General features: G+C 44.2%; 3 protein-coding genes and 1 long non-coding RNA gene across 7 annotated transcripts in view; 2 read left to right on the forward strand and 2 right to left on the reverse strand.

Annotated features, from left to right (window-relative positions):
- sos2 (son of sevenless homolog 2) overlaps positions 1 to 15,315 on the forward strand; it is a 98,285-nt gene extending 82,970 nt beyond the window's left edge. The window contains exons 15-23 of one of the 2 annotated variants that reach the window (XM_083633494.1): positions 435 to 554; positions 753 to 915; positions 1,268 to 1,385; positions 3,496 to 3,668; positions 6,145 to 6,261; positions 7,736 to 8,000; positions 9,638 to 9,679; positions 10,173 to 10,276; positions 11,465 to 15,315. In XM_083633494.1, the coding sequence (XP_083489620.1) occupies positions 435 to 554; positions 753 to 915; positions 1,268 to 1,385; positions 3,496 to 3,668; positions 6,145 to 6,261; positions 7,736 to 8,000; positions 9,638 to 9,679; positions 10,173 to 10,276; positions 11,465 to 11,974 (1,612 nt within the window). In that variant the 3' untranslated portion in view covers positions 11,975 to 15,315. The remainder of the gene's footprint in view (positions 1 to 434; positions 555 to 752; positions 916 to 1,267; positions 1,386 to 3,495; positions 3,669 to 6,144; positions 6,262 to 7,735; positions 8,001 to 9,637; positions 9,680 to 10,172; positions 10,277 to 11,464) is intronic. The other variant, XM_083633495.1, reaches the window with a different exon arrangement.
- Positions 15,316 to 27,703: 12,388 nt separating this feature from the next.
- On the forward strand, positions 27,704 to 32,883 carry cdkn3 (cyclin dependent kinase inhibitor 3). 3 transcript variants are annotated; one of them, XR_014552542.1, is made up of 9 exons: positions 27,704 to 27,763; positions 28,265 to 28,366; positions 28,558 to 28,613; positions 28,727 to 28,771; positions 29,125 to 29,347; positions 30,301 to 30,332; positions 31,185 to 31,288; positions 31,459 to 31,607; positions 32,750 to 32,878. XR_014552542.1 is itself a non-coding variant. In XM_083633502.1 (9 exons), the coding sequence occupies exons 2-9, from the start codon at positions 28,290 to 28,292 to the stop codon at positions 32,775 to 32,777; spliced, it is 645 nt and encodes a 214-aa protein (XP_083489628.1). In that variant the 5' UTR covers positions 27,704 to 27,763; positions 28,265 to 28,289; the 3' UTR covers positions 32,778 to 32,883. The 3 variants fall into 3 exon arrangements, 1 of the variants encoding a protein (XP_083489628.1); XR_014552543.1 differs by lacking the exon at positions 32,750 to 32,878 and adding an exon at positions 32,630 to 32,702; XM_083633502.1 differs by having other exon boundaries at positions 31,459 to 31,538; positions 32,750 to 32,883.
- A 420-nt stretch (positions 32,884 to 33,303) lies between these two features.
- cnih1 (cornichon family member 1) lies at positions 33,304 to 43,722 on the reverse strand. Its single transcript, XM_083633503.1, has 5 exons — positions 43,575 to 43,722; positions 40,842 to 40,910; positions 35,579 to 35,691; positions 35,147 to 35,290; positions 33,304 to 34,726 (listed from the first exon to the last, which is right to left on the reverse strand). The coding sequence occupies exons 1-5, from the start codon at positions 43,653 to 43,655 to the stop codon at positions 34,699 to 34,701; spliced, it is 435 nt and encodes a 144-aa protein (XP_083489629.1). The 5' UTR covers positions 43,656 to 43,722; the 3' UTR covers positions 33,304 to 34,698.
- A 3,293-nt stretch (positions 43,723 to 47,015) lies between these two features.
- LOC310773595 lies at positions 47,016 to 54,481 on the reverse strand. The gene is made up of 4 exons (XR_014552544.1): positions 54,375 to 54,481; positions 50,769 to 50,861; positions 49,859 to 49,955; positions 47,016 to 47,232 (listed from the first exon to the last, which is right to left on the reverse strand). It is a non-coding gene; the product is annotated as an uncharacterized lncRNA (long non-coding RNA).
- Between the last annotated feature and the right edge of the window lie 6,467 nt (positions 54,482 to 60,948).

The following is a 60,948-nucleotide window of genomic DNA, read 5'->3' on the forward strand; positions in this document are numbered from 1 at the left end:
GTGGTGCGTGTCTGTGTGTTGTGGTGTGTGTGTGTGTGTGTTGTGGTGTGTGTTGTGGGCGCAGGGCTGGAAAGGTGCAGGCTGGCCACTCCGCAGTCCGCACAGACAGACAATGCCAAGTTAATTGTGCACAGATAGTCTCTCTCCCCCTCCCCCCTTCTCTGTCCCTCTCCCACTCTCTCTCGCTCTCACTCTCTCTCGCTCTCACTCCCCCCTCCCTTTCCCTTCTCCCTGCCACCTCCTCGCGGCCCAGCAGCAAATGCTTTGTGCTCCGGCACAGGGTCCGGGGCTCGGTGGTTGTGGTCCGGGGGCCCGGTGGTTGGGAACCACTGCAGTAAAGCATTTACATGAAGCTTGCTATAGTCATAATATTGCCTTAATCAGGTTCAAATCAGATCATTGGTTTGCATCTGATCAAACTGCCTGGTCCACAGAGCCGTCAGGCCGTCTGAGCTGGTCGGCAGCGTCTGGACCAAAGAGGACAAGGAGAAGAACTCGCCCAACTTGCTCCGCATGATCCGCCACACCACTAACCTCACGCTGTGGTTCGAGAAGTGAGTGAGAACCCAAATACCTCCATGACTAATGTGTCGAGATCTGATGTTTCTGTTTTATTTAACCCCAATTTCTGCGGGTTAATCTTTCGTGACCGCATATTTTTACGAGAAAGGCCTGCAGCAGTGAATATTGAGGTTATCCTCATCGGGAAGAAAGTACTTAAATGTGTGTCTGTCTGTCTGTCTGTCTGTCAGATGTATTGTCGAGGCAGATAACGTGGATGAGAGGGTGGCGGTGTTCACACGCGTCATCGAGATCCTGCAGGTTTTCCAGGAGCTCAACAACTTCAACGGAGTCCTGGAGGTGGTCAGTGCCATCAACTCTGTCCCGGTCTACAGGCTCGACCACACCTTTGAGGTAAGCACAGCTGTATGCCAGTAACACAAAAACCACGAAATCCAAGAAGATGACAAGAAATCATGAATTAAAAAACACAAGAATCAGCAAATTAAAGAAAAAGGCAATGAGAATCAAATGGGCAGAAACAAATGACACAAATGCCTGTGTATAAAAATGTGTTTCAAGAAGCAACAGAAAAGAGGACAGTGATTTTGCCAGATATCGTGCTTGACTATCACCCTCACACAACTTTTGGAGGTTTTAGAATGGTCTCAGTGTTTAATGCTGTAATGTGTATTTTGTATCTCTCAAGCGTTCGGTCTGAAGCTAAACTGGTGGGCGGGGCCTAACCTATGTTCTGCACCCACAGGCAGTCCCAGAAAGGAAAAAGAAAATCCTGGAAGAAGCCGTGGAACTCAGCCAGGACCATTTTAAGAAATACCTGGCTAAACTCAAGTCAATAAACCCACCCTGTGTGCCTTTCTTTGGTAAGAATTCTGCAAAGTTACTATAGACATAACTACAGGTGATGGCGGTATGGGACTAGGTAGTTACTATAGACATAACTACAGGTGATGGCAGTATAGGACTAGGTACTTACTAATATTATAGGTACCGTAAATTTCGGACTATAAGCCGCGGCTTTTTCCCCGTTTTTTGGCCCCTGCGGCTTATATAACGGTGCGGCTTATCTATGGATTTTTTCAGCAAAAAAAAAAAAAAAAAAAACGAATTCTCTCTTCTTTAGCACTCTTTCTAACTATAAATCCACTTCTGTTTTAATTTCCTCTCTTGCCCTCTTTTCACCACACCGCGGACACTGTGTGCACTGTAAAAAAAAACACAGGTGGTGTTGTGTTATGTTGTTTTGTTGAAATGTTAATAAATGGGAGCTTCCTCAAACAGCCATCTCTTTCCCGACAATCCCCTCTGTGCACGAACCCTTACATATGGTAATTAAACATTAAAACACACAAAAAAAAACCCAAAAAAAAACATTAAAACACCTGCGGCTTATATATGTAACAAACAGGCAATTTTGCTGCTGCGGCTTATACTCCGGTGCGGCTTATAGTGCGGAAATTACGGTAGTTAGAAATTATTATGCAGTGGGGCTCCATTACAAGACATACAGTAGGTAGGTACAAAGTCACAACAATTATTATGATTATTTTCAGTCTCTTTCGCTATGAACGGTCCTGGGCGGAAACAGGCAACCGGCAGCTGGAAACAGGGAGGGAGGCTGTCATGGAAGCGCCCACTGTCTCACCATGAAACTCGTGAATAGGACTAGGTAGTATGGCGGTATAGGACTAGGTAGTTTGGCGGTATAGGACTAGGTAGTTTGGTGGTATAGGACTAGGTAGTATGGCGGTATAGGACTAGGTAGTATGGCGGTATAGGACTAGGTAGTATGGCGGTATAGGACTAGGTAGTATGGCGGTATAGGACTAGGTAGTTTGGCGGTATAGGACTAGGTAGTTTGGCGGTATAGGACTAGGTAGTATGGCGGTATAGGACTAGGTAGTATGGCGGTATAGGACTAGGTAGTTTGGCGGTATAGGACTAGGTAGTTTGGCGGTATAGGACTAGGTAGTATGGCGGTATAGGACTAGGTAGTTTGGCGGTATAGGACTAGGTAGTATGGCGGTATAGGACTAGGTAGTATGGCGGTATAGGACTAGGTAGTATGGCGGTATAGGACTAGGTAGTATGGCGGTATAGGACTAGGTAGTATGGCGGTATAGGACTAGGTAGTATGGCGGTATAGGACTAGGTAGTATGGCGGTATAGGACTAGGTAGTATGGCGGTATAGGACTAGGTAGTATGGCGGTATAGGACTAGGTAGTATGGCGGTATAGGACTAGGTAGTATGGCGGTATAGGACTAGGTAGTATGGCGGTATAGGACTAGGTAGTATGGCGGTATAGGACTAGGTAGTATGGCGGTATAGGACTAGGTAGTATGGCGGTATAGGACTAGGTAGTATGGCGGTATAGGACTAGGTAGTATGGCGGTATAGGACTAGGTAGTATGGCGGTATAGGACTAGGTAGTATGGCGGTATAGGACTAGGTAGTATGGCGGTATAGGACTAGGTAGTATGGCGGTATAGGACTAGGTAGTATGGCGGTATAGGACTAGGTAGTATGGCGGTATAGGACTAGGTAGTATGGCGGTATAGGACTAGGTAGTATGGTGGTATAGGACTAGGTAGTTTGGCGGTATAGGACTAGGTAGTTTGGCGGTATAGGACTAGGTAGTTTGGCGGTATAGGACTAGGTAGTATGGCGGTATAGGACTAGGTAGTATGGCGGTATAGGACTAGGTAGTTTGGCGGTATAGGACTAGGTAGTATGGCGGTATAGGACTAGGTAGTATGGCGGTATAGGACTAGGTAGGGGGGGGGGGTGAATTCATGGGAGTTCAATGATCCAGTTGTGTGTAGAAAAGCAAACGAACATGATAAGTGATGTCCAGAAAGTCCTATTCAATGTAATGTGTGTTCATTCAACAAAGAGACTGAGAGCTATCCAACAAGTATGAGTCAGTCTGTGTCCTTCTCTTGACCACCATCAAACTCCTCCTCACCCTCAGGTATCTATTTGACCAACATCCTGAAGACGGAGGAAGGCAACCCGGACTTCCTCAAACGCCACGGCAAGGAGCTGATCAACTTCAGCAAGCGTCGGAAAGTGGCTGAAATCACAGGAGAGATCCAGCAGTACCAGAACCAGCCCTACTGCCTGAAGGTGGAGCATGACATCAAGGTGAGACCTTCTATCATCATTCTAGTAATGGTACTAAACATAATGTACTGAATGACATTTTAAGTTTTGTTATTTAGTTCCTGCTGTGGAGTTTCATTTTGTCATTGTCATCTTGATTACCGTAAATTCCGGACTATAAGCCGCACCTTTTTCCCCATTTTTTGGCCTTTTTTGGCCCCTGCGGCTTATATAACGGTGTGGCTTATCTATGGATTTTTTCAAAAAGAAAAAAAAAAAAAAAAACTCTCTTTTTTAGCACTCTTTCTAACTATAAAGCCACTTCTGTTTTAATTTCCTCTCTTGCCCTCTTTTCACCACACTGTATGACACTGTATGACACTGTATGACACTGTGTGCACTGTAAATAACAACACAGGTGGTGTTGTGTTATGTTGTTTTGTTGAAATGTTAATAAATGGGAGCATTACATATGGTAATTAAACATTAACACCTTAAGTGCCATAGCCGAAATAATTCGTCTTACATAATCCAACGCTTAAGTGCCAGAGCCGAGTTTACTCGTCTTACATAAACATTTTTTTTTTTTTGACGCTGGGACATCAATCAACAACTTTTACATCTTCGAGATCACTATTGGAGCAAGATAATGTGTATAATCTATTTTACCGACCCACTAAGTGTTGACAGTGCTCCCCCAGACGACCGAAATCAAAGAAAAAACTGCCGCGGGACCAAGCCGTTCAAGGAAATGCCGTGGCGATTTTACAGTAATCCACTTGTCTTGCCTGAGAGCGGCCGCGCACCGGCAGCAGCACACAGAGAGCGGAGAGCGATTTGCAAAATAGATCATAGGTGAAACACACTTTGAAACACCTCAGAAAGGCCATAATCAACATCTGCCCATCGCCCACGCATTCCCCGGCCCATCTTGACTCGCACAAGGAGCGTCCGCACGCAGGCAAGCAGGCAGGCAGGCACACACACAGGCAGGCAGCAGCAAAAGCGCTTCTGACACGCCCGCTGTACAGCCAGGAGGAAGGAGGAGAAGACACACGGAGGGAGGAGTTTGAATGAGAGGGGTGTTTCCTGTTGTTATGGAGGAAATTACTGTTCAAAACTATTGTTTAGAATGTCTGACGGTCTTACTGATGCCAAAAATGAATGGTTAAAGTGACTGTTTCACAAAAAGCCATTTATCTCTGAATAAATTTCCAGACGCTGAAACCATGCTGTACTCAACGGCTAATATCTACATAACTACTAACTCTGCAAACTAACTCTTTTAGACAGAGAAAGCACACATTCTATTAGTTATTTTTAGATGATTGGTGTTCATGAATTCTTAACAGAAAAGAATCCTCGGCTGTTGCTAAAATGAGCCAGAATCGTCAAAAACACCCCTGGCACAACTTACCTACAGGAATGAAAACATGGCTGGCATTCAATGTGTTAAAACACAATTAAAAAAAAAGAAAAAAAAAAAAAAATACCATTAACACGTTGAGTGCCATAGCCGAGATATCTCGTCTTACATAATCCAACGGTTGAGTGCCATAGACGAGCTATCTCGTCTTACATAAAGATTATTTTTTTTTGACGGTGGGACATCAATCAACCCCTTTTACGTCTTCTATATCACTATTGGAGGAAGAGAATGTGTATAATCTATTTTACCGACCACTAAGTGGCGACAGTTCTCTCCCAAGACAGAGAGAAAGCCACAGCCAGCCACAGCCAGAGCCACAGCCAGCCAGCGCGCTGGAGAAAGCCAGTGTAATTTTCAAGGAAGTAGCTGGGCGAAAACTCTTTCGATTTCACACACACACACACACACACACACACACACACACACACGCGCGCGCGCACACACACACACTCGAGTACCTTTGCGCATAAATAAGACCAGAATCGCAAAAGCTTATTCAAAGCTCTCAGCCGACACCTCAAGAAACAGTTTTACAGTCCAGACGGCCGCGGAGAATCCCCCCTCCGCAGCACAGACGGAGGGAGGAGTTTGGAGACACACACACACTCTCTCTCTCTCTCTCTCTCTCTCTCTAGTCCCGAGAGAGAGAGAGAGAGAGAGGAGAGAGAGAGAGAGAGAGAGAGAGAGAGAGAGAGCACACACAGAGTGGGAGACAGACACGCTGTGGGGGCAAAGAATCCTCTACAATCCCCTCTGTGCATGAACCCTTACATATGGTAATTAAACATTAAAACACAAAAAAAAAAAAAAAACATTAAAACACCCGCGGCTTATAGTCCGGTGCGGCTTATATAAGAAAAAAATAGTCAACTTTGAAGGTGCGGCTTATACACCGGTGCGGCTTATAGTCCGGAATTTACGGTAGTCAACTTTGAAGGTGCGGCTTATACTCCGGAATTTACGGTAGTTTTTTTGTTTGCATGATTTGTAATTGATTGTCTCTTTGTTGCATTTCAACATGTTTTTTGTGCACTATCAGATTACACCCTAAACTGCTCATTGTTCCCTTGTGTTTTGTTCCTCACTCAGAGGTTCTTTGAGAACCTGAACCCGATGGGAAACATGAGTGAGAGGGATTTTTGTGACTACCTGTTCAACGCCTCTCAGGAGATTGAGCCACGGAACTGCAGGCAGCCTCCCCGATTCGTAAGTGATCCGGTGGCAGTGTTTCCTCTGTAGTGTGCAGTGTTTCCTCTGTAGTGTGGTTCTTCAGTGTTTCCTCTGTAGTGTGGTTCTTCAGTGTTTCCTCTGTAGTGTGGTTCTTGTTGCCGTTGTGACTTGGGTTAGCCCTGTTCAAAAATCCACAGAAATACTGGACTATATAGTGTGTTGGCCATTTTGTACTAGTGTCCAAATTCTCAGCTGTTAATTTGATTTTCTATATCAGAGATGGATAATTTAGAGACACTGCACATCAATAGTAGACTCCACACACCCCACATATAAACACAAAACTGCCCCATGTTATCTCAATCTAGTTGTAACTAAGATATTCACTTAAAAAAAGAAAAAATCCAACCACAGATTTAGCTACTACATCAATGATCTACACGTGTAGCTTTAGCTAATCGATCGCTCCCTGCTAACATGAGCTCCTGTTGCCTAATCTCACGAGAGAGTGTTGCTGAGACAGAGACAGGTCTCGAAACAAAGTTCATTTTCTTTTGATCTCACCCAAAATGGTGGTAAATTTGGCTGAATGACTAAGTTTTTGTTTTTCAATATTCTCAAGCATTGGTAGTAGTTCTTGCTTTTGGGCTGAATGAAGTGAGGAAAACACTTGTTTATAGAGGTAAAGTACACAGGGCTGCTACTGGAATATACACTCCAGTATCAAACAAAACAATCAGTGGGAAATTAACACTAGATATTAGACAATAGACAAACAAATACAACTTATTTTAATATTTATTTGTTTGTTTAATTATATGCTATTGGGTGGATCTGATGTATGCTTGATGTGGGGGGGAAACATTGGATCCCTAATCATTCACTTAAATATATACACCTAATATATAGTTTCATAAGCACATCTCTCCTTTATGATATATATAATATTCAAGTAAGCTGAACCTCCGACTGAAGACCTTTTACATTCATTATTTTACATCAATGCTGAAATGACGAATGGATCTTCAAGCTGCACGAGGCAGCTTCGCATGTTGGCAGGACCAAATGGCAGCGAGTGGAAACTGTTTGAAAAGTGGTTCTACTTCAATATTCAGAAATCTGTAACATGATGTCTGTAAACTGCACACGGCACGCTTACCAGCTGGGAAGCCATCGAGGATGCCAAAGGGAAGAGGGAGGCAGAGTATCTAATGTGGGTGGTGGGTGCCTCCGGCTTTCTCTGTACACCCCAAAACCAGAATTTAATTTGTGTGGCATCTCAATTAGGGAGAATGGGATGCTCTTCACTATTGCAGCCTCACTTTAGATAAAGATCTTGCCTAGTGATTTGATATAACAAGTTATGTTTTATGAGCTATTAACATTTGCCTTTGAAGAAAGGAAACATTAAACTGAGAGAGAGAGAGAGAGAGAGAGAGAGAGAATGGGTTGTATTGCAGGTAAAGTAGGCAACGTCTGAACTGGTGTCTCTCTTCCTCTCCCTCTGCAGCCCAGGAAGACTGTGTACACTCTCAAATCCCCGGGCATCCGGCCTGTGCGCACCTCTACCTCTGGCACCCTGAAGGGCCACCCCGTCCCCCTGGAGAGGGAGCCCCCCCATAAGATCACCTTCCGCAGCATCGCCGAGACAGAGCCGGAGGCACTGGCTTCGGCCTCGGTGCCCACCTCTCCAAACACACCCACCCCTCCCCAGTCTGCCTCCTCCGACCTCAGCTCGGTCTTCATGGACCATGACTTCAGCAGCTCCTATGGCGGTGAGTTCAACAGACAATAATAATATTATAATACATTTTATTTGGAGACGCCTTTCAAAACACCCAAGGTCGCCGTACAGTGGATAAAAGAGACAGACATTCTCAAAGATCATAATCAGGTCAAAACAATCATAGCATAGCATACACCAGCATATTTAAAAGAGGCATCGATAAAAGGAAAGACATGTGGGCAGACAACAGAGATTGAGTGATGAATAAGGTTAAAGTGAGTCAGTTTGAACAGGTGGGTTTTGTAAGGTTAAAGTGAGTATGGCAGTTTGAACAGGTGGGTTTTCAGGTAGGATTTGAATGTGTTTATGGAGTCAGATTGTCGGATGTGTGGGTGCAAGGAGAGGAGCGGGTTCCTGCAGGATGAGACTTCAAAGTGATTTTTAAAATTGCCTATTTAGTCTGACCAGCAGCCAACTCCACCCCCTCCCCCCAAAATATTCATTTATAATTCATAGAAAAGTGCACTCAGTAGAGTGCAGATCTCCACCAGGCACAGCTACACCTAACCATGGCCAAACTGAAACCCAACTGCGAAGGGAACCGCTTGCTGATAACAAGGCAACATTAAACTGCCACATTGTTTAATTGAGTTTGGCGTACGGGCAAGAGTGAGCGGCACGTATCGTGCCTATAGCCTGTCTTACAGTAGCCTATACTGTATATCGTATACAATAAAGATTTAAAAGCTCATTCAATTCAGTTAACGTTGGAGAAAATTAAAAAAAACTAGGGATCTCGCACGCTCGATTCCTAGGCTCGCCCGCTGTGCGGCCTCGGCCGTCCTGCAGCTCGCCGAGCTGGCCGTGCAGCTCACATTCGCAGCTCGGCCGCTGCATGGCCTTGTCCGCAGCTCGGCTGCTGTGTGGCCAATGAGACCAGCATCACTGATGATGTCAGATTTATGACATCACTGATGATGTCATCAGTGGGATTTAGGACATCACTGATGATGTCACAGTGGGATTTCATCAGTGGGATTTATGACATCACTGGGATTTATGATATCACTGATGATGTCACAGTGGGATTTATGACATCACGGATGATGTCACAGTGGGATGTATAACATCACAGTGGGAAAGAGAAACAGACAGAGCCCCAGCTCCCATTTATATACTGATGACTGATGATGATGAAGCAACAGACTGCAGATCCCCCCCCTATATAACATTATAGTAGGCTATAAAAAAATCTATCACATTATAGTAGGCTATAGCAGTGGTTTTCAAACTTTTTGTGCCTGAGGGTGAAGCACACCAAGGGGCAAGTCAAAATCTCAAAGTACACCCTGTATACTGCATCAGTACACCTTGTATACTGCATCAGTACACCCTGTATACTGCATCTGCATCAGTACACCTTGTATACTGCATCAGTACACCTTGTATACTGCATCAGTACACCTTGTATACTGCATCAGTACACCCTGTATACTGCATCAGTACACCTTGTATACTGTATCAGTACACCCTGTATACTGCATCAGTACACCCTGTATACTGCATCAGTACACCTTGTATACTGCACTAGAATGTATTTGACAACTTGTTTCATGCAGTTTGTATTTCAGCCCGTACCTTTTTGTGAAGTTAGATCTTCATCTTGTGTCTCTTTGAATCTTACAGGTAATAACTCCATATTTGCTCCAGTTCTCCTTCCGCCTTCAAGTGAGTGTGAAGTTTTTGTTTTTTTCCATTTACATCAGTTAGATGTTTATTTAATAGTTCGCCTATACAATAGAGGCGTAGGTGAGATGAAGATAATCAAATATGAACAGGACCCTTTTCCTGACTGCCCCCTGCAATTAAGCAATATTACACAAGAGGGCGCGCTTTACCATTGTGCTTCACCTGGAATACTGTTGCTCGACATGGCGTGGCTTCATTTATTTCTCTGTTTATCCGGGCCAAACCTGCACCACGTCAGGGCACCACTAGGTGTCATGCCTGTAACAGCTAATGATGACGTCTGTCTGCTCAGACCACTGAGCGATATTTTAGTGATGAGGCCATGCTCAAATGAATGATTTGAAAATGGCTAGGTGTGCTCATTTGAGAACGGTCCTTGACCAATCAGATCGCTTTGTCGTAAGCATGTGTTGTATAATACTGTTTGCATGATGCCTTGGTGCTGATGTCTTTTCCTCCATGTCTTCTGTAGAGTTCCAGTCGGTCTCTTGCGGCAGCCTCCACCAGCTTGGAGAGGAGCTGCTGAAGCCTCCTCCACTGCCCCCAAGAAGGAAAGATGCCATGTCTGAGGCCAAGGTAAAGCTGCGTTCACACCGACCTATTAAAGTTGGTCGCTGGCGTCGAGTTTACATACAAAATCAATGCAAACGAGCGATTGAGCGTATATTCGCCTGGGAGAATAATCGCTGGGCGTCCGAGCGGCAGAGACAGAGCGATAGGGAGAAAATACGCTCGTCGCTCAAGATGAAATATTCCAACTCGAGCGAAAATACGCTGGCATCAGTCGCTCGCTGTTCAATGCTGATTGGCTGCCGTGTGAGAGCGAGTCAAGGATCACTCTGGCTTGGAACAAACCGCTGGTTTATTGTGTGGCAACAAACCGCATTGACAGGCTGACAGCTGACATGAAGTGAAGTCTGTACTACCGGTATGCAGCTCGCATTAGGAGCACGCTGATAGGCTTAGCTTGTAAACAACGACGGGAGCTCGTAGTGGACAAACAGCATGACATTGCGTAACGTTATATCCCCCACATGTCCGTCATTTCGTGTGCCTGTTGATGAGCGATTTAAACAGAGCGACAGAGCGATTCCAAAGGGTTGACTTGAGCGACAGAGCGAAAAATAAATATCTCGGTGTGAACGCACTTTAAGGAGGCCACAGCATCATCTCCCACCAGTACACACAAAACACTGCTGAACATGATCTCCGCTTGGTTCTGCCTGTTTAGGACGAGTACAGATTCAGGATTGTTGACAAACAACAGTACATTTCCTGGAAGGCATGTTTGTGAGCTTGTGAGCCAAGAGTTCTGGCAAATTTGTTGGTGACTGCATGTTACAGAGTTTGTGGATAATCTACCGTAGTTGTTTGGTAATAATACAATACACTTTATAATAGTAGTTTTCAAATGGAAAATTACAACGTGCTTCAGAATAAGCAAAGTAAGTTATGTAGAAATGAATCCACGGACAAAGATCATACTCTGTTATACTATACAAGCATTGAGTATCATCATTTTGAATGATTAGCAATAGGGGCTACGACATATTTACTGTTAGCTGTCCTGTCTGTCTGTAACTTTGTGTGTTTGGCTGCTGCTGTCTGACCAGGTCTCTCTTGAGAATGACACCCCATGTCTCAATGAGATTACCTGTCTAAATAAAGGGTAATGATAGTGCAGTAATATAACACATTGAAACTGATCTGTGTGTGTGTGTGTATGTGTGTGTGTGTGTGTGTGTGTTTCTTGTGTCTTATCAGCTGAGCTCCAGGTCTGACAGCCCCCCAGCCATCCCTCCCAGACTCCCCCCTCCTCTGCCCAGGATCCAGCCCAGGGCGCCGCTCTACAACGGCCCCATCGACGGCCCTCTACCGAGCCCCCCTCCCCCGCCGCCCCGCGACCCTCTGCCCGACACGCCGCCCCCGGTGCCCCAGCGGCCCCCGGAGATCTTCATCAACTACCCGCTCAACCTGCAGCCGTCCCCCGTGGGCCGATTCCACTGGGACTTCGGCAGCTCGCCCAGCTCCCCCAACACGCCCCCCAGCACCCCGTCGCCCCGCGTCCCGAGGCGGAGCTGCCCGCTCAGCGCCAGCCAGAACAGCCTGTGCCCTCTGCCCGTGCCCATGCCCATCATGGCGCCGCCTGTCCCGCCCCGTCACAACTCCAGCCCTCAACTCCCCAAACTCCCACCAAAGACATACAAAAGGGAGCTGTTGCAACCGCCATTACACAGCCTCTCGTTGGTGGAGAACGCCGACGGCAGCCAGTGAGTCTGCATCTTTCTCGCTCTCGTTTAGTTTTTTAAATCACGAACACCGAGGTGATCAAACTTCAAACCATGTCCTGCAAAAACGACGAGCTCGCGGAGCGACCACAGTGGACTTCATCATGATCAGAAAGACAAAAAAACACTGCTCTCTGCCCGCTCCCCCAGCACTCCAGCACTCCAACTCCTCCCACTCATCCTCTGCATTGACCAATCACACCCCGCCATGCCTCTCAGGGGATCAGTAGCTCCGCCTTCATTATAAACCCTCTGTGCCAATGAGAAACCCACACCGGTGTGCCACAATACACAAGGAGCGCCAAGACACTGTTGCTGTGTGTGGGTGTGTGTCTGTCTGTGTGTGTGTGTGTGTGGGTGTGTGTGTCTGTCTGTGTGGGTGTGTGTGCGTGCGTGCGTGTGTAAATGAGTCACTGTGTTACGTTTCTCTTGTTAGAGAGCGCACACTGTACGGAGCAGGACCATATGGCATTACGCTCCCTGTTAATAGTTCTCAGCCCCACACCTTATGTACAGGACACTGAATTACCCCTCCTGCAGGGGGGCAGTGTTGGAGTCTGGGACACACCTTATGTACAGGACACTGATTTACCCCTCCTGCAGGGGGCAGTGTTGAGTCTGGGAGTGTTGGACTTTGTAGCCTCAACCGTCATGCTATGTTTCTATGGGCATTGACATCACGGTTCACCCCCCTTGAATGGCGCTGCAGCTCACAGACTTTGACTGGCACTGTTTAAGGCCTCTCTCTCTCTCTCTCTCCGCCTCAACAGACAACTTGAGAAATGGCTCTTTCACAGCGGCTTCCTGTGTGAGAGAAGCAGGCATGGCTCCACATTTCTATTGACTTCACTTGTTTTTCCTACCAACTGAAAAAAGACTCATGTGGCCCAAAGTCTTATTTGATGCAGGGGGATAAGGGATTAGCTTTTTTTTAAACAGACGTGACATCAAAACAGAAAGAGAAGGAGGCAAAGGAAGGAGCCCTCCTCCCCCTTTATCTCCACTGTGCACTGTGACTGTATAGAAGTGTCTGCAGACAGACAGGCCGCTCCATAGACACACGCTCCGCTTCAAACGTTGCCTTTAAATCCAACAGCAGTGACCTCTGACCCCAGCGGGAGGCAGGCTCCCGAGGGAAAGGGAGGCGAGACGAGAGTCCACACTCCATTTTGCACATCAAGCTTGGGCAAAGTCAGCAGGTTTGGATGACTATTAAATCTCCCTCAGCGACGCGCGACGGAGAGAATTCTGCCACGATATCAAACCGCTCCGATCCGGGAGGGAAAGACGGAGAGAGGAGAGACAGCAAAGGTCCGACTGCAAACCTGCAGCGGCGCCGGGAGCGGTCGGTCGTCCCGTTTCTCTTTCTCAAGCTCCTCAGAAGCCAAGATGATGTCTTAAAACGACCCCCGTAAAGACACGCACTGCTGTCCCACACTGTGCTCTTCTTCTTCTCCTCCTATAGCCCCAGTCACCTACTCTTCTTCATCGGTATGGAAGTGCAGCTCTGGAAAGCACGCAAACCCCCACCAAAGCCTGGGACAAAGGGACAGCTCCCCCCAGTGGCTGCTCCAAATACCTACAACTCATGAAAGAGGAACATTTGAACCCAAGTTCTTTTCTCTCTTTCTCTCTTTGCTCAAAACACTTTTTCTTTGAAAGACTGAAATAATCCATCATGCTCAGATGTGCCTTTTATTTTGTTTTCTACTTTACAGAATAAGCAAAATGGTGTCTAAAATGCTAAAAAATAAAGTTGCCTATGTAATGTTTAGAACAAAGCTATACACTACGAAATTGTACATGTTTGTGGATACTGTGTATATATAACATGTATACACTAACTAAATAATTTGTATAAAGTGACTTTTTTTCTGTTGTATTGTACCCTCATCCGCATCTGTTCGGTCAAAAATCGCCTAACAAATCCAATGCTGCTACAGTCAGATTAAAAAACGAAAGAAAAAAAACAGGTCACTGTCAAACTAACTTACAGACAATCCCCAGTTTAAACACTGGGACTATTAACTGAGGAAAGCCATTTTTTTTCTCCCGTGCCCCCTTAGCTGTTTTAAAGCAATGAAAATATACAGTTCAATATGCCAAGCACTTACTTAGACGTGTGCTTCACTTTGTACATCCTACTAATTGCCTTTTGACTGTCTCGTTTTCAAAGACTTTCAAACGCTAATACTCATTAAACAGAGGTTGGAATTGTTTTAAGGTTTGCAATTGAGTGTGTATATATATAAATATATTATGTTATTTGATGAGATGAGCATAGTGAAGAATTGGACATTTTCTGAGAACACACTTTGTGCACTTTAGGCTGTACTGTTGAAGAGCCGCAGTTGATATAGATCATGTTTGTAAATGCAATGCATTATGACAATGGTCCTATATGCTACTGTTCAACTCACTTTCTACATGGATCAGGGCAGTCAAACACAATGGTCTCTACCACCTCACTCTCTCCTCCCCCCCAACCACACATCAGTTGGTCTCTACCACCTCACTCTCTCCTCCCCCCCCCAACCACACATCAGTTGGTCTCTACCACCTCACTCTCTCCTCCCCCCCAACCACACATCAGTTGGTCTCTACCACCTCACTCTCTCCTCCCCCCCCAACCACACATCAGTTGGTCTCTACCACCTCACTCTCTCCTCCCCCCCCAACCACACATCAGTTGGTCTCTACCACCTCACTCTCTCCTCCCCCCCAACCACACATCAGTTGGTCTCTACCACCTCACTCTCTCCTCCCCCCCAACCACACATCAGTTCCACATTCGTACAGATGGACAAACATCTTCGGGTGTGTGGAAACCCCACATGTTGGAGTTCACGAGCGTTCAGATCACTTGTGAGGACGGATGGCTTCTGATTAAAGCAGAGATGAGGAGGTTCTGAGGACTCAAGTGAGATCGCTCATGTTCTCATCAACATAGTTTCCCAATAAGTCAGTATTGGTGGGGTTGTTTTGCCAATTTCTTTTTCTCTCCCCTACAGAATAACAGATTAGATTCCCCTCCCTGGCACTGTAACAGCTTGATCCAGATTAGATTCCCCTCCCTGGCACTGTAACAGCTTGATCCAGATTAGATTCCCCTCCCTGGCACTGTAACAGCTTGATCCAGATTAGATTCCCCTCCCTGGCACTGTAACAGCTTGATCCAGATTAGATTCCCCTCCCTGGCACTGTAACAGCTTGATCCAGCAGTCGGTTTATTTGATGGTATGTGGCCTTTTAACTGTGCTTTGTATTAATGGTCTTGATGAGATTAATAAATCACCCAGTCTTATTTTGTACTGAACTACTCGTTTATCCTGTCTTATGTCTTCTTATTCAAAATCCACAAGTTCTTCCACACGTCTGCAAAGTACTGGAAATTAATTTGATCATTTCCAAGACTTGTTGTTATGGCTTTAGCAGCATTAGTATCACCAGTGCATCGACTATAGACGGTTTCGCTGGAATTCTGTTGCTAGGGAACAGTTTGAAACCTAGATGACTTCCAGTCAGCTGTTGTATTAGCAAACACTGTAACATGAAATAAACTAGGGTCAATTTAGACCGTTTATGTTGTCAAGTTGAAATGGTCTATTTTGCTCGAGCCAAAGGTTTCATTGCACACTGTTGCATCCCAGATTTGAGTTTTAAGGCTAAAACTCCCATTTTGCAGTTGCAGCCTCAATTATCAAAATATTCAGACTTTTTTTTTTCCTAGATTTCATTGTGCAATCATCAAAAATATATATAAGAAAAAGAAAAATGATATCGGCAGTATTCAAAGATGTGAAAGTGGGTTTAGCTTTGACAGAAAATTGGTGAAATTGAATCCGTTTTCATGCTTAATGTAAAGGGCTTTTGATAAAAGGACAAACGCTATACATTCTAAGTTTTTCATTCATCATTTGGATTTGGTTGTAAGCAGTGCACACGGTTTGTATGAATGAGTCCCTTGGTCTTGGGAGGACAGTTTCCATCAAACAGTACTGCACGGTCCCTCGCTGTCCTCGCTCTCGTCCCACACTCCTCCATTCACCATGGCTGCTGCATGGCTGCCTCTGTGCTGAGCCAGGCCTGGTCTGCAGGGCAAGAGAGAAGACAAGTTCAGTGAGACATCACACTGGTCCCTTAGGAGGCAATGGTTTGTGATGTTGATGGTTTGTTTTCACAGAACCATCTGGGAAAGGGCCAGGCACTTTTCAAAAAGCTACTTGGCAGGTCGGGTGTCCGGGCGCAGTATACAATATTCAAGAGGGCCTGCTTCTGTGACAGTGTTCATGTGTTCAGTACTTAAAGGAACACTCTGCCCATTTTCAACCAGCTTTGTATCATTAGAACATCAGTAGTATATCAGAAAACTGTAAGCTGTTTTGAAGTCTGTCATTTAATTTGACAGTTATTGAGTGTTAATGTGTGGACCAGTGACATCACTGGTCCACAGTAACTCAAATGAATAACTCATTAACTCAAATCAACTCAATCAATAACTGTCAAACTAGATGAATGATGAATAGATTGACAGTTATTGAGAGTTGATTTGAGTTAATGGGTTATTAATTTGAGTTAGTGTGGACCAGTGATGTCACTGGTCCACACTTTAACACTCAATAACTGTCAAATTAAATGACAGACTTCAAAACCGTTTACAGTTTTCTGATATACTACTGATGTTCTAATGATACAAAGCTGGTTGAAAATGGGCAGAGTGTTCCTTTAAGCACTTTGTATCTTGCTGCATCACAAGAATCCGGTGTCATTGCTTCCAACAGAAGGGAACCTGCTGAAGTGTCTCACCTTAGATTGTCTCTGCTGTGGTTGAAAGTCTGGAAGTTTTGCCTCGCTGGGGTTTGAATGGGTATGAAGCCTTGTCTGCTGTCCTTCTCTGGTGCTGCGTCTGCCTGCTTCATCACATGATGTGGAGATACAGAACACATTACAACATTCACATCCATCTATTCAAGAGTCATCTGGCTTTACTCTGTGCATTTTATTTTGCCATTTCCAATTAAAATAGTTTGAATCCTGTCCTTTTAAAATTGCACGGAAAAGATGATGTGAGAACGTTCTCTTTTTTTTAAACAACAGAAAGTCAATAACTTCTACTACATTTTGTGCATTTTAAGTTAGCTGCTTTTTTACCATTACGTAGTTTTTACTCAAGTATCTCTACTTCTACTTAAGTATATCAGCAGCACTTGTACTTGAGTAGGACATTCTAGTAGTCTGTCCACCATTGGTCATTATTATGTTGGAGACATGCAGGTAAAACCAAAGGGTGCTGATGCTGCACTAAACCTAAACCAAAAGCAGACCCAGTATGCACACAGCATGGTACTTGTCTAACAGGAAAAACTCAATATATACGACGACATGAATGTAGTGAATGTGTAAATACCTGTTTGGACGGGTCATCCCAGATGGGCCTGAAGGCACTTTTAGGATGGAGAGGAGGTGATCCTTTTCTGATGCTGACCAGCCTCTTCCCATGGGAGCTGACGAGGCAGGGGGTCAGCCCGTCTACGCATGGCGCCGCGTGCTTCCTCAGAGGGGGGTGCGGGGTCAACCTGGGAATCTGCCACCTCAGACACACTGTCCTCTCTCGGGGCTGCTGCTGGCCGTACGTGGGCTTTAACAGCACGGGTACCTGGCTGTCCTCCTCCTCCTCCTCCCCGCTGTTGCTGCCCATCATCCCATCGTGCAGGGTTCCGTCAGGACTGCAGGAGGTGACGGAGGAGTAGTCGAACGCCGAGGTGTCGTCCGCGTCTGTCTCGCCATCGTCGTCCGGGCCGTGGTTCAGGTGCACCGCCTCTGGCCCGTTCGTCCCTCTCCCAGTGGGCTGGCTGGAGGTCCCCTGGCCCGAGTCGCTGTTCTCGGCCCAGCCCGCGGCAACCGGGGCGAGCAGCGAGCAGTACACGTGTCCGCAGTCGTGCGCCGGCTGGTTCCGGTCTCTGCCGCAGCTCTTCCTCCTCACCGGGCTGCAGGACCAGCACTCCAGGTGCATGCCCTGGCAGCTGGCGGCCCCGTTGGTGAGGCCGGCGGCCTGCTGGTCGTCTCTGAGCAGAGAGGGCAGGTTATCATGACACATGGGTGCTGCTACTGTCCCGTTCAAGCTCGGACATGTCAGCAGGTGGGATGGGGGACAGTCTCCTAAATGTTATTGCTCGTTGGTTTTTAGGCGATGAAAATGTGAGAAGTCTGACTCCCCTTCCACAAAAACAAACACTGAGGCAGTGTGACATTCAAATAACAATAAATAAATTGGATATATTATAATACTAACTAGTAACTAGTCCATACCCGGGGATGCATGCACTGCAACTCCATGCAGACTTAAATTTGGAAAATGGACAAACCAGCTTCGTCACTTCCTGCCTATCCCATGTGCAGTTTCAGATCGATCGGCCAAACTGTTGCGGAGATAAATAGTTTCGGACAGACAGACAGACAGACAGACAGTTTCCTTCGTTGTAAGATAAGATAATAAGAATACAGTCGGTGACTGTGTATACTGTACAGGCCCAGTTGACTAAAATTGCCTTTTCAATCATGCTGGGCAACTTTTTCAGATCAAGGACCCCTAAACTGAGAGAAATTAGACCACGGACTCCCATTTCATACAATTATGTCACGGGGTCACCCATCTGATAAGATTTTTGCTTTGACATGGTTTACAGAAAGTGTATGAAACCCATGACCAACATAGTCATACATTCTGTCAATGTGTTACTTATGGATGGAATTATAGTGAAAATACATTTTGCTAGAACCCCCTTAATCCATTGATACCTGATGCAGCATTTACGTGTATATCCCTCATTTGTGTGTGTATCCCTTTAAGACCGCGAACCACATACACGTGGTTCGTGGTCTTAAAGGGATACACACACAAATGCTGCATCAGGTATCAATGGGTTAAGGACCTCTGAGGATCTCCGGACCCCACTTTTAAACACTGTTTTAGTGTGTCGAGTCTAAACCCAGCTAGGATGTTGGAGCACTAAAAACCCAGTCAGGTTCCATCATTTTACAAGATCATTAGTATGTTTTTAAATGTCTGTGTTTTATTAACGAGCTCATGTGATAAGACACTGAGCTTGGCAACAACATTGTTTGAGAGTGGATGCTCTCTTGGCTGTCTTTCTGTCTGCAGCCAACAGAGGGCGACACTCACCTGTGAGCAGCAGTGCTGGACTCTACTCTGAGATGCTGAGGCTCTCTGGTTTGGCCCCTTGTACAACAGTTTGCACAACAGTTTGCAGAGGATCCACCGGCAACAGCATCAGAGCAACTGTCATAAAGAATAGATACTGCGTTTAAACTCTGATCTTGTGTGCTTTATAGGGATGCTTTAGCCAGAAACACCCAAATACGGGGCAGCCTCTGTTCATTTTAATTGATTTTTGACAAGGGCTCTATATATAAAGGTTATCATTACATGACCATTTAATAATGATCTAACCTTTGTCCAGCCGCCTCTGCTTCTTCCCACTGGACGTCCTTCTCCAGGATCTCATGACAGCGGGACAAAACGCTCCTCAGCGCTCGCTCCGTTCCCAGCAGGAGGCTGCAGTCTGGATGCTCTTTATTCGTCCACTGCAACAGATTCTGGGGAGGGACAAATCTCGAGTTTTAGTTCCAAAAAAATAAACAACACAATAACACATACATGACTGATCTGCTTGCCTGTTAGGGAGCTGTTCACACTAGGTGATGGTCACTCCGATGTCAGTCTTCACACTACACAAGCCCAATCAAATCAAACATATTTGAAAAGATTGAGCCAAATGACCAGAGTCAGCAGTCTTCCGCCCGTTCACACTACAGGATCATTTGCCCTGACTATCGGCCAGAGTTTCCCCCCAAACCCAACTACCCCAATATCCAGTCAGGCTTTCAAATCAATATTCAAATCATCTAGTCCGACCAATGCTTTCGGCGTTGGCGGCATTGTTGTCACGTCTTTGTCACGGAGCCCAGAATTTCCCGCTGCACCAGTGCAAACAGGACGTCCCGCAGCGGATGACTCACCTGAATGTGGCTCAGGTAGCTGTGTACACGAGAGACAGGAGCCAACAGCAGCGAGAGCAGTCTCATCTCCTCTCTCTCCATCTGACCGCTCTGCAACATCAGAGGGGAAACGCTTATGCATCCAATTGGAGTCATCTTATTGTTTTCAAGTACATTATAAAACAAAGTGAATGTCACCTGCGTCTTGTGAGTTTTCTCAGGGAGATTAAGTCTGTTGAACTCCAGTGAGAGGAACGATGCCAGAGTTGTTGTGTAGCCAAGGTACATATCCGAGAAACCTGTCTGGAAGCCCACATTAGAATCATTATGATCAGGGTCCAAAATTAGCACCAGCCACCACCGGCCAAAAAGCTGGTAAAATATACAAGTGGCTGGTCGATTTGGTAGATTCTTTTTTTTTTTGGCTGGTAGATCAGCAAAAAACAACAACAATGGTAATTGAGTGGCAGCTAAAATTTGAACATTCACTAGCCATTTGGCGGGTGGACGAAAAAGTTACTTTTGTACCCTGATTATGAGCACCTTTATCATATTATTATATTTATATCAAAGAATGAACTCAAAAACGTCTGATTACATCGTTCTGGCCGATGAGCTGCACCAGGATGTCTCCAATCAGGGATTTCCAGTGTTCAGCAGATAAGCGTTCCTGCAGCGTATTCCTGAAGAGCAGATGTCGCTGTAACAGCTGCTCCACAAACTTCTGGTAAGACTGACTGGATCACAACACAAAGAAAAAACAAAACAGATCAAGTTACACTGAGAACTTAACAGCAGCATCACACAAAAGATGGATTTAGCAAAAAATAAAATGTTTTTATCACTTTAAACTTGGAATACATACGTTAAAGAGATAGATACATACATTAATACAAACATTGATACATTAGAGCAGGGGTCGGCATTGGCAACCTTTTTGATATGAAGTGCCATTTTCAATTTTGCTTGTCAGTCAGTGTGCCACACTAAGATGAATGACTCACACCTCAAAATTCAACGTTATTCCTTCCAAAATCAGGAAATTGAAATTAAAACACTATACAAGATACACAGCACGGTCCTTCTCTGTCTTCTGCGCTGGCATTTTTCATCTGCTTTCTGCTGCCCAGAGCCATGTATATATGATATTTACGGTAGTGACCCACTCTCTTGGTTGCCTTCCATGGCAGCAGCAGAGCAATCTAGTAAGAGAGTGGTGTCTTACTGCTCTGCTGCTGCCATGGAAGCCAACCAATCAGAGGCAGAGAGTGGGTCACTACCGTAAATATCCTAAATAACATGCCACGCAATTGCAAATGGATAGGTCATTTGACAAAAAAATCTCAATTGCGCACTTATTCCTACTGTGCGCCGTGCCAGTGGTTAACCATTCACGTGCCAGAGGTAGCACCCGTGCCATAGGTTGCTGACCCCTGCATTAGAGAGAAGATTTTACTCTCTTTGGGGGTTTTTTTACCCAACTGCTTGTGTTTAGGAACTTATATAATACTCTTTTAATCCTTTGTGCAATCAATCTAATCTTTCTGTGATTCCATGTCATTTCTCCAATTGTATTTGCAGCCTCACAGGGTAATCATATGAATTGTGTAGCACTTACTATGGCTCCATGTTCATCTGGTGAGCCGGTGGTGTCTTGTACTTGTCATAGAGCTGGTTTAAGGTGGACACGTACTCCCACTCAGAATGGAGAAGCTGCATCGCCACCTGATGTCGGGCATCTATAGAATACATGGAGATATATTCTTATAAGGGCCAATATCAAATGTTTTGGGACGCTTCAATGAAAATCATCAACCACAAAATTATTTTGTGTTGTTTTTTTGTTTTTTAGATCAATGTAATCATTCATTCTGAATGGCCCAAGCAGCCTACAGTACAGTCTGGCCCAAGCAGCCTACAGTACAGTCTGGCAGCCCTTCTGGCATTTGCCCAGCTTCCCAGATGGCCCGTCCGTCACAGGCTGTGAGCACAGGTGAGATGAGTCTCTGGTGCGACAGAGAACATGACGTGATGAGCAGCGTTACAGATGACCTCAGATCAGTTTCTATATACTGACCAACTTTTGATTTCTTTGACATCCCAGCAATAGGACGAATCAGCATGACATCACTTGACACCCAGAAATGCAGAACCGCGTGGCAGTTATTAGTATGAGTTGTGCCAAACAAACGTTAATATCTCAAAAACTATACATCACATCGCTTATATTCTGACATTCTGAGTGAGAGCAGAAGTAGCTCAAGAGTTTGATGTATAATATATGCATGTCGTGTTAAAGTTGTGTGAACTGTCGCAGTTTTTAAAATGTAAACAGAGTCAAGCAGGCTAGAGTCGGACACTCACGCCTCGCGCCACTTGGGCTCCATAGGGTTCCATTGCCGTTGCCACCCAGTGGCGCGGTTTGTTTACCAAAATGCTACTCGGCTGATTCCTCGTATGGGCCAGATCAATCAGCGTCCAGAAGCAGCTAGGAAATAGGTGTGACGGCAGTGAGAAGTGAGCCTGTGATAGACGGTGATAGACAGATGGTTCATCCAATCACCTGCCAGGTATTTTTTGAACGCACCTGCCCTTTTTGAAACGGTTTCCAAAGACAAGGTCCCGGATGGTTCTGTGTAACAAACCACCTGGCAGCATCAGGTTACCATAAAAGTTCAGGTTTTCTGGAAGTTTGTTTTGGGAGGTTCTCAGAAGCACTTCTGAGGCAGCAGATCCAGGGCCTTGAGTCAAAAAAGGCATGAGGCCAAAACAAGTCTAAGGTGTCAGAACAGTGCTCAGGTTGTGCCCTGGCACAGGTTGTGCCAGGGCACAACCTGTGCCAGGTCAGCTCTCATATGAGTGTCTGAATATAATCTTCCCTGCCTCTAGCCTGCATGAACTCCCAGGCCCTCACTCTCAAGGGGGTACGGAGGGGGTACGGTGGTGCAGTCGGTAGCGCTGTCGCCTCACAGTTAGAAGGTCCTGAGTTCGATTCTCGCCTGGGACACTGTGAGCGCTGTGGTTGTGTTCCCCCCCATATCTTCAGTGCCTACTGCCCAGGTGGGTTATCTCGTCGTAAGGGCCTTTCTCTCTGTGTGGAGTTTGCATGTTCTCCCCGTACCCCCCAGGGGGTTCCTCCGTATATAACCCCCCCACTAAAAACATGCAGAAGATCAGATCGTCATCATCATCCGACCAGTGACGACAACATCCGAAGTTGGTCCCCGGGCGCTGTACGAGAAAGCGACCACTGCTCCTGGCCTGCCCCTCGGAGGAAAGGACATGCCTGGATGGGTTAAATGCAGAGGACACTTTTAACCGGCCACCGTCAGCATGAGTGTGTTGTGGCCGCATGCATGTGTTGTGGTGTTCGTGTGACAATAAAAGACGGGCTTGTCCGTTACGAGAGTCAAAAAGACTGTGTTCATAGTCAACTTGCCTGGTTCAATAATGAGTCTCGATGTGATAACATGCGCTCACCTGTCCCTTCATTCAGCCCTGCTTTCAGACCCTGCAGATAACATGAGCTCACCTGTGCCTTCATTCAGCCCTGCTTTCAGACCCTGCAGATAACATGAGCTCACCTGTGCCTTCATTCAGACCTGCTTTCAGACCCTGCAGATAACATGAGCTCACCTGTGCCTTCATTCAGACCTGCTTTCAGACCCTGCAGATAACATGAGCTCACCTGTGCCTTCATTCAGACCTGCTTTCAGACCCTGCAGATAACAGTGCAGAAGGACTTTGCCTCTTGACAAGCAGGCCGGCGGTCCAGACGAACAATCACAGCGGCTCCGTCCAGCACCAGGTGCTGCTGGATCGCTGCCACTACACAGTGTGACAGACAGCACAATGTGTGTCATCAGGTTTTACCAGTCCTGTTATAAATACTTTTTTTTTTTTTTACCATAACTCCAAATATTCGGACCAATTTTGGTCTAGTCTAAAAGTAGGTGCAGTTCAATATTTAGAAGGCAGTCCTAATATTGTGTATGATACTATACAATACTTATATAGTTTATAGCATTGTGTGTTTTTACCTTTCTCTCTGTTTTGAGGTGCAACTCTTATCCTGCTGAGGTCTCTGTCTGTTGTTGCTGTACACCTGCAGAACCTGACACCGCATCGCTCCGAGTTCCTCCTGTAGGTCCACAAAGCATTGGGACAGAGTTCATTTTTGTTGCCCGAAATGCAATAAAAAGTGAACGAATCATCATTTCATATCTTGAGAAAGTCGAATGCAGTCCAATGTTCCATGTTCAAATGTCAAATGTCTCCAATGTCTCCCATGTCTCTAATCTCTGTTTAAGCTGTTTGTACATTTTCCTCTTTTTCTCTTAACTACTGTGTCAATACTAGTGGACCCGTGGGAGTTAGACCCGCCCCCACAATGACACATTTTCATCATAAATCACTGATATATATTTTTTGCTTTTTTATATCATTTATGTATAGAATTTGGATGTCACCAGTGAGTGATGTCATCAGTGAAACCTGTATCTTCTTAACTAGGCATCTCGCGCGCTACGCACGCTCAATTCCTAGGCTCGGCCACGGCGCGGGCTCGCCCGCCCGCCCACTCCCATGGGTCTACTAGTATAAATAAAGGTTCATGTCATCAGTGATGATGTCACCAGATGATGTCATCATTGCTTGAGTGACATCACATCATGAGGTAATCAGGGCAATCAGGTAATTAGGGCTAATTAATCAGCCCTAACAATCTGGCTCCATTAGGTCACCTGCAGCGGTGCTCTTTACACTTCCTGAAAGATTCAGCCCGATCGCACGCAAAATGGCATAGCTGTGGCCGAACACAATTCTGATCACTCACAGACACACTGACACACAGACAGACACTTCACATTCTTATTATTATAACACAAAAAAGTCCCACAAAACAAAATCCAAAGTGAAGCTAACCCTCAGAGCCTCGACCAGGGCCTCCAGGCGGAGGGCTTTCTTCTGGCAGCTCTTCCTGTTCTCCTCCAGCTCCTCCCTCAGATAAGTGTCTCCATGTTGGATTTGACTCAGCTCCAGCAGGGCGGTGGAGAAGCCAGTCTTCAGCTCAGAGACCATACATTGTAGCTGAGAAGACAGCAGGTCTTAATATTAGTTATAGACCTCCTGGAGAAATGTAAGACTGGGAGTGAGAAAAAAGCTTTTATCAAGATCAACTACGTTTGTAGCAGTTCTTTTTAGTGTATCGTTCATTTGAAACTTACAGTATCATTACAAATATGCTATTTGAAAGAATATACTGTGGTATAATGCAGTAATTTATTTTTGGTCTTATATGTAGACTATCACTGGAAGACGTATGTTTTGTGTATGTGGGATGGGTCAGATGTTTGGCTTGACACAGAAATAAAGAATAAACAAATAGAGATTAGATCTATAGATGAGGTGCACACGCATTGACCTATGCACTCCTACTGTAGATAAAAGTGTCAGCTAAAAATGTGTAAAATGCTCATGGAAATGTAATAATGCCCTGCAATGCACTCTTGGACATCAGAGGGATTTGAATGTGTGTAAATCTACTGCTGCTTTTGCAAATAATAACTTTTTAGAATTTAACTAGTTCTGATGCCCGCTGGAGCACACAATCACTGGCCATTTAGTCAGACCTGGCTCACAGAGCTGGCATGCAGCATCTCCTCTCTCTCCACTGAGGGTTTTCATAGTCCACTTCCATGGCTGATTCAAACTCCCCTCAGATGTGCTCCATCAATAGCTAACCAATGGAGCTCTCCATGGTGCTGAACCTGTGTTCGCTCATTTTGGCCACTAATTACCCATTTAGAGACACAGAGATTATGTAGGGTTTGCTCATTCGTGTGTAAGATGTAAGATGTGTAAGATGTGAACTGTCTCTCTAACATGCCAGGCTGGATAATGAGGAAAGATTTACCTTAGAGATTTCCGTGACAAGCTCTCCCTCCTGAGGCTTCATGACCTGTGCAGCAGAGAACACAAACAAAGCTGTTTGCAAACACCCTGTGCTTCTTGTGCAAATTACAGTTGTTGATATACTCTGCAGTCAGAAAGCCTATAGAGTGTGGAGAGAGAGAGAGAGAGAGAGAGAGAGAGAGAGAGAGAGAGAGAGAGAGAGAGAGAGAGAGAGAGAGAAGCACTGAGCTGAGTTTGCTCAACTCCACCATGCAGAGAAAAGCACCTTCCCCTGTGTATTCACTATCCTCCGAAAACTGGAGCGGATAGTAGATGCACAATAGGCACAAAGCAGAAGTCAACCTCCTTTCTCTCTGCAATGTATGAACGGAACCATTAACCTCTTCCTAATCCTCACCAAAGGTCACAGACATTAGGCTGAATATTAATTAGTTAGTCAGATTTGAGTCACATTTTTAAGCAAAATTCTATCAGTGTGTTTTCCGGTTTACTAATATATTACTGGCTACAATCCCACAGGAGAAGTCAGTAACCTGCTGAATCAGTAGTCACTTCTGTGTGTGTTGTTTGTTTGCAGTACCTGCTCAGATGTTGCCCCTGCCAGCAACCCCTCTGTTAAGGAAGTGGCAAGCCAGCCAAAGAGCTCAACTCTGCAGGGGGAACGGCTGCTGAAGCCAAGATCCCTCCTTATAAGTCTGCTGACAGAAGGAGAGGGACAGATCAGCAAAAATGAAAAAATAAATAAAAAAAACAAAATAAAAACAGATATAATGTAAAATTATAGCAATAACAACACCATAATAATAATAATAATACTAATAATAATACTAATAATAATAATAAATAAGCAATAGCCTCGTATTTAAACCTACAAATAAAGCAAATGACCAGTATAAAGATATTAATAATAGCACTCCTTAGTCCTTATGCCTTCTCACACCACTTTATTGCAATGTGTTAGAAATAACATTTTCACAGTGTAGGCTGTATAAGTCCATGCTGTACACACATACAAAATAAATCCATGCTTACTTCCAAAGTGATACCCTCAATGGCGTCCAAATATCCCAGAATCCCCCAAAAATCCATAAGAATAGACTGCTGAAGCCAAAGATGTAAAAACCACAAGAAACTCACAGTTAGCTGTCCAATATTTCCACTCCAGATATTTGAAACGACGCAGCGATGCGTATGCGTATTATAAATAATGATCCGAAATGTACAGTTTTCCCTTTCTGCAAAAACTTGATTTGATTAATTTGCGGTGTGATGAGCCTCATGCTCGGCTCGGAGGTGTGGTGCATTGGGCGGACAGACAGTCACACACAGCACGTCCTGACGCTCCTTGGCCAGGGTGCAACTATGTGCTGCTACTGACATGGATACTATAATACACACGTATCTTACCTGCACGTTCTACTTTGCTTTGATCACAGTAATGACTTCTGCCTTTTTTCTTTTTTCATATAATTTATACAAATCCAATCATTTTAATGGAATGAAATCTTTGTATTATGTCAATAAATAAATATAAATATATTCTGCCAGGTTCATGAAACAGTTTGACAACTTCACATTTTGTGCATACCGGTATGTACTATAATTATACTAATTTGATTTTGCGTGGGCGTAAAAAATCAATACATTATATTCCGCCCCTCTAGATCACATTGGAGACTAGTTCGAGCGCACCCAAAGATGACTTTGTTTTTCGAAATGGGCGTGGTTAAGAGAAGGGCTTTGCTCTGATTGGCTGGTGGGATCATGCAGTTTTTAAACCGAGAAGCAGACAAGAGCAGCGCTGTAAGGAAAACAGCGAGCGCGAGCGGACAAAACTGCGCAGGTAAGGAATAAAGATAGATAGAGATAATGGCGTCTAGATTTAATGTATTCATCTGTACATTAAACTACATATTTTCTCCTGATAACGGCTAGCAAGGTTAGAAAGACCCGGTTGGACCCGGCTAAACCCTGTTTAGCCAAGGCTAAAGTTAGCTTAGCTACAAAGCTAACGTTAGCTACTCTCAGTAGCAGCATCAACATTGATCAGTTCGCTAGCGTTATATTTCAAAACAGAGGTCTCAAATGTACTGTACTGTATTGGTTGTTAAGTGATGTGGTGTTTTGTGCTGTCATGAAGTTTTGCCAGAGCCGGTTTTGGGGGGAAACATGTCGAACTGGCATTTCTAGTTTACAGTTTGGACCTCTCTTATCTGGTTTGCTGACTATATATTAAGTCTACTGGACACGGCTTTCATAAGCTTTCTGTAAGTCACAAAGTAGCCAGTTTCTTCTCGAACTCTCCACATTGAGTTGTAATGATCTAACTGCTCTCTCTTCTCAGTGGTTTGTCCTGTTAGGCTGAAGCCATGAGGACAACTGAGTTTGACTCATCTGAAGAGGAGGATGTCGGAGAGGAGCAGCTGACTCCCCTCCAGATCTCCTGGTAGGTTTTAACAGCTGTTCTGTTTTTGGCGTGTGTGTGTGTCTGTCTGTGTAAATTGCGTGTGTGCAAATTGCTGAAAGTCATATTTTGGATAGACACTGGTCATTTTCAGGTGTTTAAAATCATTTAATTAAGTTTCAAAAAATTGAATCAGTATGTTAATGTGTGTTTTATTTTGATTCTGCTTTAAGGTTACCTCTGTCAGTAGTGGAGTGCTCCCAGTTTCTTGGTATATGTGCATTGCCAGGTAAAGTAATGGTTTATCAGAGTGTAGTTCTATGTCTCTCTATACTTGTTTATTCATAAGTTTTGTGCAAGTGGTCATAATCTCTGATGAGTATTTGTTTGGTCTTCTTTCAGGATGCAAATTCAAAGATACCCGCAGAAATCTGCAGAGAGATACTGGTAAGATGACTTTCTTGGTCCTCAATGAAATGCTGAGGATCCATTACCAGATCTAAATGGTATTTGCAAATAGGTGTTAGTTCCTGTTTAACCAATTTGGGGTACTGGATAGGTGGGGTTTGCAGCATAATGCAATACAGTGTTTGGCACAAAGTTTAGATTCAACTCTTATCCAGAACTTACAATTTCTGCAACAGTAAAATGTCCTTTAATTCCTCATTTTCAAGCATGATGATGCAAGTGAAATGTAAATAAATAAGAGCGAGGGAAAGGACATTTGATCTGTTATGTTATAATATTATATTAGCAAAGATGTGTCCATTTTGTTGACTTGCTTCCTGCCTCATTAACAGAGGAGCTCCAGAATCAGGGAGTCCAGGATGTGTTTGTTTTCTGCACCAGAGGCGAACTTCACAAGTACCGGGTCCCCTCCCTGCTGCAGGCCTACGAGCAGCGGGGCTTCACCGTGCACCACATGCCCTTCCCAGACGGGGGCGCCCCAGAGCTGGAGCAGTGCTGCCAAATCCTGGAGGAACTTCAGCGCAACCTGCAGAATAGCAGGAGGACTGTCATCCAGTGAGTGTGCAGATACTAAGAGATTCAATCAAACTGAGTCACAAGATAACTCACTGAAAAGCTGATTGTAAAGAGTGTTTTTATGATTAGATTTACATTGGCATTTAGCAGATGCTTTTGTCCGAAACTACTTGACATAGGTTAATTTTGTCAACAGTAATTTTCATCAGCTAAGGCATTATTAAAGGCTTAGCTTCTAAGCCTTAAATAATGTTACAACCCAGGTCAAGGAAGTAACAAAGGAGGGGAGACATACACCAAAGTAAAAGTTATAATAATTGATTAGCTAATCTAAGGGAAAATAACTAGACAACACAAACTACATAAACAAAAGGTGCATCAGTGAGGAATGCAGGGTGAGCTGTCCCTACCATCCTGCATTTCGGAAATTTGCATATGTGGGTGCAGCTATTGTGAATTTGCACTTGTTTTTCAACAAGGTTTTTTTAGTTTTCCACATATTTTATATAGAACATACATATTAATGAACAAACTATATTAAAGTTATTAAAAAAATTAATTAATACACAAATAAATGTAAATCACTGAGAAAGGCCATGCTGGTAAAATATAAATAAAATAAGGCTTCTCTAGAGAGTTGATTTCAAATAGGTAATTTCAAGAGTAAAAAAAAAAAGAGGTAAATCCGCACCCAAAAGGATATCTTGATTTATTTATTTATTTTATGTGATGCAAATAAAAAAAACAAAGTTTGGCAAACCACCTCTGGATGAGTAAAGGTTAAAAAAAGACTGCAGTCGTACTTTATGTGAGTCAGGCTTCTTGTGTTTATTGCCCAGATATGATTGTTGTTTTACTATCTTCACATATCTGCTATCATTAGCTTATCCCCAGGTCATTTCTTTCCTGATACACACAAGTGAACAACACTTCACTTTCAGTTTTACAGCCGTTCACTGATCGGATTTTATGGTTTTTTTCTCCCCCCTCAGCTGTTACGGAGGATTGGGACGCTCTGGATTAAGTAAGAACAATCTACGTTATTTATTTTTTGTCAACATTGTCCTAGTACAGTGATTAGCACAGTGACTCTCCACCTCTTTCATATCAGGGGCCCCATAATTTAGTCTACATTAGAGCCACAGACCCCCATTTCAATCATGAGAGACTAGAAGAGAGTACAATAAACTTTAATGATACAATAAACAAATAAGATTTGGCGTATGACTCCGTGATATGATGACGTATCTCCTGAGACGTGAGGAGGACGTCAGTGATTTATAGGATAGAGAATCCCCCCCCCCATAGGGAATTCTTCAGGAGTCATGACATTGCATTGCCGGAGATCAGCACTGAGGGGTAACAGGACAAGGTGAGTTACAACAAGTAGGTACATGGGATCTGATCTACTCTCCAGTTAAGTGATTGGCCAGCAGGCCAGCGTGGGAGACTGTGAATGGACAAGGAATCAAGGGGCGTCGATGAATGAGTGATATGACCTGAACAGGGCATTGACTGCAGAGGGGAGAGAGAGATGAATAAAAGGGCGTGCAATCAATGAATGGGATGGTTGAGCAGGCGTTGCTAGGGGAGGTAGTCTTCATTATTGAAATATAGTCTGAGACATTATTTGATGATTTTGCCCAGAATCCCGTGACTAGCAGGTGGAGAGATAACAGTCAATGAAATAATGGTGAAGTCAGTTCATCCATTTACTGGGGACCCCCTGGTGGTCCATGGACCCTATATTGAGAACCACTGTCCTAGAGGGATGTGAATTTTCTTGATGCTTTTCTAGATACTTCATAAAGTGTGACCTGTTGTATATATAAAAAAAAAAAAAATCCTCTCCTGGTTTTGTGCTTCTCCTGTTCAGTCGCTGCCTGCCTGCTACTGCAGCTGTCGGTTACCATGACGGCAAACAAAGCCATCGAGATCCTGAGGGAGCTTCGAGGACGTGCAGCCATACAAACAGTGAAGGTGATCAGTTTGTTTTCATCCTCTCTCCATCTCCACTGATTGGTTCGTTTTTGCTTTTTGTTTTTCCCTCTTTGTTTGGAATTTGTGATTGTATTGCTTTGCTTTGTGTGTAACGACTTTTAAACATACTGTACATGTTCCTGATACCTTTTTCTTTTACGCTCCCACAGCAATACAACTTCCTCCACGAGTTTCGGGAAAAGTACACAGCCTACCAAAACGGCAAAGGGGTTCCAACAGAGTGCGAGCGGTCAGTGTCTCGGTGATCACCGCCTTTCCCCGTGGACTTCTTTCAGATTTTGAGCCAAATGCAGCATAAGTATGAAAATACTGATCTCTTTTAGACTCACTCGATTCAGATTATGAGCCAAATGCAGCATAAGTATGAAAATACTGATCTCTTTGAGACTCACTCGATTGTCAGCGTTTCTTTTATGGATGATAATTCCTGATATAATTGTATTCTCTAATGATTGCACTTTAAAGAATACTTTTAATATATTGTTTTTTTTGTCATCCTCATTATTATAATGGTTTTCACCAGAGCGCAACCCCACAGCACTTCCTTTTTCTCAACATTCGGCAAACTGCAGAAATATTCACTCGACATTGTTACTTTTGTTTTCGCTGCTCAGCTGTATAGACTGTTTTCACGGAATGGTCAGTCCTGCACTTGAATGTTTTTTTCTCTTTTATGTCCATAGCAAACACTGCAACAGGAAGTGAGTGGGGGTTCAATTTAGAATGTTTTTGTTGTCAAGTTAAAACCGTCTATACAAAAAAAACAGTTCTGCATAATAAAACCATAGACCGACAAGAAAATTAAAATTTGAGAACAGCAACCTCCAGCATGAATAACAACATAAGTAGCAGACGAGCAGACCAGTATGGGAGGGGGTTAGTGATTACAGTGAGTAGGCCAGTTTGGACAGGTGGGATTTGAATGTTGTTATGGTGACATACTGGCCAATGTGAGGGGGCAGGGAATTCCAGAGCCTGGGGGCGGTGCAGCTCAGGGCCCTGGCACCCCTTGGTACTGAGGCGGGGGGTGGGGACGGTGTGTACTCCTGCAGGAGGTCGGAAAGATAGGTGGGGGCTGGGTTGTTGAGGGTTTTATAGGTGAGCAGGAGGTTTTTGTAGTCAATTCTATAATGAACTGGGAGCCAGTGAAGTTGGATGAGGATGGGGGTGATATGATTGGATGATTTGGTGCGGGTAGTGATCTGGGCAGCCGAGTTCTGAATGAGCTTAAGTCGGTTGAGCAATTTGGTGGGGAGGCCGGAGAGGACAGCATTACAGTAGTAGTCGATCCTAGATGTAATTAACCATGTCCCTCAACAGATCCAAGTGCCCTTGAACAAGACATTGAACCTCAACCTGCTCACTGAGGATGGAGCCTCAGTGTGTCATTCTGGACCAGAGTATCAGCTAAATGTCCCTTTTTGTGTGTGTATTTCACAGGGTTCCAGCAGGCCTGGAGAATCCATGAAAGTTTCTGGATTTGAGAAATATAACATTAAACGTTAAAACATTATGAAAATGCTATTATTTTGTAACTACTTGGATGCTTTTGTTATTTTAATAAAGCACCAAATTCATCAGTATGTCTCAGATCTGTCCTTCACTTTTCAGGAAAAACCCTGTGATAACGTTAACAGCCATTTTAAAATCACTTCACCAGGATTTGACTTTACAAGTAAAAATAAATCACTGAATTATACTAAACAAGTCCCTTTGGTAATTGAAAAGTACTTGAATGTGATGTTCATCTTGAAGTTTTCTGCCCTGGTGTCAGATCCTTTGTTTCACATAACTGCTCTTGGATCTTATTTAGATGTGCATTAAGAAAATGTGTCCTTTGAATGGATTTAGTCAGAAAATATAATTAACTTTGTAATATTTCTAACCTGGGCCAGAGTTTTACTACCATTTTCAATTAATGTACAAATGTTCCCTTTAAAGGTATCGGGTTGAAATGAAATTCTAGTCCAGACACGTACAGTGGGATAGGTTTATTCAGATTCATATGAACTCAAGTTGTCATTCTGTAGATGTGACTTGGTGGCAATACATTGAATAAAATAACATTTGTGACAAATGGTTATTCCTTTCCCGGATACATTTACAAGTATGAAAATGGCAATAAATACACCTATTTCAGAAATTGTTTGCCGTAATAGCCTCAACTTACATCACTTTCCAGATTTGATATAGAAAATGACCAGTGACACTACAAGGAGTGTTTAACATCCTAATGACAAGTAAAAAAAAAAAACACACCACACAACACCACTTCCTAACAGTGGAATATTTGGTGTTGAAATGAGCAAAATAAAAATGACAAAAATGTCCAACAGTCACAAAATTCAAAAGGTATATCCAACAGTATGGCACAATAGCGGTTTCCTATCGAAGCTTGAATGCTGACAATGTGCTCTCGCCTGCTAAAGCTAAATACACTGCCATCGTACTGTTGAGTCGACCTTTTCGTTTAGTAAAGGTTCAATAGTTTGCAAGGGCATTTCTTCTAGAAGAATTACAGATCACATACACAGCGCCTTTCCTACTCTGGATGTAAATAACAATCTACACAAAACAAAAAATCATGACAGGGATTTCAAGATTTGAATGCGATGCTGGATGGGTCTGAAGAAATCTGGAAAAAATAAAAGTACCAAGTATCAAATAGTTTGAAATCTGTTCTTGTGACAACCAGACGATTGTCCCTGTGCAACGTTTCATCAAGTGATAATGATCTGTACTGGAGTCCCAAAACCAAATGTTCATCTAAAAAGACCCATTATGCATCTGGGGGAGAGGGCAGGGACAAAAATCTGCGTAACATTTTCCTTCTTGATTGAGTTAACGGTAGTGAATCGCATAGCATGTGTCAATTTGCTCTAAAAGCCCGGAGTCTAACTCACAGAAAACGCTAATGTTGTTAAAATCACACGGCTTAGAATCTCACTGATAATCCACACTTGAAAAGAACATTGTCTATCTAGTTTGTAAACAGTCAAAAGTTGGGAAACATGATGAAAACCTTTATTTTAATCCCACGCATCAAAATCACCACAGTTAAAAAGAAAAGAAAAAGAAAAAAAATAATGGAGTCAGTCCAGGCTCGTCGTTATTCCATAAAATTTAAACTATAGAGCTATGTGAGGAACGCTGCAACCCGGATATTCTCTTAAAATGGGCTAAATGTTTCCAAAATAACGCTCTGCACTGTGTGTGTGTGGGGGGGGGGGAGGGGGGCGAGAGTTCATCTTGTTGACATGGTTTCTCATGTTGCTGAAAGGTGGGCTTCAGCACGTCCAGTCTCCAGCACCAGACACTAAGGTCATAGTGTTTGGTTGTCTACTGTACATGCAGATCCTCTCTTTTCTTTTCTTTCTCCTCCTCCTGGTTTAAGAGCTCACCAGAACGTAGATCATCCTGTCCAAAAACAAAACAAAGAGATAAGGAAGTGAAACATGACTTGCTTAGAGTTCAAACTGGTAACAAACACATTAGGCTCTCAAGACAGACACGTCAGCTCCTGCAATTTACTAATGCTCCCGGCTACCCATCTGTATTAAAGCAGCTCTCAAAGTGGGTCCAAAAATAAGGCAGGATATCCGGTCAAAATAAGGCGGGTATCCACTCATTTCCTGACTTCCATGTCCCCTGTGCAGTCGCTCTAGAACAAGTCTAATCCTAGCTAGCTAACTTCCTCTGTCCAAATTGTAATGGTCTGAAGTACTGTACATACTGTCTCTGGAACATTTGAAGATTGTGGAAGAGATAGACTGGCTTGAGACTCGCAAAGACCCAAAAGCAGAGGACAGATAAACAAAAGGCAAACACTTCTCGTACCCGTAGAGATAGTAGAAGAATGACAGGAGGTAGAAAGCCAGTTTGCACCAGCCTTCTTTTTGACAGTACGCCAGGATGTCAGCATTCATGATGGTTGTTGGGTCGTAGAGTCCCGGGCCGCTCATCACTGGCCTGCTCATATACCTGGAGGAGGATTTTTTTAAAGCACATTTTCGTGAGAATAAGCCAATTTGTAAAAGTTGTGTCAAAAATAATTTAGATTATTTCGTGTGCCAACAAGTTATTTAATCAAAGCATTGTGTGATAATGAGAAGGACAGCAGACATTTCACCTCTTAATGTTGAATATTTATTAAGTTTACTATACATGCCCACACTTTAGCGTGTATGTTTAGTGGACAGTTTAAACTAGCTTTGGCTCATCTTACTGTAGCACACTAAACATGGAGATGAGCCATCACATGGATCTCACCTCCAGACATGGTAAGCCAGCAGTGGCATGTTGAGACACAGGGTGAGCCACTCCGCAGCACAGAAGAACATCACGCAGAAGAAGAAATGGATGAGATACTCTGGGAGTACCAGCTGGAAAGAGCAAGAGAAGAAAACATTAGGATATACATTCACTGGACATTCCATTTGGATGCTTGTATATGCCCTGGTAAACTCATCCTCAGATTGGTCTGTATGCTGATATTTACTGGTACTGCAAACAGACAAATCTTGACAAATTGTCTATGCATATTCCCTTTAACACACAGGCCACAAGAAAATACATTATGTATATCAGTGACAGACAGGGCTCAAAGGAAATTTGTCCTAACAAGGATCAAATTTGGCTATTTAAAACAGGCAGACATGTATAAATCGCAGGGTGACTTGACCTCCAGAGAGTGAGTCAAGAGATTGAGCAAAATATATAAATGTGAGATGTAGCAAACTGTTAGACTGGCCTATTTCAGCCAAGCAAATGATCCTGCTTCACACTCTTGATCTTCTTGAGTCACGCTACTAGGTCTAGCTTGATGTCATATTTACTAGACATTATTGTAGGTGTGGAATAAAGTCACATGTCACCTATTGTGGTTGCAGTTAGAAAGGTCAAATACATGAACAGTGCTCTGCTCTGTCATGCACGGTGAGGCGAGCTGACACCATGTGTAACATCAGACATGCATCAATAGGTCTGATCACAAATGAGAAGGGGAAACCCATCAGCAACTTGAGTGTGTGCGCATCCTAACATGATGTTTTGTTTTTGCAGTGAGGGCAAACGTATAGCTCATCCCACTTCCTGACAAACGGATGGGGCAATATACACACCGGAGGGGAAGACCATGCTGTGTGGACTAACCCAAGCAGTCTTCAGCCTGTCTCAGGCCGACAGAGTCTGATGATCTAGTGTAGGGTTTGAGGGGGGCAGATGGAGGCTCTAGTGTAGGGTCGAGGGGGGCAGATGGAGGCACCACATGGAAGCCATGCATTCAGATAGAGCGGAGGGCGGGGCGACCCAACAGCCCACAGATGGAAAGGTGAGGGGCGTGTAGGAGGAGAAAGGTGCAGGAAGGGGAGCCTAAGTGTTGAAATCCTGCACTGTGCTGCCAAATGCAAAACCACTGAATCACAGGACACACAAAAACATGTGCCCATTGAGCTTAGCATGACACACGCAAAAACATGTGCCCATTGAGCTTAGCATTACACACACAAAAATAGTGGCCATGTTCCAAACTGCAGTCTGAAGTGAGGAGTGCATCATGGGTTAAAAATCAAGACAAGAGAAATGTGTGCTTTTAGCTGAAATAACTCCTCCCACTACTGAAATCACTGACCAATCAGCGGTCCTAAATAGTGCTGAGCTAGGGAGTGTTGGGATTCTGCAGCCATCTGTCCCAAACCACAGGTGATAAAGGTTTACTGCCAAAATGGAGCTCATATAGCAGTTTGCTAATTGCTTAATGAAATCGTAGCCTACTCCACATAGCAAAGTAATACAATTAGTGCTACAAAATAGAAGGTTTAATTTAAGACCTAGAACACTAATTAAATCTATTTTATGCCACCACCAATGGAAGTTCATCCTGACCTGAACTACAGTAGGGGGAAGAAATAGCATAAATTGACGTTTAAGACGCTTTATATTTCAGGGTTCATACAGACATTACAATATAAAATTAAATTACTTTCAAGTACTTTTTCAAGCACTATGTTTTCATTTTCAAGGACGCAAAGCAAATAGTTCATTTTCAAATGTAAATTTGCCCCAAAGGGGGCACCAAATTTGATTCACGCAGTGTGCCTTAAACAAGTCAATTCTACTATCAATCCTGTGAGCTGGACGGGAAAAAGATTTGTCCAATGTCAATTTAAATATTGAGTTTTAATGGTGGTAAAGGTAGCAAAACAGGCCAGACTGGTCACTGGGCGTCTGTTCTCACATTCAGGTCAAAACTCTGGCCAATAACTACGGCCAATATCACTATAAATACATTACATTACGTCATTTGGCAGACGCTTTTATCCAAAGCGACTTACAATAACACATTTTTGTCAGCAATAGAGCAATCAACTATGGAGCACAGTCTATGACAACTACAACTTCTGAAGGAACAGTGGTACAAGTTTAGTTTAGGTTAGTAGTTTTTTTTTTTTTTTTTTTTTTAATACAGTGATTATCAGAGAGGCACAAGTCCAAGTCAGGTCTCAAATCTTTTGTAATGATCAAATCTTTTGTAATGAGTGTTTTAACATCTGCTAACATGTTTGCTAAACGTCCATACGACCTAACGTTAACTTTCCCATTACCTGACTGACCTGTCAGGTGCCTGATCAAGTTTGCTGTGGTCGATCTAGGATGCTTTATTTGGCAGATGTTGCATTTAGAGATTGTTATTGTTTGGGCCTTGTGTGAATTTATTATAGCCAAAGGTTATGACAAATTCCACAGCAGCTGCAGGTGTGCTGCTCACCATAGTGTAACATCACATCAGCTGCAGGTGTGCTGCTCACCATAGTGGAACATCACAGCAGCTGCAGGTGTGCTGCTCACCATAGTGTAACATCACAGCAGCTGCAGGTGTGCTGCTCACCATAGTGTAACATCACAGCAGCTGCAGGTGTGCTGCTCACCATAGTGTAACAACATCACAGCAGCTGCAGGTGTGCTGCTCACCATAGTGTAACAACATCACAGCAGCTGCAGGTGTGCTGCTCACCATAGTGTAACATCACAGCAGCTGCAGGTGTGCTGCTCACCATAGTGTAACATCACAGCAGCTGCAGGTGTGCTGCTCACCATAGTGTAACATCACAGCAGCTGCAGGTGTGCTGCTCACCATAGTGTAACAACATCACAGCAGCTGCAGGTGTGCTGCTCACCATAGTGTAACATCACAACAGCTGCAGGTGTGCTGCTCACCATAGTGTAACATCACAGCAGCTGCAGGTGTGCTGCTCACCCTAGTGTAACATCACAGCAGGTGCAGGTGTGCTGCTCACCATAGTGTAACATCACAGCAGCTACAGGTGTGCTGCTCACCATAGTGTAACATCACAGCAGCTGCAGGTGTGCTGCTCACCATAGTGTAACATCACAGCAGCTGCAGGTGTGCTGCTCACCATAGTGTAACATCACAGCAGGTGCAGGTGTGCTGCTCACCATAGTGTAACATCACAGCAGCTGCAGGTGTGCTGCTCACCATAGTGTAACATCACAGCAGCTACAGGTGTGCTGCTCACCATAGTGTAACATCACAGCAGCTGCAGGTGTGCTGCTCACCATAGTGTAACATCACAGCAGCTGCAGGTGTGCTGCTCACCCTAGTGGAACATCACAGCAGCTGCAGGTGTGCTGCTCACCATAGTGTAACATCACAACAGCTGCAGGTGTGCTGCTCACCCTAGTGTAACATCACAGCAGCTGCAGGTGTGCTGCTCACCATAGTGTAACAACATCAGAGCAGCTGCAGGTGTGCTGCTCACCATAGTGTAACATCACAGCAGCTGCAGGTGTGCTGCTCACCATAGTGTAACATCACAGCAGCTGCAGGTGTGCTGCTCACCATAGTGTAACAACATCAGAGCAGCTGCAGGTGTGCTGCTCACCATAGTGTAACATCACAGCAGCTGCAGGTGTGCTGCTCACCATAGTGTAACATCACAGCAGCTGCAGGTGTGCTGCTCACCATAGTGTAACATCACAGCAGCTGCAGGTGTGCTGCTCACCATAGTGTAACATCACAGCAGCTGCAGGTGTGCTGCTCACCATAGTGTAACATCACAGCAGCTGCAGGTGTGCTGCTCACCATAGTGTAACATCACAGCAGCTGCTGGTGTGCTGCTCACCATAGTGTAACATCACAGCAGCTGCAGGTGTGCTGCTCACCATAGTGGAACAGTTGGCTTGCTGCACCATTACTGCATGCAACATTGGGGAGTGATGGTGGCATCAAGGAAGAGAAAAAAAGGGGGGGGGGGGAAAAGGGGGGAGGGGAGGGGGGGCTGAGCCAGCTTAGCAATTTAGTTCTAACCACTTGTCTACTTGGTCAAAATATAAGACAGTGTTATGTGGTTCATTTGAATTTCAAGGTCTTTTCAAGCACTTGGTTAAAAAAAATGCTATTTTCAAGGTATTCCAGTACTTGATTTTCCCCTCTCAAAATCCAAGCACTTCAAGGACCTTGTATGAACCCTGTTTATATATAGGATATATTGGTTCTGACTTTTACATGATTAAAATGAACATTATGTAAAAGCGTGACCTAGTCAGGGAAGTGTATAGGGCTAGTTTCAGGTTACTGTAGTCCCAACTGAGCACAAATTACCTGATTCACTGAGTTTACTGGGAATTGACCAGTAACTATAAAACACTATCATATGCAAACAAAGGGTAGGTTGTTGTAATCAAGATCATGCATGTTTTTGAGCATTTGCAAGTCTTTTCAGTTAACAGCTATACTTGATCAATCATTAATAACTGGATTGGCTAATTCACCATAGAGAATATTGTTATGCCTACTACTGCATGTCTCAATGCTTTTGATGAGCACCACGGCCCCAATGCAACAAAAAAAATTATACACGGCATAAAATGTACAAATCTAGACATCGTTTTCAAGGAAAATCAAGTGGACATACTAGCATAAAAAAACAACAGACAAAAGTAATTGAAACTGCACTTTGAGATCACGCAGATTAGAAAACAAAACTGAACAAAAAAAAATATATATGAAGATTTATAAAAGCAAAAACTGGTCTGAAATGCAAAACACAGGCGACTAGCAACCTGAGGAACAGGTGGCATGTAACATTAGTCTAATCCTGACCTGAACCCTGGTCTTTCCTGTGAGATTAGTTAACGGAAAAGACGTTTGCAAACACTCCCCCGTGCAAAATGACAGACTGCAGACTGGGTACAAACCTTTAATGCAATTTTGAGTCTTTTTATCTTTTTGACCTTTTCAACTGTCTTTTTGCCGTTAACAAAAAAGTTTAAAAAAAAAGAAAGAAAAAGGGCAGATTAGAAAAACAAAATGCGTTAGAGTTTGACAGCTGACAAGATCACCGGATTTATAACAGGCAGGTTATTTAGCATAACAGTGCAGAGAAATCAATTCAAAGACTGATAGGTGGATAAACTCATCCTAAACAAAACACTTTCAACAAAGCAGATCTGCAGTGCATGCAGTCAAAGAAGCAAGGAAGGGCAGTCTGTCATGTCCAGTGGCAACACTTACCGGATTTAAAGTGTTACACTGATCAATAGGATTCTTGTAATCAGTCTTCAGCTCATCAAATGCTATTATCTGGAGGAACAAGAAGAAAATCACAGTTTAACATCAACTAGAGCAGTGGTTCCCAAAGTGGGGGTTGCGGGACACCACTGGGTGGGTTGCGAGATGATTTTCAGAATGTGTGAAATTGGCCAAAAAGAATATGTTAACTACAAAATGTGTGAAATACAATTTAAAACGATTAAAAAGAGCACATATTAACCATAATTGTTTGTTTTGTTTATGAAATGCTCACTGTTTGTATGCTTCAACCACCACCGGGGAAGGTGGGGGTCGGGGACTGAAAAGTTGGGGAACCCTTGCACTAGAGCAGGGGTTCCCAAACTTTGCCATGCCAAGGCCTCCCAAATAGCATTAGCCTTTGGCCATGGCCCCCCGCTTCAACGTGACATCACAACCACCCAGAAATGCGGAACCCCGCAGCAGTTAACTAGTATGAGCTGTGCCAAACAAACATTATCTAAAAAACCATACATCACAACACTTATATTTTTGACATTCCGAGTGAGCTCAAAGTAGCTCAAGAGTCTGATGTATGCAGGTCATGTAAAAGTTGTGTGAACTGTTGCAGTTTTTAAAATGAAGTGAATTTAGTAAACAGCACAGCCGGCTAGAGTGAGACGTTTACATGCACAGTTAAGTCGAGCTATGGTTATAGCTTGATTAGGCTATTTACTCGGACTACTGTCCTTGTCCCAGTATACAAGTGTAACCGAATGAATCTGAGTCCTGAGTGTTAGTAGGTTGGTTAAACTCACTCTCCCAGTATAAAGACACGTTAATCAGCTCCGCCAAGGGACCTAGCTCTCTTGGTGAAGCGGTTAGCGTGTCCGTCCGTCCAGCAAGCAGAAGGTCGACAGTTCGAATCCACCCCTGGCCGCTAACATAACACGCTGTTCGACTTCCGGGTCAAAGAACAGCGAGTACATGTGAAGAAATGCTCGGTATTGGAAACTACACACTATTTGGGAGTGCCAGGGCACCCACCTCATGGATAACAACATTGTCTCGGAGGGGGGTACAGTTTTATTGTGATTGAGAATGTGTGTATCGCGTGCAGCCATTTAGCCGACGTTGCAGTGGATATAGGCGCCGCGGATCCGAGACTCAGAAGGAAGAATGACTGATGAGTCTCGCGTTGAGGCTATAAAAACCCATGACAATACTATTGAAAATGTAAAAAATCACATCCATACAACCTCAGAATACATTTCCTTACTTTTATTTATGTAATAACATAATTACATTTGTATCTCAAATCTTTTCTAATTTCTTCATACTCAATATTTCTTCATATTCAATATTTACGTTTTGGTACACTGAGGAAGACTTTTGTCGAAACGTTTGTACCTGCCATCTGCTTCAATTAAATTAATAAAAGGACATTTTTGAGAGTGCTGGCTTTTCTTCTCCTTCATAGACTATTTTGAGCTGTGCACCCACCAACTGTTTTTTGTGAGTGTGCTTGCTTTTCCCCTTTTTCATCGTTTTCCATTATAAACATTGTTCCAGAGTTACCTACACAGGAGGGAATGACATTGAATGTAATGACGTTTGACTGGGAGGTAATTTGACAGATGTGCATGGCAAATATGATTGTGTGGAAGGAAAAGATTAAATTATATTTGTTAATACTAACTACACAAAATATAATTATAAAATATAATAAAAACGGTATTATATTCTTCATTTATTATACTGTAGTATTAACAAATATAACGGAATCATGTCCTTCCCCATAAAGATACCCACACCGGAGGGAATGACAATGAATGTGATGACGTTTGACTGGGAGGTAATTTGACAGATGTGCATGGCAAATATGATTGTGTGTGGAAGGAAAGGATTCAATTATATTTGTTAATACTAACTACACAAAATATAATTGTAAAATATAATAAAAACGATATTATATTCTTCATTTATTATACTGTAGTATTAACAAATATAACGGAATCATTTAATTCCCCATAAAGATGATTTTTTTTTTGTATTTCCATTAATTTGCTGAGAGCCCCCCCCCCCCCCCCCCCCCGTAAAAACGGCATCTTTATTTGATAGATAATCTATCACAAAGCCTGGGAATATACGTAACGGGGAAATGGTAGAAGCTGAAGAAAACAGAACCCCAGAAGCGGCATCGTTCGAGGATTAGCTTAAACTTTGAGGGTAGTTAGCGTTAGCTGGCTGGCTAGCTAGCAAGTAGTCTACCTAGCAGTAGCAGCAACCACGTCGTGGTGATCTATCTGGACCATTTATTTATACAGTCTATGATCTGGACCAGCTGACTCACATAGCTATTTGCATATAAACTGCAAATAACATTGCCTGTTGGGGTCTATTATATGTCGTTGGTTGGGATGTGTAGCTGCTAACGTTTGCTAGCTGCTAGCCAGCGAAAGGGTGTGTGCCATTCATTGTACAATTGATGCGTTTCAGGTTGTTTCCTGCTTGCAAAGCGCAGGGACGTCTATATATATATAGTTCCCTAATGTAGTTACACAACACGGAGTGAAAAGATCCGTGGTGGACTGCAACGTTCCCCCGGCTATCTTCGCTAAGCTAGCTTGATGACTGGCTTCAGTGGCTTGACGTTAGCCGAATGGTACTACCAACCACCTTCTTCCAGCGCGTTATCAGTCTTGTTGTATTAATAGCGGACGAATGTGTACTTACATGCCAGATAGCGAAGAAGATAAGCGCTGCCGTGAGCAACAGAGCAAGCATATAACAAAAGGCCGCGAATGTGAACGCCATTTTTCCTCCAGCTGGCTTGTCGCTGGCTCGCCTCGCTCACAGGTTGAACTGTCACCACACAGTCTGTCGTCACGCGCAACTGTTCGATTACAGCTAAAAAAAACTATCCCGCTCCAGCCGGGGCCAGTACAGAGCACGCCCCCTAAGTACAGAGCACGCCCATAGGTAGCCGCAAAACGCGACTATTTCACTCGAGTACCTCTCCCATCGTACTCGAGTGAAATAGTCGCGTTTTGCGGCTAGCCCATAGGTTGAGGCGATGTTTCGCTGGTTAGCTGGCTTGTAGTCTGGGCTGGTCTGGGCACCTTTCACCCCGCTTTTTGTCATGGGGCGTAAACCACGGAACCAGAATGAACACCGGAAAGCAGTGCGCCAAAAAACGTCTTTGTTGCCGTTAGCTTGACGTCTCTTGCCTCGATTAATTGTCTGATTCAAAGCTTCTGTATTGGCTTAAAAGATGTGAGATTGTGAATCCGCAATGTTTCTAAAATAACTTCTTCAAAAACTTCGTTCGGTACGTCCATCTTTTGTTTTGTTGTTTGCCGTTCTGATACTTATGTCAAATTGTCAAGTTAACGTAAAAGTTGACGAGCTAGAAACGCTGCCCTTCCTGTCTAGGGCGGCTCTAGGCCGGAACCAGGTAGGGTGACAAAATCAATTTTGAACGGAAGCCAGGCTCTTTCTCGCCGAGAAGAGCCTGGTGACGCGAGGTTACCTGGCTTGAGACCATAGACTGTAGACACAGGAAGTCGTAGGTCGTAACACGAACGGGTCAAGTGGGTGGGGCTACATAAGAGAACAGCAGTCACCAATCACCATAAAACAGAAGGCTAAACAGTATTATTTTATTGGGACATTTATTAGACATTGTATAAAGTATGGAAAAATACAAATATTTCACACAAGTTTCACTGATGCCATGAGGCAGTTATGTTACATGTTTAGAGTGTGGGTTTATTGAAAAGGAAGGGGAGAAGGAATAGTAGCCTAATGATGCAGGATAAAGTAAAAAAAGACTCCAAAAGGCCAAATAGATTCACCACACAGGAGAGCTATGTTTGTAGCATATCTCATCCACATGGACCTGGTAGAATCTATTGGGGAAATATTTCATAATTTGTTTCTGATGGATGATCAGAGTGTATAAACGCCAACATTAGAAATATTTCAAATTGATTAAATTACTGTTGGGATACTTTCTGCAAACTGTTCAGACATGAACACACTAAAGCATGCACTCTGTTTTTACATTAGCTTGCCACATTTAAGAGAGGTTTCAAGAAATTCCATCTTAAAAAAGACGAGGCCAGCTGATCAAGTTTGTGTTCACATTGAAACCAGCACATTGCATATTTTAAATTAAATACAAAGACTGTTTCAGAGTTAGACTAGATCGTTTCTGTCATAACAAAACCTATGTTCAAAAAGTCAACAAACAGCCTTGAATGTCCATGCAATTTAGAAACTGTACCATTGGGGATTGGTGGGCTGGTGGGCCTCAGAGCACCTTGTAGTGGGCCACGGAGGCAGTGGTATTGCCAAATATATGAATAAAAAGAAAAGAAAAGTGTGCTGACAGCTAGTTATCTATTTATTTTTATATCTAAATGTGCTCAAGAATTATATAGATCAAAACCTTCCAATTAAAATGCATAATTTCAATTACGTTTTTCCCTCTGTCTTTCATTTATCTGGGAAGGTGGCCCTCGGAACTGTTTTAACAATCACAAGTGGGCCTAAAGTTAGGTTAAGAACCCCTGCATTATACCATAGAAGCAGGATTATACTTAAGAGATTTTGAAAGAAACAAAGAGAAACTCTCTCAGACATTAGAGATAAAAAGAAAAGTCTTAATTCTGTTTACTTGCACAGATACTTCTGGTACATTTCATGTTTTCATTGTAATATTTTAGACAAGGTATTGGTAAAGTCGACGTGGTATGACATCATACTTAATATGACGATTTCCGTGTGACAATATCGGCCTTTTATTTTAATATGGGATATGGGCCAGTAAGTGTTGTCCACCAGCAATATGATGGAGGTTTGTCTTTTATTCTCTTTATACAATTGAATTTAATTGCTGAATGTTTTTTCTTGTTGTAATAAATGTTTTTAAAGGCGCTATAGCAGACATTCTGAAGGAAAACACTTCATTGTCCGTTCATGCATGGGCATAAAAAGGGAAGCAGTGGGGTTTGCTTTTGCAGAGGACATGATGGACCGGTTCACTTGCTTGTGTCCAGTACTCTGCCCTGCATCCCTCAGTCCTATTTCTACTTTTTGCTTCCAAATCCATGATCTCACAGTGGACACTATACTCAATACAACATAGCGAGCTGTCAACAGTAGGCCTACAAGAAAATCACATAAGGGAATTACAACTAAACTATTAAGAAATAATAGGAAAGGAACAAATAAAAAATAGAGGAAAAACAATATTCATTATAACATTATAAATTGCCTGTCATCCATGATGTGTGTAATAGACCAAATACCCTTCTTCCACCGCTCTACAAAGACAAGAGATTTCTTTCTTAAACAAGATCGGCTACATTTATTGTTTCCAATTGGAACATGGAGCTTAAATCCCAAGTGACTGTCTGCACAATGAAGTCCACCAGTGTCTTTTCATCTGCACTGCGGTCCATCACAGCATGTTGTGGTCTGGAACATTCTCAGTGATGCCACTCCCTCTTGGCACTCTGTATACTGGCAGAAGTCTTCCCTGGAGCAGGTGTCTACTAGCCTCTTCAGTCCAGAAGGCAAACCTCTGGCCATGCCTTTCAAACAATAACAAGATTCATTTTAAAGTGTTGCACAGGAAAAAGCTAAGGCAGTGACTGTCAACAGAACGGCATCCAGAATCTTACATCTGTTGTTAGTTACTGATGGTCTACTGATAGTCTGTAGATGGCTAACATAATGTAGTCATCTAAAAGTGATCATCTAATAAAGTATTTCTAAAATATACAAAGTGTTGTTGTTGTGACTTGATGTCATGTGTTTTGATGCTGCTATCTGATAAGATGAAATCCACGTTTACAAGTGAGACCTAGCTAAGACGGTCAGATTCTGACGTAAATGTGGATTTCATCTTAATGTGACTACTTAAATAAAGGATGTGTGTATATGTAACGGGTTTAATCTGGTTCACTTATGAATTTAACCAAAATACCACCATTTTCTGTGTTTTGTATGTGAATGTCTTGTTTGAATGTGTTCTGTTGTTGCGTGTGAACGCACCCCAGTGGTGTGTCGCTTTGTGCACATGCGCACAGCTCCAGGAACTAAGTCTCCAGCCTGTCAGACATGGACAAAGTGAACTCACCCTACAACCCAACCAAGGCTATGGGGGTTTGTTTGGCGAAGCTGTCACGGCGATGCAACCAACGAGTGACATGAGGAGGCAGCAGGGAGAGGCGCTGAACCTGTGTCTCCCCCACAAAGCGGTCCCCTTCCCGCGACCCCCTGCCCGCGAGGGATTTGCAGTGGTGGCCGAGAAGGGATACGGCGGCTATCCAAAGGGGCCGAAACCCCAGACGGCGAGCACCCCACATCCTCAACAGCGTTGAGGCTGTTGAGGCACAAGGTTACAAGGTTAAAATTATTGAACACAACACATTAAAAAAAGAAAGAAAAAAGACTGGCAACAAGGTCTATAATATAACATAAAATTACCTTTGCAATGAACAAAATAACTCAATCCCTGTCACTATCTTCAAGTGTGAGTTCAATCCTTGAACATTTGTTGGGGTCCTCAGTACAGAGACATGCGATGACACACTTGACATTGGCTCTCGCACAAGAGCATCCTCGGGCACACATGCCTTTCTTGCAGTGACAGTATTTGGTGCGTTTGAATTCTGCAGGTTTTGCCTCCTTCAGCATCATGGTTGCCATCAGCTTACCACTGACAAGCTCTCTGCCGAAGTCAGTGGCAACAGGGTAGGTTGGTTGAGACATGTGTGCTCGCTTGCATACAGCCAACTGATGCAGGGCTCGGCGAAGGTGTAACTGGAAGGCATCTTCGGTAGGTGGAAGGCAACACATGTCTCCTTTGATATTGCCAAAGAGATGGGCTCACAGTGCATCCAAATTACCACTGAAGTCACTCCTCTCATACAGTGACACCATGTACCGCCTAGCCGCTGTCACAACATCTTTTTTAACATCCAGGCTTTCCCCAGGGTTACCATATCTGCACAGGGGCAGAAGGTCTTCCAGGTGATCAACGGCAGTTTTGTAGGTGCGCTTTTTTCCTCTTCTGTAGAGATAGCTCACTGTGTCACATCAGTATGTAGGTGCTGAGGAGCATGCAAGAAAGATCTGCAGCTTGAACATCATAGTTCACTGCCAGGGCGTCTGCGATTGCATCTTCTTTACCCACAGTTCCTGCAGGCCATCCATGTAATTTTCCGTGATCCTGGTCGCACTGTTCTGTTAAAAGCAGATTGTCAGGTTGAGCTTCCAGAACTATCCTGTGAGAAGCATTAAGGAGGCAGATACCAGGATGTTTGCCCACATTGCGTACTCATTACAACATCTGCACCACAAACGGGCTGTAGTGGTGGCTACTGACACAGACGTGATCATGATGTGCATATACTACATTGCATGGATGGCCTGCAGGAGCTGTGGGTAAAGAAGATGGATATCTACCTACCTGCACATGCAATTGCAAACACCCTGGCAGTGAACAATGATGTTCAAGCTGCAGATCTTTCCTCCATGCTCCTCAGCACCTACATACTGATGTGACACAGTGAGCTATCTCTACAGAAGAGGGAAAAAGCGCACCTACAAAACTGCCGTTGATCACCTGGAAGACCTTCTGCCCCTGTGCAGATATGGTAACCCAGGGGAAAGCCTGGACGTTAAAAAAGATGTTGTGACAGCGGCTAGGCGGTACATGGTGTCACTGTATGAGAGGAGTGACTTCAGTGGTAATTTGGATGCACTGTGAGCCCATCTCTTTGGCAATATCAAAGGAGACATGTGTTGCCTTCCACCTACCGAAGATGCCTTCCAGTTACACCTTCGCCGAGCCCTGCATCAGTTGGCTGTATGCAAGCGAGCACACATGTCTCAACCAACCTACCCTGTTGCCACTGACTTCGGCAGAGAGCTTGTCAGTGGTATTGCTGATGGCAACCATGATGCTGAAGGAGACAAAACCTGCAGAATTCAAACGCACCAAATACTGTCATTGCAAGAAAAGCATATGTGCCCGAGGATGCTCTTGTGCGAGAGCCAATGTCAAGTGTGTCATCGCATGTCTCTGCACTGGGGACCCCAACAAATGTTCAAGGATTGAACTCACACTTGAAGACAGTGACAGTGATTGAGTTATTTTGTTCATTGCAAAGTTAATTTTATGTTATATTATAGACCTTGTTGCCAGTCTTTTTTTTTTCTTTTTTTTATGTGTTGTGTTCAATAACTTTGTTCAGCTAATGTTTAATTTAATGTTTTCTAGATACTGGTCACAATCTATCCAAAGCTGTATAACAATAATGGTTTTGTTGGCTTGTCATCCAGTGTACATTTTGTGATTAAAATAATTTTGTTGTTTTGAATTTCTTGTGTTACAAGTATTGTCTTTGGGGTACAGGGTTTTGTTAAAACTAAAAACATGTTGAGGAATTTTGAGCATAAAGGTAATAAAATCACCACAGATCCATTGATTTTGGGTTGATTTTAATAATCTTTAGTGTGGAATGACTATAATATCTGCTGAAAAGAATGACACATTGGCTGATGTCATATTTCAGGATATAATTGCTTACTAACAAAGTAAAGATGAAAATAATGGAGAAAATTTAAAAAACTAGTGCTTTTTTGTAATAGAAAATGGCTATAAATAATTTGGAAAGGTTTTGTAAGTGTATTTCTTAACTTGGTGTTGTCAACACACATGTTCTGTGTACCTGGGATGAATTTATTGACAGCCTACGCAATCCACTGAGGACTTTGAGGAAAAAAGAACTCTTTCACATTTTTCGGTCAAAAAATAAAGGCTTCATATACAAAAATGGCCACAACTTTTTTTTCCCGAGGTTTCCGGCAGAGCAGACCTCTCATTCAGTGGACCTTAATGTCCAAATGAATAGAAAGAACTAAAACAAAAAGTATAGCATGCCATGTCAGGTTCAACCCATTTTCTTGAGCTTTTGGGCCTGTGGATCCCTGACTATCCTCACCATTGTACTTCTAATTGACGTCCATGGGTATCTCAGGGATGATTGGCTCGTCAACGTCCATTGGAGTCTGTCCATCATCACATGCCTCATTGGCACGCTGCTCATGCAAGAAACAAAACATACCAGTGCACAGAATGATTATTTTCCCTTGCTGATTTGGATTCTGGATTTTGTAACTTTACCCACTGACAAAGAAATGAACGCTCAATAATTTTAACAGGTTTATTTTAACAGTGAGAGGCAAATAAATAAAACATATATATATGCATATATATATACTGTATATATTATACTGTATATATATATATATATATACTGTATGTATATATATATATATATATATATATATATATATATATATATATATATATATATATATATATATATATATATATATATATACATATATATAGAGAGAGAGAGAGAGAGAGAGAGGCAAAAAAATAAAATATATACATATATATACACATGTATATATTCACATACATATACAGTATATATATATATATAGAGAGAGAGAGAGAGAGAGAGAGAGAGAGAGAGAGAGAGAGAGGCAAAGTGACCGCCTACTTCCTGCTTCAGCACTGTACCAGAGATTTTCATCTGCCATTTATTTAACCATACACATTTCCGTTTGGTTCAACGAAGTACAACTATTTTATAAGCATTTTACGAAAAGTCTATGGGAAAATAAATGGCGGATGAAAATCTCTGGTACAGTGCTGAAGCAGGAAGTTCTCTCTCTCCCTCTCTCTCTCTCTCTCTCTCTCTCTCTCTCAATAATTTTATGCACTGTATATAATAATAATTTTGTGCACTGTAACGCAAAATAAAGGAAAAATTATACACAATATGAAATCAGTTTATTTCAATTATTGAATATGTACTTATGTGCTGGTGGAAAACTCACCTGTTGGAAGTCGAATGAAAATGTCTGCTTCCCACAAACCATGACTCCAGATGTTCCAACAGCGTCATCAACACACTCGATCGAAAGCTTCAGCTGCAGAAACATAAAATTTTTAAAAGTTATGCCCTCCACTTTTGAGTTCTCCTATACCCTGCAGTCCCCCCCGCCCCTTGTTAATATTGCTGTTTGTACATGTGAATGTACATGTGTACATGCAAAAAAAGAAAATTGGGTGCACGGTAGGGTTGGCACGATGGACGATGGCATTGACCATCGTGATGGGCCGACCCTCCATCGACCTCTGAGCCTTCTACATCGGATCATCGTGATTAATTATCTGTTCCAATTAAAATTGTGCAGTTTTAATAATAAACTAGAACGACCGCACTGCGGATTTATGCTTCCGCCATTAGTTCATTCTTGAGTCGAAATCGCCATTTGAGGCAAATTGGAAGAAATTCTGTCAAGGCGCTCCTGAGATGTTGCGTTACAGAGCTTGGAAATTGGGTGTGTGAGGTCACAGTGACTTTGAACTTTGACCTTTAACCATCAAAGTCTAATCAGTTTATCCTTGAGTCCAAGTCGATGTTTGAGGCAAATTTGATGAAATTCCGTCAAGGCATTCCTGAGATATCGTGTTAACAAGCTTGAAAATGGCATTCGAGAGGTCACAGTGACCTCGATCTTTGACCTTTGACCACCAAAATCGTTAGGGTTGTGCTACGGTGAACAACGGACGCATGGCGAATCGCCCATGCCCAACCGTGTGGCATTTGGAGCGGCAACGACATTACCTTCTCGCCATTTACAGTACCGCATGTGCGAAACGCGAACCGGACACGTCAAGACCGTAGTACCTAACAAACGTGTTATGAGAATGAGAGGACCATGAGGCCTCAGCGCATATGTCCTCCACCGATACATCGCGCAATAATGCGGAAGACGTCGCAACGCCCCGCGTAGAATGCACCTTGATACCCTCCAGGGGTACCTTACCCGCGGTAGAGTATGCCAAAGCAATCGATAAGCGATCCTTGGAAAGGGGTCCACCCTGGGCCCTCTGCCCGAAACAGATCAACAACTGGTTTGAAGTGCGTAATGAGCGCGTTCTGGCCACGTAGGCCAAGAGCGCCCTTACGGGACATGAACGGCGGGGGACAGAATGCTGACATGTCTATTGACCATAGACCTAAAGCTGGCATTTATATTCTTAGGTTGATAAGCCGGGTTAGGTCGCAACGTAACCCTGCGCCCATCATCCGCGAAAACCATACAGGACTGCTGCACCGAGAGGGCAATCAGGACACCAACCCTCTTTCCTGATGACAAGGCCAGCAGCAGCGTGGTTTTCAAAGACAGAAACTTCAAATCGACGGAGTCCAAGGGCTCTGTTACGGCCCTCTGCCTTATTAATTTATCTACACGCAACCTACACGCTCCCTTCATGAAGTGCGAGACCAGAGGGAGCCCCCCCACGAGCCTACCCTCAATTCCCATGTGACAAGCAGATGCTCATAGCACGAGAACAGCAAGCTAACTAGCAGCAAGCTCCCGCAGGCTGTACCCGGTTAGCGGGAGTACCGTAAGAAAGCTAGGAAACTAGCGTGAAGAAGCTAGGCAGTAAGCCACCCGGAGGCTAGCGAACATGCACGTGCAACGGTAATGAAAGTGGCTAATAGCCTGACCCAAAGGGAAGGCTGTGGTGTAAGTTAATGGTAATCACCTATACTATAAGGCTGTAGATGCCGTAGCCAATGAGATGGCATGTTGTTGAATATACGGAAGTGACATCATACAGTGACAGGCATAACCTGTACTACCTACAAGCGGCAAGTAAAACACTTAATAGCAACCTCACTCTCTATCTCGTTATTATGATATATTAACGTAACAAAGTCAACACCACCTGTTAAGAGAACAAGCGGGAAACCACTCGCACAGCTATCGTAAGCAAGAGAGACAAGCGCGAGCCAAGCTTATAGTCACTCTAGGAAAAACGGTGTCCACCCGCTATGCCGACCACCCGCAATGCCGACCTAGGTTTAGGCGTGGGGGGTGGGAGAGCTTAGGTTTTGGGTTAGGGTCTGGGGGAGGTTAGGTTTGGCGTGGGGGCTGGGAGAGGTTAGCTCCACCGACACGCTGCACACCGCCTCGCTCAGCTGGTTCTGCTTGTGGGCTATCGGCATTGTGACCTGTCGGCACATAGATGCGGCACCGGAAAAACTCGGCCGAGGAGAAGCTAGTTGATGCTATTCGCACAGATGCAAGCTAGCCATCTACTGAGAGCGGCAACACAATCGAGTTAACAGCCTCAGATTCAAATGTTACCCCAGCTGGGGTGAACGTATGCAAGCTACACGGCGGTAGCCTAAGCAGAATATGCTAACAGAATAAAGGCAAGATGCTACTCGCACGGATGCAAGCTAGCTATCTACTTAAGGACAGAGCGGCTACACACTCGAGTTAATACTCTCCATTAGATACAGCCAGTAATATACGACGATGCCATCGTCCATCGTGATGGTTCAGTGTGGAACCATCATGATGATTTGGCTGACATCGCACAACCTTAGTCTAGTTTACATACTTGTTTACCAAACAAAATCGTGGCCATCTTCCGGATCGTACAGTAGCCTATACTTATTTTTTTCGTCACTTCCGGGCACGTCACGACATAGCCGGACGTTTTCTTTTTTGTTTTTTTTTTGTTTTTTACAGTTTGTTTGTTTGTTTGTCATGTTTATTTTGAATATGTATAAACATGTAAACAAAACAGCGGCTGTAGCTCAGGAGGTAACCTGCCACCATCGGTGTATGAATGGGTGAATGTACCTACTGATTGTAAAGCGCTTTGGATAAATGCGCTATATAAATGCACTCCATTTATTACAGCGACAATATACGGGGCCTTCAAAATTACACGTTAACAAGTCGATTGAAATAGTATTATGAAATAAAGATGAAGGAGTAAGAAACGTAGACGTATTTGAAAAGGAGTGAGAAGAAGTATAACTTATTAACTCCCACCCCTTTTCCACAATACTACATTATTATATATATAGGCTACTTGTATAACAACACATAGTATATAAATATACACATAGCCTACATGTATATATACACACATAGGCCTACTGATAAAACACTAGTCATATATACACTATAGTAATAATGAACAATTATGTATATATATGACAATAATTGTTGTCATATATACACTATCCCATACATAGTATACAATAACCTAACTATATAGTTATCAATTTTTAAATGTAGTTATTCATACATACAGTCAGACAGACATGCATGTAGCCTACATACATAGGCTACATACATACATACATACATACATACATACATACATACATACATACATAAAACATGTAATCTAACATGTGAAAATCAGTGTAAACTACTGCATTCCTCTCCTCCTTGTACCTTGTGAAAATCATATTTTTGTACAATATTTTAAACAAAAAACGCAAGTGACCCTAATCATCTTAGGTAGCTTAGTTTTAAATTGTGTGTGGTCACCTAATCGCCATTGGTGACATTATTATTAGTAGTTGAAAAAAAACCCATACCCAATAAAAGCTTATAACTTACCTCTTTTGTTCATGCCTTTGTACAGAAAGTTCTAGCTTTTCCATTGCCCATTTTTGAGAGAAAAAACAAAAGGTTAGGCTATGTGTGAAAGAAGTAACATCTTAACAACCCATAGGTTCTCAGGAGATGACAGCAGTGTGAAGCAGCACAAGACTTTATACTATGACGTTAATGAAGCCTATTGGCGCACGTGCAATGTCTCCCCCTCTCTCTCGCTCAGTCTCTATCCCCCCCCTCTCTCTCCTCTCGATGTTACAGTAGATTTTGACTAAATATAGGCCTACTGACTCCTTCTCCACATATGTTCTCCACACGCAAGACTTCAAGAATACTCTAGAGAGAATCCCACCCAGTTCCTGTACTGAAGGGCATTTCCGTGCTCCCCTCCCACTCACTACTGAAAGTAAACAATTTAATCACATACTGTAGGCTACATCAGGGCCGCTGCTGGCCATTTGGGTGCCCTAAGCGTAATTGTTTTGTGGTGCCACCCCCCCCGCGCAAAATACTGTAGCGATCCGGGGTTTTGGCGTGTAATGTGGTGTTTCCGTGTTTAGCTAGGAACTGATGTGTGGGGGTTGTTCCTAGGGGGAAGGGTGTGTATGTGACCATCCTGTCTGAGGCATGGTCAGTCAAGCTATGAGAGAGAGCTGACCGGCCGTGTGTATAGCTAGCAGCGAAGCTACCGCTAGGAGCTAATTGTGAAGCCAAGAATAAAAGCCTGTACCAACTTCAAGTCTCCGGTTCCTTGGACGAATACCTGATTCGTTACACTGGTGTCAGCAAGTAAAGCGGTAACGCCTCTGATTCGGTCGAGAGGGGAGAGGGTGAGAAGGAACGGCAAAAGAGACTGTGTGTGATACGGCTTTTGGCAGACGCTTTTATCCAAAGCGACTTACAATATCACATTTTTGTCAGCAATAGAGCAATCAACTATGCAACACAGTCTATAACAACTACAACTTTTGAAGGAACAGTGGTACAAGTTTAGTTTAGGTTAGTATTTTTTTTTTTTTTTTTTTAGAGAGAAAGTAGTAGGTTAGCTACCAGGGGTGCTAACTGCTAACTGCTAGCTGCTAAGAGCACCACGTGCGATGGTGCGCGGCGGAGAATGGCCATCGGTGAACGGGAGGAAAGAGGAGCTGATGACGGGGATCAGCTCGATGCTGGCAGGCATGGAAGCCCGTGTGTTGAAAGAAGTCAGACGGCTGGTGGAAGCGACTCCTGCCTGGGCAGTGGAGGTGATGCGGGCACTGCGGGAAGTCATGCAGCGGGTGGATTTGATGAGCACAGAGGTAATGCAGCGGGGAGAACGGCCGGAGGAGCCGCAAAAGAGACTGTGTTGGACATGCGGGGAACCGGGCCATCTAGCGAGGTGGTGTCGCAGCGGTCCCGGGGGAAAGACCAGGTACGCGGCGCGACGGTACTGGGAAAGGCCGGGAGCCTGCTGGTTATGTGGAACGATGGGACACCTGGCCAGGGAGTGTCAAGAGGCTGTCGGAGACCGGAGGACAGCGGGAGAAGAGAGACGTGCAGGCGGCGGGCAGGTGAGACTCTGTTGGACGTGCCGTTCACCGGAGCACTTGGCCAGAGAGTGCACTGAGACTTTGGGGAGTGGGGGAGACATGCAGCCGGAGCAACAGGCAGCGGGGCAGCAGAGCAGTGCAGAGCCGGTTATTCAGGGCAGGAGAGTGACGTTTGAGCCGGCCCAGGCTAGCTGCTCTGCATACCAGCCGGTAGAGGGGGACATCATTATCAGTGACGAGACAATCAGGAGAGCGGGGATCGTGTTGAACAGCCAGCATCTGCAGAGCTGTTACAGTCGGGGGAGCGACGCTCGTGTCCCCGGGTGAGCGAGAGGGGTCAACGCCGGAGGAGCCGGCCCAACCAAGCCGCTACACACACCCCACGGTTGCTGCGCAGAAAGCCGAGGTGGAGATCGACGCCGGTGGTGATCGCCCTGCTGCCCTCAACACGCCGCCCCCTGGGGGAGCGGGACGGGAGGACGAGCGAGTGCAAGAGGTGGAGCCGACAGACGAGGACAGGAACATCACGCATGTCAACGGGGGTGAGTGGAGACGCAGACAGATGGAGGATGCGGATATCGGTCCGGTGTATGCGTGGGTGGCGGCCGGACGCCGGCCCCCAGTGGAGGAGATTCACATGTTTTCCGGTGCCACGAGAGGACTGTGGAACATGTTTTCGGACCTGCATCTGAGTGGAGATGGGGTTTTGGAGAGAAAGGGGCACGGGAAAAGCGGGACCCAGTGGGTTCTAGTCAAGAAACTCAAATTCACAATTGGTTTCTTTTATAGAGTAAAAGCGTGTTTTTCTCCCTCCTCCCGCCAACAGCTGGTTACGGCCTTATTTCTGTCACAGCTGGACTATGGTGACACAGTTTATAGATTTGCTTGTCCCACTGCCCTGGCTAAGCTTGACCCTCTCTACCATGCTGCTCTGAGATTTATTACTAACTCAGCATATAGGACGCACCACTGCACGCTCTACTCTTTGGTTGCTTGGTCCTCACTTGCTACACGCAGGTTGCAACACTGGTACATCTTTATTTATAAGGCTATTCTTGGCAAGCTTCCACCCTACATCTGCTCTAAGTTCGTACTGATTCAGAGTTCTGTGAATCTCAGATCCAGCGCTTGGGTGCGCTTTAGAGTGCCACCCGCGCGGACTGATGTAAGCAGGAGATCTCTTTTTTACTTTGGCCCTTGGTCTTGGAATGACCTTCAAACCCGCCTTAAACTTGCCTCTCTGGTCTCTTTATATAGTTTTAAACAAAAACTAGTTGAGGTCCTTGCCACCTGCTGTTCCTGCTTTGAGGTGTAGCACTCTTCTTCTTGACTTTTTACTAGCTGTCTCTCATGTTGATGAGGCATGCTTTTGATTGTACTGTTTTATTGCATTGGTCTTTTAGATCATTTCTATTTGTCTTAAATTTTCTCAATTTTCAGTTGATGGTGGTCAAATGACAGAAATTTTTGTATATGTATTTGTACTTGTGTATTTTGTACGACGTGAAACGTGCTTTTGCCTTCTTGGCCAGATCACCCTTGAAAAAGAGACCTCGGTCTCAATGGGTTTTTATTTTCTGGTTAAATAAAGGTTTGATTGATTGATTGGTTGTACCCGGTTGCCTGCGAGAATTGGCACTGAAGGGGGTGCATGAGGGCCCATACGGTGATCGTGGGCCCGAAGAGACACTCAGCCTCCTCCGTGGACATTTCTACTGGGGCAAACAAAAGGAGGACGTGCGGAGATACTGCAGTGCGTGTGAGGACTGTAGAGCACAGAAAAGGGGCTGAAAAGAGTCACCCTGGGAAGGACTAACCCCATTGGGGGTTGAGAGGGACAAGAGTGCTTCAGGTGGGACAGAAGCTGTGAAAGGGGGGATGGAAACGGTGGTGGTTGAAATGTGTGGGGAATTGTTGGGGAATGTTGTGAGGGGAATGTTAATTGAAATGATGGGTTGAATTTAAATGAATGGGAAAAGAGGAAAGAAATGATGTCAATGTTGGGGCTTGTGTTAGTTGAAATGTGTGAATTTGAATGGTGGTCACGACTGGACATCAGAATGTTTTCATATATGTAGCCGGTAGTGAATGTCCCTCCCGGGCTCCCGTCTGGTAGGACACCGCCTACTTCCTGGTCCAAATTGTTTGGTAGGACATAAAAGCCGTGCCTCAGTAGGCTTCCCTCTCTCTCTCTCTCTCTTTGGCTCCTGGTGCGGCAGGAGGGTTTGGCGGTGCTGTTCCCAGTAAGTGTTTTAGTTTACTGGTGTAAATGCTCACGTTAATGCTGGTGACGCTAATTACCTTCTGTTTTCATATGCCCAGATATAGGCTTGTTTCCTGGCTCCCGGCGTGGCACGTAGGCGTCCACTGTGCTCAGGCTGCGTTGCTCCTGGTCCAGTACTGCGTGACCATCCCTGTGCTCTCCCCTCGTCGCGCATTGAGCTGCCCATTACAGGGTATTTGGGAAATAAGCCAAGGTAAAATATAAAGTACGTTTAGTATAGGATGGCTTATTGGGGGTGTGTCAGCAGATATAATAATGTAAATTGTGTTCTTTTATAGACACTGCCACTGCTGTTTTGTTTTGTTTGATTTCGTTTGGTTTGATTTTGTTGTGATCATTTAGTGCACTTGATTGTACTTTTATTCCATGTCCCAGCCCTATGTGGCGTCTATTATTTCCTAATTCTCCTCCAAGAACCTATTGGCTAACTAGGTAGCTACCCTACCAGCCTATGTATTGAAACCTTTCTCCTTGTCTCTATAGGATCGCTGCAGGATTGAGAGTGGCCGACCGGTCCGTGGGGGGTAGTAACAGAGGTCTTGACCAGGGCGCCACCTGTTTCTAGTGATGTTGCACTCCATTTTGGATTTTATCCCTTATTGATTTTACTCACCCGTGTGCTGTGTTGGTTGTGGCCGCCCTGTAGTACATTTAGTTGCTCTGTCCCAGGACATTTACCCCCACTGCCGTCGGCTGCGGCCTATGTCCTGTAGCAGGTTTAGGCCTTTTAAAGGCTACCTTTTTATATCTTTAACCTATTTAGCATATTAAAGTTGTTTGTTTTAATGTTTGTTTAACTTGTGTTAGCCTTTTGGTCACCTGTGTCGAACACTATTTTTGAACCTGGTTGCTGGGTTGGAGTATTTAAAGGGTAGTTCACCCAAAAGTTGCAAAATACCCCCGTGTGCTCCCAGCACCGCATACTACATTCTGGCGTTGTCGGCAAAGACACAGTGACCATTAGGTGGGCTGAAGGGACAATTATTTTTTGGGATTGTAGTTGGAATAGTTTTTGTTATTTTTGTTCTTCTCGTTGATTTAAACAAAACAGCAGTTGGCACATCGGCTGGAACGGGGCCACTGACTCGTCATGGCCGAAGTGCAGGAGCTGAGAGACCTGGTGCGACAATTGCAGGCTGAAAAGGAACTACTGCAGGGGCGAGCGGACCTGCCCCCTGGACCCTCCTCTGCTCCACCAGGAATGGTGGCCACAGAGCGCTTGCTATACCTCCCCAGAGAAAGAAAGTGCCCCATTTTCAGGGGTACTTCTGGGGTGGGGATGGATGAATGGGTGGAGGAGGTGCAGGCTAGCATTAGAGCTAGGAAGCTGGGCCCCCTTGACCAAGCCTATTTTATTGTTGACCATTTAGAGGGTGAACCCAAGGACGAGATCCGGTTTCGGCCGAGGGCAGAAAGGGAGGACCCAGAAAAAGTGTTGGCTGTTCTCAGGGAATTGTATGGCTGCTCGAGACCCTATGTTCTACTGCTGGAAAGTTTTTTTTCTAGGAAGCAGCTGGAGGGAGAATCATTGCAGGAGTTTTCCCATGCCTTGTTTTCTCTGATGGAAAAGGTTAAACACAGTGCTCCTGACAACATGCCTAATGCTGATGTCTTGTTACGTGACCAATTTGTGGAAAATGTGAGTGAACCTTCTTTACGCAGGGAGCTCAAACAATTGGTCCGGCAGACCCCCCAGCTGACTTTACTAGAGGTCCGAGCAGCGGCGATTCGTTGGGAACGGGAGGGAAAGCCAACTGAAGGTAGGCCAAGAAGCTACTCTATCCCCTCTGTATACACAATGCAGTCCTCTAGGGGTCCAGCCAGAACAAGCCAGCACCAAAATAGTTTGATGCCCTCAGACATGATAGATTTGAAGGCTATGCTGCTGAAACAGCAAGAGCAGATTAACTTGCTGACACAAAACCTCTTAGCATTGCAGGCACCCCTCAGTAAGCCCAGAGCCAATGATTCTAGAACAGTGATCTGTCGGCGTCGTAGAAGGCGGGGCCAGCTCTCAACATTCAACTACACGGTAAAATATCGTCCGGGAAGAATTAATAAAAATGCTGATGCTCTTTCCAGACAGTGTGAGGAGATTCGGGAGTGTGTCCTGCCCGGTACCGCAGTCCCTGACGTCCTGCAGCAGCCCCCAAAGACCCTCCAGGAGCACGACCCAGCCATCAGTGCTTTCCTTCCCTTTTGGCGGCAACAGAGGAGGCCCAGCCGAGCGGAAAGAGAAGCACTGCCAGCGGCGACACGAGGGATGGTGAGGCAGTGGGACCGTATCCAGGTGGTGGAAGGCCTTCTTCATCGTATCATTTTGAGGCCGGAGGGGGGAGAGGAGATCCAGCAGCTACTCTTGCCGGAGTACCTGAAGGGAGAAGTGTTACAGCAGCTACATCAGAACCATGGTCACCAGGGCATGGAGAGAACCACTGAACTCGTGAAACAACGCTGTTACTGGCCGGGGATGGGGGAAGACATAAAGCAGTGGTGTAACCAGTGTGAAAGGTGCATGGTGGCGAAACAGACTCAGCCACAGGTCAGAGTCCCCATGAATAATCTGTTAGCAGCCAGACCTAACCAGATCCTAGCTATTGATTTTTCATTTTTGGAACCGTCCCGAGATGGCAGAGAGCAAGTACTGGTAATGACTGATGTGTTTACGAAGTTTACACAGGCTATTCCCACCCGAGACCAGAGGGCTTCCACCGTGGCGCAGGTGCTGGTGAAGGAATGGTTCCACCGGTTTGGGGTTCCGGCC

The sequence above is a fragment of the Poromitra crassiceps genome, assembly GCF_964638095.1.
Source record: "Poromitra crassiceps genome assembly, chromosome: 3".
NCBI classification, from domain to species: Eukaryota; Metazoa; Chordata; class Actinopteri; order Beryciformes; family Melamphaidae; genus Poromitra; species Poromitra crassiceps.

What these genes read in the sequence shown, in the direction of transcription:
- cnih1 (XM_083633503.1), bottom strand. Translation starts at nt 43,655, where the DNA reads ATGGCGTTCACATTCGCGGCCTTTTGTTATATGCTTGCTCTGTTGCTC. An exon ending in AGTGTAACACTTTAAATCCG is followed by an intron (nt 35,692 to 40,841) that starts GTAAGTGTTGCC and finishes TGCTCTTTCCAG; the next exon opens with CTGGTACTCCCAGAGTATCT. An exon ending in TTCTTCTACTATCTCTACGG is followed by an intron (nt 34,727 to 35,146) that starts GTACGAGAAGTG and finishes GTTTTTGGACAG; the next exon opens with GATGATCTACGTTCTGGTGA.
- cdkn3 (XM_083633502.1), top strand. Translation starts at nt 28,290, where the DNA reads ATGAGGACAACTGAGTTTGACTCATCTGAAGAGGAGGATGTCGGAGAG. An exon ending in ACTCCCCTCCAGATCTCCTG is followed by an intron (nt 28,367 to 28,557) that starts GTAGGTTTTAAC and finishes TTCTGCTTTAAG; the next exon opens with GTTACCTCTGTCAGTAGTGG. An exon ending in TGGTATATGTGCATTGCCAG is followed by an intron (nt 28,614 to 28,726) that starts GTAAAGTAATGG and finishes GTCTTCTTTCAG; the next exon opens with GATGCAAATTCAAAGATACC.